The sequence below is a fragment of the Pelobates fuscus genome, chromosome 8 (assembly GCF_036172605.1).
Source record: "Pelobates fuscus isolate aPelFus1 chromosome 8, aPelFus1.pri, whole genome shotgun sequence".
NCBI classification, from domain to species: domain Eukaryota; kingdom Metazoa; phylum Chordata; class Amphibia; order Anura; family Pelobatidae; genus Pelobates; species Pelobates fuscus.
Genome location: NC_086324.1, coordinates 167,871,881 through 167,943,969, shown reverse-complemented (window position 1 = coordinate 167,943,969; position 72,089 = coordinate 167,871,881). Strand labels below are relative to the sequence as shown.

Genomic DNA, 72,089 nt, shown 5'->3' with positions numbered 1-72,089 from the left:
TAGTGAAGGCACTTAGGGTCTTTTTCAAACAATGCTTGACAAGATCTGAGTGTTGATAGAAATGTTGCTGTGTTTGCCATGTTTCTCCAATAAAACTGCTGTTTGAAAAAGACCCTGAGAGCCTGGACTACATTGTCTTTACTATATGGATTGGGAATTTGTCAGCCCTAGGGACAATGGACCGAGGTCTACAAGTAATGAGAGTGTGGATCCCTCCTTTGTTTGCAATCAATGATATGTCCCTTGTCATGAAGAGAGGAACAACCGACTATGACATTGGGTGGTGCTGTTGGGGATCTCGGCAAAAGACCAGGTAGTACGGTAGTCATTAGGCATCTCAGATAATATGGCAACTCTTCAGGAAAAAATGCATCAGGTATGCCCCTTATCTTAGAAGTCCTCCATGGCGGACATGTGTGCAGTTAATGCCTATTGAGAGGTTTCAACTCTCCTGATGCTGTCCTGCATTGTGGAAAGGTCACCACGTAAATCCAAAAATTTACTATTTGTCTGCACTAAACCAGAAATAATGATAAAATCCACCTTAACACCACCCACACTTAAGCATAAATAATATAAATATTACTATTTTAACGCTGCCAACACCAAGACAATTTATAAATGGGGTGCCTTGGTCCCCCAGGTAACTGAATAATAAAAACCCACCAAGTACAACTTAGCACAATATCTAAGCAATTGCAAAACACTCATTCATAGTCTCTTTAGGTAACATAATTGCTTACTAGACAAAGGCAGAACTTAAGAAAGGAATATTTATTATGAGCAAAAATTAGTCACAGTGCATACAAAAATATAGATGACAATCAAATTAGTTACACCAACAACAGATACAAAAAAAAGGAATAAAAAAACATAAGTCCTTAACACTTACTCAGGTTTTCAAAATAAAACTTCTTACTCTGGTAAGAAAGGTGGTGACTCACTTAGAATTAGATTCTGGCCCCCGAGCAAGTACAAATACACATTTCAGTATCATTGAATATATACCCTGTGGATTACCAAGCGTCGCCCAGAGGTGGAGATAAGGCGTACCTATTGTAACTATAAGTGCCACCCCCTTGTGTTCCAGACCAACATCAATCCAAATGGAAACATTTGGTTCTATCTCCTTTTATGTATTTGCCACAGAAATAATAATTGCATCTATGAATTTTTTTACCATTTTTCCAATCCATAGATATGGCGCACTCCTTACTTGTGACCCAATATAGCGGACATCACCCTCCCTTCCCCTATGGTTAAGTTACGCAAATCATGTTTGGGCTTGATTAGAAGCTTGTGCTGGTCACATTCAAAATATAACAAAAATGAGACTTAATTGTAGATTATGCTAACGCAGTGTACCTATAATCTTAATTTTATTAAGGACAGGAGGCGAGTATTTTGCATAATTTCTCTTTACTAAAACTATAGCAGCACAGATTTAACAAAGTTTAGTAAATTTGCAATAGGGTATAAAAAGCACCTCCCCCATATTAATTCCTCTTTCTTTTATGCAATATTGTCACGATTGTCATCATGCCTTCCGCAATATTTGTGTTCTTGGGTCTGGCTGGGTTTGATCCTGGTTCTCCTACTTCCCACTCAGTAGCCTTGGCTTGAGCTCCACAAATCTTTGGTTATTTTCTGTTGGTTCCTGGTATCCTGTTGTCTATGTCTCCACGCCTGGACACTGCACACCTGTTCCTGATAGTGGCTGATATTTCCCTATTTAAACCCTGCCTGGCTGGTGTCTCATTGTCCTGACTATTATTCCGTCCCTGACTACGCCTTTGGATATTCCTTGTCTGTACCTCGTTCCTGGAAGCACTGGTTATTATCAGCCCCAGTGCACTGTTTCACCGCCTTGGGGATTTCTGCCTTGAGTCCCCTTAGCTGGTGTAAAATTACAAATGGTGCTTTAACCCATTAAGGACACATGACATGTGTGACATGTCATGATTCCCTTTTTATTCCAGAAGTTTGGTCCTTAAGGGGTTAAACTCTACGTGTTGACTCCCACTCAAGGTAAGATCTTTACATAACGATCTGACCATGGAGTCTGCAGAGTCGAAGAAAGCCCTATCAGCCTTGATCCAGCAGGATCAGGAAGCCAGCTGAAATAGCTCTGTAATTGCCTTTTGGACCGGGATGCAAATTGTTCAACTGGAGCAGACCCCACAGAGTCCACGGAATATTGAGGCATTCAGTCTCCATCCGTTGACGTCCCTCCAGAGTCAAGAAACCCAGTCCGCCCATAGGTTGTCAAATTCTGGTAAGCATACTGCACATTGCGAGGCAGGCAGAATCGGTACATGTCTGTTGTCGCCTCTGTGAGATCCCGGGATCATGCTCTGCCCAAGCGGTTTATGTATGGAACCACTGATATGTAGCCATTCCACGCCTGCATGTGAAGTAATCACCAATGGAGTTCGGCCCTTCCTTCGGGCGTTACTGGTATCCAATGGCTATGAGCGTGACCCGTCCACAGATAATGGACTTACAGTCAGTGCATAGTTTTGTAGTGTAGTAGACCTGGAAAATCACCTGGATGGATGAGGACAGGAGTCCCACCACACGAGCCTGGATTCGGAAAGGGATGGAGTCCTTGCGCAGAGTACGCCTGATTTTCTCAGCGAATGGCTTTGATTTTATTGTTTTAGGTAAAAGGACACATTTGGTCAACTCGATCTCGAATCCCGGGAATTGTATCACCTGAGGTGGTCTTAGAGTTGATCATCCCCTGTGATTCCAGAAGGTATATTACTAATTCCGTCTTTGAACGCAGTCTGGAGATGGAATCGCAAAGGAATAATATGTCGTCCAGATCAGACAACGGACCCTTGTGATCGTCGATGAACCATTACCGGTTTCAGTAATATGAGGAAGCACCAAGGTGCCGAGTCAAGTCCAAATGGTAGTCATGTGAATGTGACTGTCCTGCCAGATGAGACTCAGGAGAGATAGGCATCCTTCGTACTGAGATGTATGAACCAATCGTTGGCCAGTAGGAGATCTTGTAACAGACGAATACCTTCCATCTTGAAACGGCAATAGACTACAAAGTCGTTCGTGTGACGTGAGTTGACGGCTGGATGGTAGTCCCCTGTCTTTTCCTGACCACGAATATCTTCTTAAAGGAAACCTGACCAGTCTGGAGAAAACTGGACTGCTCCTTTGGCGAGCAGGACCCGGATGCCTTCGTCAATGAGAGGTCCGTGGGTTGCCGCCATTCATAACGGATGAGGACATCCTACCAGCGAGGGTGGAGAGTGGAATCCTATAATGTATTCCCGAACGGTCCGTAGAATCCAACCGTGTGTTCAATGTGGTGAAGAGAATCACATCCTCAAGTTCAGTGATAAAGGTTCGGCAAATAATAATCCAGTTGCCAATGGTCCTATTGCTCTCTTCCCTAGATCCGAGAGCACGTTGTCAATTTTTTTGTAGATGTTGGGTGTCGTGGTGCCCGTGGGTTGAATGGGGGTAAACCCAATGTGTTGATAAAAACATTTTCATCAACGTTTGTAATCTTGTGACAACCCTTTCTCTGTGGGGAGTACTACGTTACATATTCCTTGACATAATGAGATGCCGTAGTTGGCATAATGTGCAACAGAGGTCAAGCCAGCTGTTCGCCATTCATCCACTTTCGCCATAGTGGGTGAATTGGGATAAAAGTCTCCATCCTCGGAGGATGGAAGTGGAGGAGGGACTATGTTGTATAATTCTACACACTCAGGTCCCTTGAGTGGAGGCCTTCCTTTTAAATCTCAAGGTTACAAAGCCTGAGCCTTCCTAGTGCTTTTTAGATATCTCAGAGCCCACCACATCTTGGTTGGCAGACAGAGATGTCTCGTGATTCAGGTGGGAGAATGCGTACTCTACAAAGCACCTTCTTCACGGACGTTGCTACGGCAGCATATGACATGTTGCAGGAATCCTGGGTCGGGGTTTGTGATGGTTCAGGAATCATGCCCCAAGGTTCCTGTAATGGTGGGATGAGATACACGTGAGTAATATGTGTGCACCTCTTAACGTTGCAGGGTGTCCAGTTCCCAATGCAACTGGTGTACATCCAGAATTGAGTGCAATAATAATATTATTATGCACAGAGTGGTTGGAGTGCCAAATGAGAGGGGGTCACCCTCTAATGACCTGTGCCATAGATCATGCATTCACGCCAGGGGGATTCCCTTGGTTACATTGGAGACATTGACAGTCTCGTAAATAAATAAATAGGAGTGTCACCCCTGTATTGTCCCGTAGGATGGGACCGGTACTATGGAGGGTCGGTGCGTGTGGATGTGTGGTAAATCCCAGTTAGACAGTGGAGCTGTACCTCAACGCGTCAATTAACTAAGTTAATTGCGTCAATTAACTTATATTTGTACCTGGCCTGTGAGTCTGTGCATGGGGGCTGTGCAGGATATTGCTCCAAGTCGCAGTACAGGTAAGGACACAAGCAGGAGAATCGTCGAGGGTAAGCCAAAGTCAGAGGATGCCAGAAGTCAGGATACACGGTAAGAAAGCCAAGGTGAGAGGATGCCAGAAGTCAGGATACACAATGCGAATAAGCCAAGGTCAGGAGCCAGGAGCAAACTATCTGGATACATAAAAAGAACCAGACAGCAGAACCAGATTCAATGAACTGACACTGCCCTCAGAGAGAGGCAGTGTTTTATACCTGGCTGATTAGGCATACTAAACAGGTGGACCATGATTGACAGGAGCAGACACAGATTAAGTCCAGCCCCCAGTGCTGGAGACTTGGCAAGGAAACGTTTCAGGCCAAACCAAGAACCGAAGTGGCTCAGAGGCAGGAACACAGGCTGAGAACCATAAAGCACCCAGGTTGAAGCCCAGAACCCTGTCAGTAGACAAGTCGCAATCGTGGTAAAAAGCCGCGATAGTGACAAGGGAAACATAGGGCCAGCAGACAAACACAGATAAAGCAATATTAAACCAACAAAAGGGGTAAAGTAGGGAGAAGGGGAGCAGGGGATAAATAATGCACAAATGTTCAAATAAAGTGCAAATAGCTATTCCAATAAATGAACAGTGTGGAGCAAATTACTCTGACCTGTGCCTTGGCTGGAGTAGCAAAGAAAGAGGAAGTGATACAGGGGGAGGGGCCTTTCATTCCCTGTTGCAATGTGTTTTTTTTCACTAAACTTTATTATTAATTCTGTGCTGCTGGAGTTTTAGTAAAGAGAGATTATGCAAAATACAAAGCATCCATTCATGTTATAAAATTAGTATTCTGTGGGTAAATATTAATGTTTCTTTCTTTTGGATATGATACTGGAACAAAAGGGTTTTTTTTTTCTTGAAAGCTAATGATCATTAACATATCAAAGAAATCAACTCATCAATTAAAAGGTACAGACCATATGGCTGAAGTCAGCTAGTTTATATTTAATTTAATTAATTTAATTAATTAATTTATATTATAAATAATAATTACTTGTTGTGGCAAACCTAGCCACTTCTGAACTATATTCATTGCAGGTTGTCCGTAGGCTGAATGTATAACGTGTTCCGTTGACTGTATGTGTATTGTATTGTGACCGTTCGCATGCTGGCAGCCGTATGCCGCCAGCATACAAAGCATTCGTACGACGAAACACGGCTATCCTGGCCGTTCGCCGTACGAATGGAGACTCCCCAGGTAGACCACACATTCACAGGTCGTGTGGCACCAATTAACCGGTTGCAACATTGTTGCAATCGGTAATTAAGGGCTCTCCTAGGTGGCCGTCGATCCACTACCGACCATGCGGCGGTCGGCCATCTTGGATCCTTTGTCTCTGCAGCGGTGTTCGGTCGTCGAGAGCCTGGAACTGGAAACGGCTACTCAGTGATCCGAACACCGCTGGACTTCCAGAGCGTTCGGGAGTACCGCGTTCGGTACATTATGTGTCCCGTACTTATTCGGTACTTTTAAACTCACCTTGATGTTTAAATGTATTATGTGCGGCGTTCGGTCAATTCAGCTGGGATCGGAGCGGTATTCTCACAAAGTGTGCGCCCCGACCCCAGCTATCTACCGAACGTTCGGTTATTCTAAAGTACCGAATATTACGGGAATTATGTATTTTAATGTCAATTGTCGGTTTTGCTGCACGAGGGGATAATCCACTTAATCGTCCATTTTAGTGGGAGTATCCTTCTCGTGCAGCGATGCCTGTTGGGAAAGTCACAATGCATGTTGGGAGAAATCCCCTGGAATATCTGTATGGAAACCCCTTGCATGGGGAACTGCATAAATACGCTGCCTGTGAATAAACCGAGTTAGTTGACTCCCAAACTGTGTTTCGTCCGGTTATTGGGAGGATTGGGGATATTGCCTTGCTTTCTACTCTGACTGTGGATTTCCTGAAGATACCAACGGATATCGTGTACTAATATACTGCATTCCGTTACAATTGGTGGCAAGCGACGGGATCCGAACCTTACAGCCGAAAAGCAGCGTTCGTGTAAACTGGAACTACCGAACAAGGAAAGCAAGGGCAATTCGTATGGAGATTGACTATACCATACTGAAACGACAGACTTTAAAAGAACTATTGGAAGCCAGGGGTAAGATAGCCAGCAACAAATCTAAGGCTGTGCTGATCGCAGAACTGATGGAGGGAGACCAAGCCCGCAGCGCTACACCCCCACCAGCCATGGAAGAGACCCCATTCCAAAAAGAGCTACGAACCCGGTTGGCATTCCTACCACAACCATTACCGCTGGAAATAATGACCGTGATGATATCGGATGTACAGGATTATCTGATGGCAACCAGCACACCAGCAACACCGCCTAGGGCAGAGTCTGTTACTGCCTCCACCTACGGACAGGTAAAGCCCAAAGTCCCACATCACGCATTTAAAGCGTTTTGTGAAGAAAAGGACGAAATTGATGGGTATTTGCAGGACTTTGAGCGGCTGTGCGATTTGCACGATTTGGAACCCGCCACATGGGTGCCGCTGCTGGCAGGCAAATTATCCGGTAGGGCAGCTGAAGCCTACCGTGCTGTACCCCGAGAGGACAGCAAAGATTACCCTAAGGTAAAGAGGGCGATCTTAGAGAGGTATGCTATTACCCCAGAGGCGTACCGGCGGAAATTCCGGGGCTTGCGCAAGCCTGAGAAAGATTCACATGCAGAATGGGCGCACAAGCTGGACCAAGCATCACTAGGCTGGATACAGGCCAGCAACGCTACAAACATGGAGGAGTTGAGGCAGTTAATGCTGCTGGAACAGTTTTTTAATGGTTTGTCCCCGGAAGCACAAGAATGGGTGAGGGACCGTAAACCACTCACCCTACCCGAAGCCGCTAAATTGGCGGATCAGCATTTTGATGCCAGGAGGCATCACGGTGCCCAAAATAAGACTCTCCCTCGGATTACAGGGACACCCAATACTTTTATCCCTACCAGCCCCACCGTACCCCTGCACCGGCCAGCACTGAATACTCCACCACCCCCCTCCCGATACAACGGTCGGGCGAACATTCAGTGTCACACATGCAAACAGTGGGGGCACATTTCTCGAGAGTGCACCCAAAACAGGAGCAGGCAAGCTTGGAATCAAGTGCGACAAAATTTGGCACCCAGGGCTGCTGCGCACCATTACCAGGTAGCCCCCGCCACCCAAGAATTGCTGAGTGCTCAAATTGAGGAGCCTCTTGGGGTGCTGCACGAGGTAATGTCGGTCAGGGCCACCGACAACCGACAACATCACCGGCAGCTGGTAACCCTGGAGGGGAAGGAGGTACAAGGGCTCCGGGATTCAGGAGCCACTCTAACTTTGGTTGCGCCACATTTGGTACCAGGCACAACCCACACTGGCGGCTCAGTGGCAGTACGGGTGGCAGGGGGAGCAGTATACCGGCTACCTACTGCCAAGGTTCATTTGGATTGGGGTGTGGGAGAGGGAACTGTGGAAGTGGGGCTGATGCAGAATTTACCTGCAGATGTTGTGCTGGGGAATGACTTGGGCCAAATGACTTCCGCTTTTATTCCCCAGGCTCCGTACCAGGAGGCACACCCCGTAACCACCCGACAACAGGCTCGCACCACGGCTACACCGATACACTCTGAGGCTCAGGTAAGAGACCCTGTTTCCCAACTGACCCCCATGTCCTGGGATACCCCGACGACTTTTGCGACCGAAGTCCAGACCGATCCCACCCTCCAAGTATATAGGGACAGGGCCCAAACAGACCAAGCAGGGCTAGAGGGGGAGCGGTTCATCTGGGAGAAAGAGTTGCTATACCGTGTCACGGCAAAAGATGTGGGGGGGTCTGTCACCTTAACTAATAAACAGCTAGTGGTACCCCAGAAATATAGACAGGAGCTGCTGAGAATTGCGCATTACATTCCCTTGTCAGGACACCTAGGGATGACCCGTACCCGATACCGTTTGACCCATGCCTTCTTCTGGCCCGGGATCTCTCAGGATGTGCGCCAGTATTGCACCTCCTGCGACGTCTGCCAGCGTGTAGGTAAAAGAGGGGATCGCCACAAGGCCAGGCTATGTCCCCTACCCATCATTGCGGAACCCTTCAGCTGAGTAGCGGTGGATATCGTAGGGCCCTTGCCAAAACCCAGTCCCTCTGGCAAAATATATATTCTGACTATAGTGGACTACGCCACCAGGTACCCCGAAGCTGTAGCTCTCTCTAATATCCACGCTGAGACCGTAGCGGAAGCCTTAATGAAGGTATTTTCCCGGGTAGGGTTTCCCCAAGAGATCATCTCAGACCGAGGTACCCAATTTACGGCCGAAGTTACCCAACATCTGTGGAAGGTGTGTGGCATTAAGCCAATAGTTAATTCCGCCTACCACCCCCAGTCCAATGGGCTATGTGAGCGGTTCAACGGGACGCTGAAGCAGATGCTTCGGACGTTCGGGGAGACCCACAAAGACTGGGAGAGGTTTCTGCCTCACCTACTTTTTGCTTATAGAGAGGTTCCCCAGGAGTCAACAGGATTCTCCCAGTTTGAGCTACTATTTGGGAGGAGGGTGCGAGGACCCTTGAATTTGATTAGGGAACACTGGGAGGGAGAGAGTCCCACTAACGAAACCCCTATCATATCATACGTCCTGGAGTTCAGGGACCGTCTGGAGGCGCTAACCCAGGCTGTACACACCAACCTCCAGGCGGCCCAGCAACGCCAGCGGCGCTGGTACGATAGAGGAGCCAGGGACCGCAGCTTTCAGGTGGGACAGAAGGTCTTGATCTTAAAGCCCGTCCGCACCGATAAGCTGCAGGCCATCTGGCAAGGCCCATACCAGGTAGTGGAGCAGCGATGCGACACTACCTATGTGATCGGCCCCTGCTCAGGGGTAGGGAAGAGACGCATGCTCCACGTGAACATGCTCAAACCCTACCATGAGAGGATCGAGGATGTGACGGCAATCTGTGCCTCCTCCTTAGAGGATCAGGAGAACCTACCCTTACCTGACCTACTAGAACCCGAGGAACAGATAGAGCCTTCCCGGGGAGTCCAGCTGGGGGAGCGGCTAAGCCCCCAGGAGCGTGCCCAGGTACAGGCGCTGATTGTAGCCAAAGGGACTACCTTCTCCAATTTACCCGGGTACACTCCTTTAGCCACTCACCGAGTAGAGACCCCGGGACAGCTACCTATGCGCCAAGCTCCATATAGGGTTCCGGAATCAGTCCGTACCCATATGAAAGCCGAACTAGACGAAATGCTGCAGCTAGGGGTTATCGAACCCTCCGATAGCCCCTGGGCATCGCCGGTAGTCCTGGTACCTAAAAAGGATGGCACCACCCGATTCTGTGTCGACTACCGGAGGCTAAATGACAAAACGGTGTCTGATGCCTACCCGATGCCCCGGATAGACGAGCTGTTAGATAAGATGGCACGGGGCCAGTACCTCACTACCATTGATTTGTGTAAGGGGTACTGGCAGATTCCTCTAGCCGATGACGCCATCCCCAAGTCGGCGTTTGTCACCCCGTTTGGCCTGTACCAATTCAAGGTCATGCCTTTCGGGATGAAAAACGCTCCGGCTACCTTTCAGCGGATGGTAGATCGGCTACTGGACGGTTTTCAGGAGTATGCCTGTGCTTATCTAGATGATATAGCCATCTTCAGCCAGACCTGGGAAGACCACCTACACCACATAGGGGCGATCCTAGATCGCATTGGGGAGGCTGGGTTAACCCTAAAACCTAGCAAGTGCCACATAGGTATGGCCGAGGTACAGTATCTGGGCCACCGTGTAGGATGTGGGCAGCAGAGGCCTGAGCCAGCCAAGATTGAGGCCGTAGCAAAGTGGCCTACCCCCAGGACTAAGACCCAGGTGCTGGCGTTCTTAGGGACGGCAGGCTATTACAGGAAGTTCGTCCCCGACTATAGCACCCTGGCCAAACCCCTAACGGACCTGACCAAAAAGAACCTTCCCCGACTGGTTGTCTGGGCCCCAGAGTGTGAGCAGGCATTCCAACAACTCAAAACAGCTCTCACCAATGCTCCTGTGTTAACTGCTCCTGATCCAACTAAAAGATTTCTTGTTCACACAGACGCTTCCATGTTTGGATTGGGGGCAGTACTGAGCCAAGTGGGAGCCGATGGCGGAGAACACCCCGTAGCCTATCTAAGCCGCAAGCTACTACCCCGGGAAGTGAGCTACGCCGCCATCGAGAAAGAATGCCTGGCCGTGGTGTGGGCCCTTAAAAAGTTGCAGCCATATCTGTACGGACAACCTTTTTCCTTACTCACAGATCACAACCCGTTAGTGTGGCTAAACCGTGTGTCCGGAGACAATGCCCGGCTGCTGCGCTGGAGTTTGGCGCTGCAGCCCTTTGACTTTACTATCCATTACCGGCCAGGAAAACAAAACGGTAACGCTGACGGGTTATCCAGACAGACTGAACTCGAGAAGTGATCTGTGAGTACTCTCCCGGACATCCCCAAGCCGATCCGTTGGGATCAGACTGTGTATGCCGGCTTGGTTCTGGGGGAGCATTGTGGCAAACCTAGCCACTTCTGAACTATATTCATTGCAGGTTGTCCGTAGGCTGAATGTATAACGTGTTCCGTTGACTGTATGTGTATTGTATTGTGACTGTTCGCATGCTGGCAGCCGTATGCCGCCAGCATACAAAGCATTCGTACGACGAAACACGGCTATCCTGGCCGTTCGCCGTACGAATGGAGACTCCCCAGGTAGACCACACATTCTCAGGTCGTGTGGCACCAATTAACCGGTTGCAACATTGTTGCAATCGGTAATTAAGGGCTCTCCTAGGTGGCCGTCGATCCACTACCGACCATGCGGCGGTCGGCCATCTTGGATCCTTTGTCTCTGCAGCGGTGTTCGGTCGTCGAGAGCCTGGAACTGGAAACGGCTACTCAGTGATCCGAACACCGCTGGACTTCCAGAGCGTTCGGGAGTACCGCGTTCGGTACATTATGTGTCCCGTACTTATTCGGTACTTTTAAACTCACCTTGATGTTTAAATGTATTATGTGCGGCGTTCGGTCAATTCAGCTGGGATCGGAGCGGTATTCTCACAAAGTGTGCGCCCCGACCCCAGCTATCTACCGAACGTTCGGTTATTCTAAAGTACCGAATATTACGGGAATTATGTATTTTAATGTCAATTGTCGGTTTTGCTGCACGAGGGGATAATCCACTTAATCGTCCATTTTAGTGGGAGTATCCTTCTCGTGCAGCGATGCCTGTTGGGAAAGTCACAATGCATGTTGGGAGAAATCCCCTGGAATATCTGTATGGAAACCCCTTGCATGGGGAACTGCATAAATACGCTGCCTGTGAATAAACCGAGTTAGTTGACTCCCAAACTGTGTTTCGTCCGGTTATTGGGAGGATTGGGGATATTGCCTTGCTTTCTACTCTGACTGTGGATTTCCTGAAGATACCAACGGATATCGTGTACTAATATACTGCATTCCGTTACACTTGTATTGAGGGAACATTTTTAGGAATGAATTGATTATGTTTTCTTTCCTATTTAATAAGGAGGTGTCTGTCACTTTAAACAGATTTGCATGAATTATATAATGGTGTATGATATTGTTACACATATTTTTGAAATATAAGTTAAAGTTTTACAGGAACTCGTTTAATAAGGTTGCTGTATATTTTATATACTAATTTATTTTTCTTTTTTCATTCAGAGATTAATTGTATTTAGTTTATTAATCATTTTTTGACTCTAGTTGTTTTTTGATTATTTGTTTTGATGGCTCCTTGTTGATGTGGCTAAGATAGAATCACTGAACGTATGTGGAACGCATTTGGAATGCACGTGGAACGCAAATGGAACGCGGAAGTGAAGGATGACGTCCACTTCCGGTTTCGGCTTTTTTAGTGAACGCGCCCAATTTGAATCATCTAAATGCCGAAAATATCATCAGCTGGAGGATATCATCCATGGACCAATGAAGAGCTGGCTACTGGACACCCCCACATCATGGACCAATGGGACACTGGGATTAGCCCTATTTATAGAGATTCTGTTAAGGGGAGAGTAGGATGTATTATTTTTACAATCTATGATATTGCTTGTGATTTCTTTTACTGTGCGGTCCCTGATGAAGTTCCTGTTTGAACTAAACGCGTTGGACCTATTGCTGCACTTTTAAATTTTATTTTTATGGTGTCTTTTCACCTTTTTAAGAAAATAAAATTATTGATTTTTTTCACTACTACTTACCTGGAGTCCCGCGTTCCATTGGCTGCTCGACACTGATGTGGGGAACCACCATCCCCCCATATTATCTGGGGAGGCACCTTATGAATGCTCTTCTATTTCCATCATCTTGTGAGTGCATCCATTTAAAGCGCACAATTCATTGAATATACTGTATTACACTATTGTGCTTTTTCTTTATATGTTCTCTCTATAGATTGTACAGCCGTATCCCATTTCTGTTTGTGGTTCTATAGTTTATATTTAAGCATGCCGCGCCGGAAACGGAAAGAATCATAGCTGTGTTGAGTCGAAGACTGATTTTTAAATGGTACTTATTGCAACTAATGAGAGAGCACTTCAGCACTGAAGACGACTCCGGCTGGAGTTGAAACGCGTCTGCTGTTTGATACCTTTATTTATTGCTTTTTAGGACTATCTTTTTTTACTCTGTTTGCTGTGTTTGTTTAGGCTATATGCTTGTACATTTATTTGTATATTTTACACTGCTCCAATTGTCCCTTATTTTAACTGTAAACTCAATAAATTTCTGTTTCATAGTTACATCATTACATAGCTGAAAAGAGACTTGCGTCCATCAAGTTCAGCCTTCCTCACATATGTTTTTGCTGTTGATCCAAAAGAAGGCAAAAAACCCAGTCTGAAGTGCTTCCAATTTTGCAACAGGCCGTTCATCTGTGGGTGATAAGGAGAGCTCAGGATAGGTTTTACCCCGCAGCTCTGCCAGAGACACAATCTCCCAGGGAAATCCTAATCCAACTGAAGACCTGGACCAGCGCCTCTACTACTGTCTCCCCCTGAATATTAGAGAGGGCAACTGCATCCGGGTACCTAGTGGCATAATCTACTATAGTGAGGATATACCTCTTGCCCGAGGAGCTGGGCTTACTAAGGGGTCCTACTAGGTTAACCGCTACTCGGTAACTGGGTTCTCCTATTATGGGTAGGGGTCACAGTTTGGCCTTGGGGTGATCTCCCCTCTTCCCTATGCGTTGGCATACTTCACAGGTTCTACAGTACTGGTCTGTGTCTTGTGTAACTTTGGGCCGCGGCTCTGTGTGGTGGTGCTGGTTGTTGCCCCCCCTGGGCTGACGTGCGCTGCGGGCAGTTTGGCTTGATATGCCCTATTTGGTTACACCCAAAAAACATAGGCGATTGCTTTCTGGATCCCTGATTGCTTGGTGCAGTGTGGACGTATTAGGTCTAGCTGGTGCCATGGATGTTGGGGTGTAGGTGGGAGTACGAGGTACCGTAGGTGCTTGGTTGCTCTCCATCGTTCTGCTATCGTGGTGTTCGTCGGCCAATCTAGCAGCCTCTCCCACCATCCGAGGCTTGCGGTCATGAACCCAATCTGGTGGAGCATAATCAAAGAACTGTTCGAGGAGCAATAATTGTAAGGCATCTGCCAATGTGGTCGCCTGGCACCCCTGCATCCAGTTGCGGGCAGCGCGGTGCATGTGGAAGGGTCACTCGGCAAAAGAGTCTCTGCCCGTTTTCCTGAGGGCCCTGAACTTTTTTCTATATGCCTCTGGTGTGACGGCATAGCGGGCCAGCAATATTTCCTTTACTTTGTCATAGTTCTTTACCTCTTCATCTGGCACCACTCTGTAGGCTTCTGCTGCTTGTCCTGATAGCTTACTGCTCAATATCGCAGCCCAGCTATCCCTCTCAGGGTTCTCCAATGCACACTGCCTCTCAAAATCCTGCAAATACCTGTCTATGTCCATTTCGCCATCTGTAAAGGCTTAAAATGCAGCATAATTGATCTTACGTTTGGGGATTGGGCCCCAAAATACTGAGTCTTCAGCTGACGTCTTTTTGGAATTCTGTTTCCTCTGCAATCTCCATGATAGCGTCGCTGGTTCTATTGCTCTCAAGTAATTAGTCAATTATCATGGTTTTCAGGTTGTTGCTTGCCCCTATGCCTAGAGCTTCCAGTATTCCTTTAATGTCGTTCGTTTGAGCCGTTCGTATCTGTGAGCCACTCACTCCTTCTTTCGGTTCAATATATCCATTTGGGAGAACATCCCGCCGCTTGCCACCAGTGTTACGGATAGCTTACGCTTCAGCTGAGTATATCCGTGCAGCGTCTCCCGAAATCCAAGTAGAGCAGAAGGTGTAGTGAATTATAACTCCCAATCTCCCAACTTCATGAAGGGGTAAAACGATCTCTTTAATGATGGCCACAGCTTGGCCTTTTACTCCAGTCCTCCAGCAAGGTATACTCCCACAGGGACCTTGTGGAGGACTGAAACACAAAGTACAGTAACCAATCATAATACAGTACAACATAAAGCACTCCCACATAAACCTTGAAATCCCTTCTATCTATCCTGGAGAAATTGGGTTAAGTGTCTGTAGTAAACTCAATTATCTCCAGGTAGAGAAAACCTTTTTCATTTTACACTGTAACAAAATGCATTAAAATCAATAACGTATATTTTACTGAACGGAACCCCTACGTTCGACATTTCCCCAGATAGCTTTGGTCTGAGCGCTCAATATAGCCAAAAAGCGCTCCGATCCCACGAACACAGTCCAAACGCCATGGAGCCAAAGAGTCTGTTTGCCAACTGTTCGTTAGAAATATGTCCAAAATGAACTCCATGTATTTAGCTATCTGGGACGGTTCAGTTTGTGTGTTCCAAATGTACCAAATGGCATGGCGTTCGTGTCACCGAAGACAAACGAGATGGAAGTTAGATAGACCCAGCGGTGTTCGTGTGAAATTGTGGCCAAAAATAGTGCCATGCAGTCGACGACCAAACACCGCTGGGCGTTCATCTGTTTTAAAATGGCCATCGCCACGTGTTCGTTCATACAAACGCCAACCACCCAGCTGTTCGTCAAATAGCTGTGGTTAACCACAGTTTCTGGGTGGTTAATCAGCGGTACACTGCCATTGTGTGGGGTCTGCCTGTTCAGTAGTTTGTTCGTTTTTTTTTATACAAAGTAAAGGGAATAGGGCCAAATGCACGAATAGCATTCAAAATAAAGGGTCCTGGTAGGCATAAAGCAGGGGTTTTGTCACAACATGGTTTTAATATAATGGCTGCTAATTCTTGTACATATGAATGGCAATCATTCTCTTTTATATGTGCCCTTGATTTTACCCCTTAATCCTTTCTATATTTTATATCCCACTTTTGCGGCTTCGTTTCACCACCTCTTATCCCCCATGAACCTCCCTTCAGCTGCGCACTCTCTTATATTCAATTCTATTTTAATACATTATAGTTCCCTTTTTTACCGATCACATCACGCAAACCGTGGGGCCATGTTTGATACTCCTCTAAATGTTTTAATGTTCAAAATCTTGCCCTACCTGTTCTAATCCTCATTTTACAACTCCAGTTGGATTTCGAAACTAGTATTTTTTTATTACATACATACTATTAAAGCTTTTGTAGGGGGTGGGCCTGACTGTCAAGGAGGAAAGATGCATCTTGAACGAGCTCCTCCACTATCATGTTAAAAACAACTCTCAGCTAAAACTCATAAAGGGACTAATCTTGGAGCTCAGGGCTGGACTGGCCCACCACGATACCGGGAAATTTCCCGGTGGGTCGCGGCACCTGGGGGCTGCAGATAGAGAGGGAGCCCTGCTCCCTGTATTTTAATAATATCGCGGCCGCATGTTGGTGCTGCCGGGTGGCCGGTTCGGCGGCACACTCTGAGGTGGTTACTTACCTTGCTGTGACAAGATAGAGGGGTAATAGAGAGACAAAGAGGAAGGGGGGACAAAGAGAGGGGTGATAGAGAAACATAGGGGAAGGAGGGCAAAGAGAAGGGTAATAGAAAGACATGGGGAAAGGGGGGACAAAGAGAGGGGTAATAGAGAGACACAGGAAAAGTAGGGACAATGAGAGCTGCGCTGGCTCTGCTCCCCAGCGCGCAGCTTAATGAGACCGGGGCCGGAATATGACGTCATATTCCGGCCCCGGTCTCATTCAGCAGCACGCGAGGGCGGGAGAGCAGAGCCAGCGCAGCTCCCCCAGCAGCCGCCAGCAGACCTCCCCCAGCGGCCGCCAGCACAGTCAGCCGTCTGCACTGCACAACCCCTGGCAGATAGGAGTAATGTGTGTCAGTGTGAGTTTGTCTGTCTGTTACGGTGTGTCTGTCTGTCTGTTATGGTGTGTGTGTGTGTGTGTGTCTGTCTGTGTCATGGATGGTATGTGTGTCTGTCTGTGTCATGGTGTGAGTGTCTGCCTGTGTCATGGTGTCTGTCTGTATGGTGTGTGTGTGTGTGTCTGTCTGTCTGGGTGGTGTGTGTGGGTGTGTCTGTCTGTGTCATGGTGTGTGTGTCTGTCTGTGTAATGGTGTCTGTCTGTATGGTGTGTGTGTGGGTGTGTCTGTCTGTGTCATGGTGTCTGTCTGCATGGTGTGTGTGTCTGTCTGTATTATGGTGTGTGTGTCTGTCTGTGTCATGGTGTCTGTCTGTATGGTGTGTGTGTGTGTGTGTGTGTCTGTCTGTCTGTATGGTGTGTGTGTGTGTGTTTGTGTCTGTCTGTGTCATGGTGTGTGTGTCTGTCTGTGTCATGGTGTCTGTCTGAATGGTGTGTGTGTGTCTGTCTGTGTCGTGGTGTCTGTCTGTATGGTGTGTGTCTGTCTGTCTGTTTCATGGTGTGTGTGTCTATCTGTGTCATGGGTGGTGTGTGTGTCTGTCTGTGTCATGGTGTGTGTGTCTGTCTGTGTCATGGTGTCTGTCTGTCTGTATGGTTTGTGTGTGTATCTGTCTGTATGGTGTGTGTGTGTGTGTGTCTGTCTGTGTCATGGTGTGTGTGTCTATCTGTGTCATGGTGTCTGTCTGTATGGTGTGTGTGTGTCTGTCTGTCTGTATGGTGTGTGTGTGTGTCTGTATGGTGTGTGTGTGTGTCTGTCTGTCTGTATGTCCGTGTCATGGTGTCTGTCTGTATGGTGTGTGTGTGCGTGTGTGTCTGTCTGTCTGTATGGTGTGTGTGTGTGTGTGTGTGTGTGTCTGTCATGGTGTTTGTGTGTGTGTGTCTGTCATGGTGTGTATGTCATGGTGTGTATGTGTGTGTGTCTGTCTGTCATGGTGTGTGTGTGTATGTCTGACTGTGTCATGGTGTGTGTGTGTCTGTCTGTGTCATGGTGTGTGTGTGTCTGTCTGTCCGTCATGGTTTGTGTGTCTGTGTCATGGTGTGTGTGTCTGTGTCATGGTGTGTGTGTCTGTCTGTCATGGGGTGTGTGTCTGTCTGTGTCATGGTGTGTGTGTCATGGTATATGTGTGTGTGTCTGTCTGTGTCATGGTGTGTGTGTGGGTTTGTCTGTGTCATGGTCTGTCTGTGTCATGGTCTGTCATGGTGTGTGTGTGTGTGTGTGTGTATGTCATGGGGTGTGTATCTGTCATGGTATATGTGTGTTTATGTGTCTGTCATGGTTTATATGTGTGTTTAAAAATAGTGTTTTTGCTCACCTTTTCCCCCCCCACGCAGCGTGCTGGTCTCCCCTCGACTGGTCCTGCCTCTATGGCTGAGATCATCAAGCTTGATGATCTCAGCCAATCCAATGCTTTGCCATAGGATTGGCTGCAAAACGCTACACCAATCAGCATCTCCTCATAGAGATGCATTGAATCAATGTATCTCTATGGGGAACGTTCAGCACCTACAGAGTGTGGAGGCCCTGAATGTAGGTGCACTGACACAGGAAGCACCTCTAGTGACCGTCTGAGTGACTGTCACTAGCGGTGTCACTTTGAAGCAATGTAAACACTGCCTTTTCTCTGAAAAGTCAGAGTTTACGTTGAAAAGCCTGTAGGGACATGCTATAGACACCAGTACCACTACATTAAGCTGTGTGTGTGCGTCTGCTAGTGAGTGAGCTTGCTTGCATGTGTGTGCCTGCTAGTGAGTGAGCTTGTGTTTTTATGTCAATGAGCTGATGTATATCAGTGAGATTGTTTGTCTATGAGGCTGTGTATCAATGAGCTTGTGTGTGTCATTGAGATGTCAGTGAGATTGTCTGTGTCTGCATGTGACTATGCTTACTGTATAATTAAATGTTTTACTCTGAAAGGACCAATATTTTATATTAAAAAAAGCAATATATATATATATTACTCAATCATCTGTCATGGCAAGACATAGCCTTACATATTACACACCACAATATATGGCGCAGTGACTTATGGGGCTGGCATAAAAATCTTTTTCTGGAAGTGGGCTAGATGGAACATGGACTGAGCAGGACATTCCATCTAGCCCACTTTGGTGTCTGTCCCTGTTTGACTCTATTTGATTAGTATCCTCTGGACAATTATATACTTCTCTTTGTTGTTTAAATTAAGGGTTACCCCCTCACTGGTTCACTTGTACACACCAATAGGGACATTCTGTTTTTTCTTAATACAATTTTTGTACCTGCGAAATAATTGAATTATAGTTTTTTTCTCACGCAAATATCTCTCAGGCACAAAGGACCCTGGGAAGGGAAACCTTATATTGTTGTATGGGAGACCCCACGTAGGAGGCTGTACTTAAAAGCTGTGTGTGGCCTGAAATAAATCAGTGTACTCCCAGAACTATGTTTCGCCTGGTTACTGGGGGAATGGATGTCTTCTTGTTTTAGGTTCCAGATTGGCTGAGAGATGGAGCTAGCGGAGTTAACCAGTCGGGTTACCCATGGTCTGCTACAATATTTGTTTTAAGTTATATCTTTTTTCTTTATGGGGTGTATACAGTGGTGGTGGAACTACTGGCTGTGACCCAAAGCAGTACAGGGGCCCAGCACAGGGCCAGGAGTTCCACTACTGATCTTTGGTGCCCTGGAATTATGTGCCCTCTGGACTGGGGTGCAGCATTCACAGAGTTGAGTGGTGGTCGGGGGCCCCTGTATACTTCTTTCTCTAAGACAAGCATGTCAAACTTGCGGCCCATGGGCCGCTTCCTGTCTGCTTCGTGTCTTCCCTCCCCCTTATTTCCTGTTTGCAGTGCCAGAGGAGCGTCTGGGACATGCTTGGCCGCGCGCATTATTTAATGCTTTCCTATGGGGAAAATCTGATGCTGGAGGTCTGTGAGGACGTCCAGCGTCAGAGAATGGACCAAACGCCCGTATCGGGGGTGGGGGCCGGGGGGAGGACAATAGGTCCCCCCCTTACTAGTATTTAGGGCCCCCACCCACCGCTCAGGAGTGGGGGCCAGGGGGGAGGACATTAGGTCCCCCCCGCTTATTTTACTGTAGGGCCCCCACCCACCGCTCAGGGGTGGGGGCCAGGGGGGAGGACATTAGGTCCCCCCCTTATTAGTATTTAGGGTCCCCACCCACTGCTCAGGAGTGGGGGCCAGGGGGGAGGACATTAGGTCACCCCCCTTATTTTACTGTAGGGCCCCCACCCACCGCTCAGGGGTGGGGGCCAGGGGGGAGGACATTAGGTCCCCCCTTATTAGTATTTAGGGCCCCCACCCACCGCTCAGGGGGGAGGACATTAGGCCCCCCCTTATTTTACTGTAGGGCCCCCACCCACCGCTCAGGGGTGGGAGCCAGGGGGGAGGACATTAGGTCCCCCCACTTATTATAATTTAGGGCCCCCACCCGCTGCTCAGGGGTGGGGGCCAGGGGGGAGGACATTAGGTCCCCCTCCTTATTATAATTATTTGCCACCTGCCTGCCCTGGGGCCGCTTCCTGTCTGCTTCGTGTCTTCCCTCCCCCTTATTTCCTGTTTGCAGTGCCAGAGGAGCGTCTGGGACATGCTTGGCCGCGCGCGCATTATTTAATGCTTTCCTATGGGGAAAATCTGATGCTGGAGGTCTGTGAGGACGTCCAGCGTCAGAGAACGGACCAAAAGCCCGTATCGGGGGTGGGGGCCGGGGGAGGACAATAGGTCCCCCCCTTACTAGTATTTAGGGCCCCCACCCACTGCTCAGGGGTGGTGGCCAGGGGGAGGACATTTTGTCCCCCCCGCTTATTTTACTGTAGGGCCCCCACCCACCGCTCAGGGGTGGGGGCCAGGGGGGAGGACATTAGGTCCCCCCTTATTAGTATTTAGGGCCCCCACCCACCGCTCAGGGGGGAGGACATTAGGCCCCCCCTTATTTTACTGTAGGGCCCCCACCCACCGCTCAGGGGTGGGGGCCAGGGGGGAGGACATTAGGTCCCCCCCCTTATTATAATTTAGGGCCCCCACCCACTGCTCAGGGGTGGGGGCCAGGGGGAGGACATTAGGTCTCCCCCTATTCTGATTTAAGGCCCCCACCCGCCTCTCAGGTGTGGGGACCGGGGGGGGGGGCAATAGGTCCCCCCTTTAGTTTAAAAGCCCCCACTCACGCACCCACCTTTTTTTTTTTTTTTTTAACAGTGAGCAGCCACAGGCCGGTAATTTCGGAACTTCGGGACCTCGGCAATTCGGCACTTCGGCAATTCGGACATTCGGAAGTACCCAAATGTCCGAATTGCCCGAAATTCATCTGAATTCATATTCGGACCGAAACGAATTGCACATGTCTATATAATGGTGATTTGAAACAAGAGGTAACAGGGGAAATTTGGAAGTGATGGTTAAAGGAAGTTAATGGAGAGTAAAAACTACTGCTAAATGTGAAGGGAACGAGGAGGTAATTGAGTATGATCTCAAACAGCTAAAGGAGCATGATATAAATTGTCTAGGAACCTGGGCGGACAAGAAGACTTTAGAGAAAATGAAGAGATGCAGTATTGCTTGGTTCTGGGTGTGTGAAGCGAGGCCTAAGGAACAGAGATAAAACCGTTATATGAAGGTATTTATGGCTAAAAGGGACAGAGGATGGAGAGGGGGGTTGAGTAGAGGAAACATTTGTTGTATATCATTGAAAGGTTTTCCGAATCAAATGTTATCACCCAAAATAGTAATAACAAATGATAATATGGTAACAAACTAAGAATAAATGAGAGGGAGTATCTTCCAAGTTTCATTAGTACCTTAACGTTGCAGGGAGATGAAAAATGAAGAGATTCAGAACTGCTTGGTACTGGGTTTGTGAAGTGAGTGTATTAAATGTACAAAATAATATTAAAAATATACATATAAATTTAACAAAGTGTAAGAAATATAGCCAACCATGACTACAGATACATTCTGCATTGACATATGTTGACAGAGATCTGATAAGTTGACAGAAGATTTGATTGTGTACATGAGGTTATTCGATAATTGCGGTGCTCTGCAGGAAATGGAGGATTGAGACACTTTATTTTGTATTGCGGCATGCTAAATAAAGTGCTGGTACTGGATCGGAGGTTATAGGAGGTGGGAACAGCCGGGGAAAGCATTTTGTTCAGGTAGGGTGGGAGTTTCCCAGAAAAGCTCTTAAACACAAGGCTGGAAAGATGAAGGGTGCGTCGGGATTCCAGCGACAGCCAGTTTAGTTCTTTTAACATGTCACAATGGTGGGTCCTGTAATTACATTGTAGCACAAAGCGGCAGAACGAGTTATACAATGTGTTGAGTTTATGAAAGTGGGTTTGTGGCGCAGGTGCATACACTACATCCCCATAATCAATTAATACATTAACCTTTGTTGTACAATCTGTTTCCTTACTGTAGGGCTTAGGCAGGATTTGCTTCTGTACAGGGCACCAAGTTCTGTATCGAATTTTGATGAGAGTTTTATAATGTGGAGTTCAAAATATGGACTGGGCCTAGCAACAAACCTAGATAGTTGAAAGAATGGACTGCCTTCAGCACGCTATTTAATATTGTTCTAATGCATAGATGGGTATTTTGTGTTTAGTGATGCAGGGCCGGAATTAAGTCATATCCTGACTCCTGGCATCATCAGTGAGGGTGCGCGAGGGAGCCGTGAGGAGCAGGAAGAGCATCAGCGCTCCCACGCTGCTGCCACCTGGCTCCTTCTACCCTTGGAAACTCTGTATTTCGGCAGAGTAGGCACTTGCCACTCAGATAAGCAGGTGCCTACTCTGCCTCGGTTAATGAGTGCCTACATTGGGGGCGTCCTGAGGTGGACAACTGGCCACCTCATGGGCCCCCTGTGACAGCAATCGGCCTGCTCCTCGTGGCGCCTGGGTGGACTGGCCCTGGTTTTGTCAGTGCTTATCAAAAGTTTGTTTTCCGCGATCCACTTTTCTACCTTTGTGAACTGGTCTTGGAGCACAGCCTCAAGCCGTGGTAGATTTGGTTTGCTAGCGTAGTTTACGGTGTCACCTGTACAATTGAGGCTTTGCAGACGTTAGGCAGATAATTTATGAATAATGTGAATAGTAGGGGGGCGGCTATGGAGTCTTTGGGGACTACACTTACCCAGGAGAGGAAAGGAGGCACTGTCAGAAATGGACACAAATTGCGATGAATCCAATACATATGATTGAAACCAAGTTAGCAGTTTTTGCAATGGAATGCCATGGTCTACTGTGTCAAAGTCCTTGGAAAAATCAGTGAAAATAGCTCCAGTAAGGTCTTTTTGTTCCATGCCAGTTTGAATGATCTTCAGCAACATTGCTGGGATTTGATCAGGTCCACACTGGTTTTTACATTTTTAGATTATTAAAGCGGCACTGTCATGCTAAACTTACCTTTCCTCTCCCGATCTCTCCTCTTCCTCTTCTCTTCCTCTCTCGGGATCTGTTCTTCTTTTCTTCCTAAATTATGTAGTTTTGTTTAAAACATAAGACAAAGTAAAGATTTTAATGAACACCCCCATGGGTGGGGGCATGGGAGGGACAATAGGTCCTCCTCTATTGTCACTGGTGATGTCCCGAACTGTTCGCGAACTGTCCGCCGGCGAACAATAGCGTGTTCGCGTTGGGCGAACATATGCGATTTCCGGTCCGCCCCCTATTCGTCATCATTGAGTAAACTTTGGCCCGGAACCTCACAGTCAGCAGACACATTCCAGCCAATCAGCAGCAGACCCTCCCTCCCAGAATGTGTCTGCTGACTGTGAGGTCCCGGGTCAAAGTTTACTCAATGATGACGAATAGGGGGCGGACCGGAAATCGCATATGTTCGCCCAACGCGAACACGCTATTGTTCGCCGGCGGACAGTTCTTCCTAAATTATGTAGTTTTGTTTAAAACATAAGACAAAGTAAAGATTTTAATGAACACCCCCATGGGTGGGGGCATGGGAGGGACAATAGGTCCTCCTCTATTGTCACTGGTGATGTCCCGAACTGTTCGCCGAACTGTTCGCGAACTGTCCGCCGGCGAACAATAGCGTGTTCGCGTTGGGCGAACATATGCGATTTCCGGTCCGCCCCCTATTCGTCATCATTGAGTAAACTTTGACCCGGGACCTCACAGTCAGCAGACACATTCTGGGAGGGAGGGTCTGCTGCTGATTGGCTGGAATGTGTCTGCTGACTGTGAGGTTCCGGGCCAAAGTTTACTCAATGATGACGAATAGGGGGCGGACCGGAAATCGCATATGTTCGCCCAACGCGAACACGCTATTGTTCGCCGGCGGACAGTTCGCGAACAGTTCGGGACATCACCAGTGACAATAGAGGAGGACCTATTGTCCCTCCCATGCCCCCACCCATGGGGGTGTTCATTAAAATCTTTACTTTGTCTTATGTTTTAAACAAAACTACATAATTTAGGAAGAAAAGAAGAACAGATCCCGAGAGAGGAAGAGAAGAGGAAGAGGAGAGATCGGGAGAGGAAAGGTAAGTTTAGCATGACAGTGCCGCTTTAATAATCTAAAAATTTAAAAACCAGTGTGGACCTGATCAAATCCCAGCAATGTTGCTGAAGATCATTCAAACATTTAGGGCCCCCGCTCACCACTAATGGGGGAAGGGACTAGGTCCTCCCAGATAATTATTGGCACTTTATTAGAATAGTGGGGGGGTCTTTTTTACAACAGTGAGCAGCCACTGGCTGCTCACTGTTTAGTAGACATGCCCCTACTCAGTATAGCAAGTAGGGGCAGAAGGGAGATTTTAATCTCCTTTAATTACTAATACTAAGTAATCTTTACTTAGTATTAGTAAATTTGGCTGAAAGACCAATTTAGGTCTTTCAGCCTTTTAGTAGATAGCTCCCTAATACCGTGGGAATTAGGGAGCTAGCTACTCGCGGCACGAATAGGATCTGAGTTTCATTCATTCAAATGAAATTCCAATCCGAACAAAAAGTACAGAATTGCGTCCTAACATGAATGGACAATCTGTTCTCATTCTGTTAGGATGAAATTCGGTAGTTTCGCCGGCGTTTCGGACGGCGATTAAAGCAGCAGGAGGAAGGTGAGTATTGTGGGAAATTGCTGGGTCAAAGCTTGGCAAGCGTAGGAAAAATACATAGTGCCTACTTTGTCTTATGTTTTAGAGAACACTAGATCAGTTAGGAAGAAAAGGAGAACAAATCCTGAGAGAGGGAAGGAAGAGGAAGAAAATGGGGAAAAGTAAGTTCGGCATGACAGTGCCGCTTTAAGGTGTTTATTACTGACACTAACAGGCACTAAAATTAGACTAAAATTTAATTTCTCTACATAGGGCCTTTGCAAATTTAGTGGGGCTTGATCTGCATTTGTAATTTTAGAATGTATGTCATGTGCTGGCATAGCAACCAGGGTGGTGGCACATCCTACAAAATAATTGTTAAAGGCATTTGCTACATCTAGCAGGGTTTGGTTGTCCACTTTGACCATGGAGGGTTGGGAGTGGATTGGGGGCTTGTATGTTGCCTATGATTTTCCAAATGTTTCTTGTGTTTGATATGTTATTGTACAAATTATCACTGAAATATTGGGACTTGGCCATTTTTGTTTGTCTTGTGCATGTATTTCGCCATTGTCTGTAGGTACAGTGATAATTCATTGTGGCCAGTATGCTTGAACTTTGACCACAAATAATCTCTAAACTAGAACATTTGAATTAGGACAGCTGTAACCCAAGGCAGATGTATCCCTTTTACTCTCACTCTACGCAGCAGGGCATGCATATTCCAAACTTGCAAGAGCTTGCACTGAAACAGTCCAATTGCACAGTATAGATCTGGGATAAGACTAAATCTGTGCCAAGGGAGGTTCTTGGTGTCAAGACAAAATTTCTTGAAAGAACTGTTGATTATAACCTTGGGAAGGGAATTTAGTGGCCTTTATTTTGCGCACGCAGTACACTAGGCAGTGGTCACTGAAACTGTTAGGGAGAACATCCACCTCCTGGATTCTATCGGGAGAAGTGGAGAGAGAGAATCCAATCCAGCAGGGTATGGTTATGGCTTTTCATGTTAGTGCAAATCGGAGAGGAAATTAATTGCGTTGGCTGTAGAGTCTTAAACAGCGAGCAAGAACTATTATTTTAAGGATTCAGACAATCAATATTAAAATCTCCAAAAACCAACAGTTCACTTTTTTAGTATTGAGCTACAGTTTCACTAAGGTGTTGGGTTATGTTGGAAAGGGAGTGCGCAGGAGAGCTAGGTGGGCGGTAGATTCCAGCAACAATGATCAGTTTACTGAACGGGATCTCGATTGTGCCAGAAAATAAATCAAAGGTGGCAGAAGGGCTAAAGTTTTGTAAAGTAATAAACTTTAATGACTTGTCAACATAAATAACAATGCCTCCTCCTCTGTTTTTATTTTTAAAATATCTTTATTATATCTTTAAAAGGTTTTTAGAAAAAGGTTACATATGTCCTGAAAGCCATCAGGACTACAATAACTACAGTTTTAACAAAACGAGAACAAAATAGAGTACATGAATTTCAATTGTGCAGAGTAAAAGTTTCTGGAAAAATAAAATTGTGTAACTACATACATTAATAAACATAGATATATTTTACTATATAGTTTACAATGAAAATATTCTTTATTTAACAGTTTAAGTAATGGTTTTTTTTTTCTTCCTTCACAAACATATTTATACTGTAAAGCATGACAGTTATATATCATTTATAAACATCACTGTGCAAAGAAAACATTGTGAGATAGAGTATAAGATAATTCACCCTATCATTGACCCTAGCATAACCTAACCCTTATTTCTTCAAGTCTTGTCAGCCCACCCAGTGAAAACTCAAAAATGTAATGTGACTAACGTAACATTCTAACCATCTTACCATCTCAACTGCGAGGTCAATGTACATATCCATTTATTTGTCAGGTGGTTATTTTTGTCAATAATTATTTAAAGGAACAGAAGAGGACACATTCTTCAGCGAGCTGAAGTGTTTTATGTGTTTGGAATGTTCTTTTTAATATCATTTTATTAAATAAGTATGCATGTACTTTGATAACGTTTCTTCTCGTCCTCTTTTTCTTGCTTTTGCTTCCTTTCCTCTGCTTCCTTGATCATATTATTCAGCCTCGAGACCTTGTTTGACCATTCTTGTTGGGGGTCTCTCCCCAATTTTAGATCGATTGCTTGATCTGCTTCCTCCAAACAGATTTCCAGAAATTTCAGGATGTTTGTGTCTATCTCTGGGTTGCGTTGGTTGTTCGTAGTGGTGTAATTCTCGATACGAACTACGTGGTTTGCTCCAAGTTGCCTAAACTTGTATTCTAGTTCTTTGGTATTAATTTGTTTGCATTTAGTGAGAACAATAATGGGAAAGAGATCTGTCGGAAAATATACATTAAAAATATATATATTAATATTATTTTTTAGAAAAGCAGACATTTTTACAAATTGGGCTATTTTGGCCTAAAATATTAGCTAGATTAATCTTGAGGTAGGTGTAGCTGTTATACACTTCACTGATGAAATTGACGGGAAATATTTAGAAAAGGTTTCTTCAGGGCCGATCATGGGTGGGTGCACAGGGTGCACCACGCCCAGGCGCCAGGCGGTGAGGGGCGCCGCGCGGAGCAGGCTGATGGCTTGTCACAGGGAGCCCAGCAGATGGTCAGCTGGCCACCTAAGGGCGCCCCTGGAGCAGCGCTTATTTAGCAATGCAGAGTAGGCACCTGCTTATCCCAGAGGGCAGGTACCTACTCTGCAGTAATATACCGGACCGGAGTGAGGATGGAGTCAGGTGGCGAGGGAGCGCTGTCTGAGCTGATGATCTTCCTGCTCCCTCGCGCTGCCTCAGTGGTGATGCCGGGAGCCGCAATATGGCGTAATTCCGGCTCCGCATCACTAAACAGTGCAAGCATAGAGAGAGGAGCAGGAAGAGCATCGAAGTCACTGGACCCCAGGACCACTAAAGGTAGGAACAACAAGCAATACAATGAATTTGTGAGTTTGTGCAAAACTGTGTAAGTGTGTATGTGTCTGAAAGTAAGTGTGTGTGTGTCAATAAGGGTGACTATCAGTAAGTGTGTGAGGCTGTCAGTGTGACTGTTTATGTGTCTGTCAGACACATACAATCACACACACTTACTGACAGACACACAAACACTGACAGACACACTCGCTGACACACACACAAACACTGACAGACACACATTTAATGACAGACACACTTATTGATAGACATATACACTCACACACACACTTACTATCAATAAGTGTGTCTGTCAGTGTTTGTGTGTGTGTCAACGAGTGTGTCTGTCAGTGAGTGAGTGTGTGTGTCTGTCAGTAAGTGTGTCTGTCAGTCAGTACGTGTGTGTGTGATTGTATGTGTCTGTCAATAAGTGTGTCTGTCATTGAGTGTGTGTCTGTCAGTGTTTGTTTGTGCGTCTGTCAGTGTTTGCATGTGTGTCTGCCAGTGTTTGTGTATCATTGAGAGTGAGTGCCATTTTGTCTGTCAGCAGAGCCAGCCTTTGCCGTGTGCAAGCTATGTGGTCATACAGGACGCCATGACAAAAAAGGCACCTGGCGGCGGCCAACACAGCTTGCAAGTTGGGGACACCAGCATTAGGTGCAGTCAGATCATATCCTCTCCGTCTGAGTCAGAGTGCAGGTTTGAGGATTCTCAACCTGCACTCTGACTCAACATTCAATGCCGAATCTGCGAAGGAGTGGGTATTATGATCAGAAACAACAGGACGTGCGCTTCCTGCTATTCACCACCAGACTGCCAGAGAACGGATATAGGATACCACTGGACCACCAGGGTCATTTGAGGGGTATATGTCACCAAGCAGTAGAATGGGGGGGGGGGGGAGGGGACGCTGCAGGGAAGAGTGTCACAGCTTGGAACAAGGTAGGACTCAGGAGAGTGAGTGGCTGCTTTAGAATGCAGCCTTGAAAACCTCCCAACCCTAGAAATCCCCCAGTATGTGGCTAGGTAGGAGCTGCTGAGTGTAGATGATCTTACACCAGCAATGCTCTGCTGAGTAACTACCTACCCTGTCACATAACCACACATGAACACCAATTCAAATAATCTACCAACCAATGTGCTATGCATAAGCAGTCTGTGTGTGTGACTCTGTACCTGCAATTGTGTACCTACGTATGTATGTGATTGTGTGTGTAATTTAATGTCTAAGTATGTGACTGAGTGTGTTGTGTGTCTATGTATGGGACTTTGTGTGTCTTTTAATGTATGTGCCTCTGTGTTTTTTTTTATGAATGTTTGTAACTGTATTAATGTGTGTATGTCTGTGACTGTGTTTTTGTGTGTCTGTGTCCATGATGATGTGTGTCTGTGATGATTGGGATGGTGTGTGTTAATTCATGTCTGACACGGTTATTCACTAAAATAATTTTCCAGTTTGAGTATTTTGTCTTTGAATTCCTGACAATTTTCACTTTTGTAAATAACCTGGTATGTATGTAAGAGTGTGTGTCTATGTATGTATGTGAATGTGCGCATGTCTATGTATTTATGAGATATGATCTGTGGATTTATATGTAAGTGTATTAATTTGTGCATGGGGTGCATACATCACTGCACCTATACAGCAAACTGAAATAAGGAAAACTATTTTACATAGAAGCTTTGCATTCAAAAATAATTTATACAAATTAGTTTATAGAGATAGTAGTTTAAGAGTTCATCACCAAGTCTAGAGCCACTGGTGCACAGAGGGGAAGTAGGAAGGAATACCTGCCTCCCCAACACTAGGAACCCTGGCCTCCTCTCCTCCTCCTGGTGCTCATGACAGCAAGGACTGTGTGCAGTGGCGTACATACCGGGGTCGCAAGGGTCGCGGCTGCGACCGGGCCCGGCCCACCAGGGGGCCCGGCCGCCCTGCGACCCAGGTATGTATGTTACTGGGCCAGCCTCTTCTCCTGGGGAGCCCAGGAGCCGGCCACCTCAGGGCCCCCGAGGCTGGCCCTGCTGTCACCCGGCTGAACGGATGCGCGAGGGAGCACTGTCCCCTGAGTGCTTCCTCTTCAGCTCCCTCGCGCACCGCACTGATACCGGAGCCGGAAAATGACGTCATCTTCCGGCTCCGGCATCAGTACGCGGCGCGCGAGGGAGCTGAAGAGGAAGCACCCAGGAGACAGTGCTCCCTCGCGCACCCGCAGGACCAGCCAGCCGGGTGACAGCAGGGCCAGCAACACCACTGGACCCCAGGGAATCCCCTCAGCTCTCCCACAGGTAAGGAGGCTGTGGGGATTAAAAAAAAATGTGTTAGTGTGTGTGAGTGTATGTTAGTGTGTGTTTGTGAGTGTGAGTTAGAGTGTGAGTGTGTGTTAGAGTGTGTGTGAGTGTGTGTTAGTGAGTGTGTTAGTGTGTGTGAGTGTATGTTAGTGTGTGTTTGTGAGTGTGAGTGTATGTTAGTGTGTGTGAGTGTGTGTTAGTATGTGTGTGAGTGTATGTTAGTGTGTGTTTGTGAGTGTGAGTGTATGTTAGTGTGTGTGAGTGTGTGTGAGTGTGTGTTTTAGTGTTAGAGTGTGTGTGTTAGTGTGTGTGTTTGTTAGTGTGTGTGTGTTAGTCTTAGAGTGTGTGTGTGTGAGTGTATATTAATGTGGGAGTGTGTTAAGTGTGTGTGTGAGTGTGTGTTAGTGAGTGTGTGTGTTAGAGTGTGTGTTAGTCTGTGTGTCTGTTACTGAGTATGTTTGTGTGCATCTGTTAGTGAGTGTGTATGTATGTCTGTCACTGAGTATGTGTCTGTCAGTAAATGTGTGCATCTGTTTATGAGAGTGTGTGTGTGTGTCTTAAGCACTTACCTTTCTCCAGGGCCGGACTCCCTTGGCGCTGGGAATCGCTCCGCCCAGATCCGCCTCTCAGCTCCGAATGCGCATGCGTGGCAAGAGCCACGCGCGCATTCAAACCGCCCATAGGAAAACATTACTCAATGCTTTCCTATGGACGTTCAGCGTCTTCTCACTGTGATTTTCACAGTGAGAATCGCAGAAAATCCTCTAGCGGCTGTCATTGAGACAGCCACTAGAGGCTGGATTAACCCTCAGTGAAACATAGCAGTTTCTCTGAAACTGCTATGTTTTCAGCTGCAGGGTTAAAACTAGAGACCTGGCACCCAGACCACTTCATTGAGCTGATGTGATCTGGGTGTCTGTAGTGGTCCTTTAAGTGTATGTGTTTATGCATGCACTGGCGTACATACCGCGGTCGCACAGGTCGCAGCCCTGCGACCCGGTGCCCGCCGCCATGTGTTGTGGCCCCAGCCCGCGCAGAGTAAGCGCGCGCGCAGGGGGGCCCACGGATCAGTTTTCGCACCGGGGCCCCATGGGTTATGTGTACGCCACTGACTGTGTGTATGTGACTGTTGTTACTTATATTGTGTAAGTGTGTGTGTGTGTGTCCAATGCAGTGTCCATATGGCTGTGTGCATGTGTGTAATGTATTGTGTGTTACTGTCTAGGTATGCATGAGGCTGCGTGTGTGTGTGTGTAATTGTGTGATTATGTATGTTGTGGACTTCCTTGTTTTGTGTATCATGTATATCTGAAGATGTGGTCACCTCCTTAGTTTGGAAAACCACATTTATTTATTTATTTTTTGGTCAATCTTTATTTTAAGTTTTCAAGAACAAATAAGACATAAAGAAAGGTTCAAGGTATTCGTTATACACAAACATAGAAAACATAGTTAAGGATACACTCTTTTCTCTCGTTATGGTCTATTACAGTATAAGGTACAATTTTGTGGGGTAACCCCCTCTGCTACTTTATCGTCCTTATTTTTAATGGTGTAAAACCTTAATTCACATGGTAAATATATATCACGGGCATAACAGCATAACCGTGTGAGCAAATCGTAATGTCAAGTGTTAATGTCAGCTTGGAACCATGGATTATAGCATTGGCTGCTCCCTATGTTACCCAATCCTTTGTTTTCCCATCCGTCATCCCTGAACTGCTCTCTCCGGTCCTCCGTCAATTTCAATTTCCTGTGTCAGATAGGGAAAGTTGCAAGACCACAGCTGATGTAACATTATTGTAATACATGCTGAATGAGCAGGTGTATATGTGTAGCGGGCATCAGTCAGCAGTGTGGGGAGGGGAAATGGAGCTTGCCGGCCGGGTGTCTTGGTGTTTGGATGCCAGAGCATCTTTTGCTATTATAGTTCCTGCCCTGCCATGCAATATAGCTAGTTTCTCTGTGGCACGTCTATTGAGTGGTCAGCAGGGGCTTGTGTTCATACTTTGGGTAGTCTATCACCTCTCTCCGTCAGTGACTTTGGTGATCTAGGGACTACCGGGCCCTCAGCTAGCCCCCAATGTATCATTAGTGCGTGTATTCCGTTCGGTTTCCCCGTCATCTTTCCCCCCCTCGTTGCCATTGGCATGGACTGCAGGGCCTGAGCTTGCTAACCGTCTGTGGGATGCGTCTGGCTGGGCGGATTGGGTAGTTGGTAGTGGTCAGCAGTCGGTCTGTCACATATGAGGGTCTAGGGTCCCATATGCCTCTCTGCAAGAGCCAGTGGCCATCATGTCTCGTTTACGATTAGCCTCGAGTCCTTGTTGCCCTCTACCCTGTGGTCTTCCCGGGTCATGGTATGTGTCCATGATGTGGAGCTTAATTGTAGAGCCTGGGTGCGGCTTTTCCCTAGCTTTTGCATGGTGCCAAATGGGAGGCGAAAGCCTCGACTTCGTATGCCTTAATCCTGTACGTAGCTCCTGAGAGCAGTATGTTCAGAGAGTGTGAGGGAGGGAGGGGATGGGGAGTGCAGGATGGGTGGGTGGGTGGAGGTGAGACAGGGAGGGAGATAAGGAGGGAGGGGGAGGCACATTCGCCATCAAGGTCGCAGCCTCCCGCACGCCCCCCCAGTGTCCAGACGGGCACATCCCCGGAGTCCGAAGAGGCCCCTCAAGGTTCGACCCTCTGGAGCATTCCCCTTTTCGGGCTCGCGTCCGGTGTCAAACCACATTTATTTGTTTGTGTTTTGCCTTTTATAATATTCAAAAGAAATGGAATTCTAGGATTATTGTAGCCCATGGAGCAGCGTAGCTAAGGGGAGTGGGCCTTGACATTGCCAGGCATCTAAGGGTCAGTGGTTAGGGATTGGTCTAAGGAAATGGAGTGGGGTGGAGTTATAAGGGGAGTTTAAGTAGTAGCCATTTTAGATCTAAGGATCACTTTAATCTAAGTTGCACTTACCTGTTGTTGTCCCACCCACCCTCCCTTTGCTTTAAGGTGTTTCCCGTTTGGTCACGGCGGCGGGGGATGGAGAGTAAAGTTGTGGGGAGAAAAGAGTGAGATGGGGAAAAAGTTTGGAGTTCAAGGCTGATAGGTAGGCCTTTGGACTGGTTTGGTAGGTTCGAGCTCGTAGGTAGCTCCGAACCGGGGTGTGTAGGGGTGTCTCAGTATGCCCCTACACTTGTGGTGCCCTTTGGTGGCAATGGATGGTGCCCTTTAGTGGCAATGGTCATGTTTCAATGTTAAGTTAAATGTTACAATGTTTGGGTATTATGTTATGTGGGGGTGGGTCATTGTCAAGTGGTTACATTTTAAACTGCTGGATCGTAATTGTGCAGGCCAACGTTGGCCTGCTGTTGACAATGACCTTTATAATTTATGTTAACAATCAATAAAAGCTGTGATATAATTTTGCCAAAACCCTGGTGTCAGTGTTTTATTCAAATGGGTATTGTTGTGGTTTTTTGCATATGCCGACAAGGCGACTGTGCACATGTCAAGTGCAGTCCCTTTTATTCGACATTGATGTGTTCAGTTAGAGATTATGGTTATGTCTATATGTATATGTGATTGCATGTCTAGGCATCTATGCATGTGACTGTATTTATGTGGGGGCAAAACATGGTTTAAAGGGGATTAAGAAACACACAAAAAGTAACAGTGGGTTAAGAGACAAGACTGTAAAAGGAAATAGGAGACACACAAGGTGGAATGATGGGATTGGGAGAAAAATGAGATTAGGAGAGATATTAAAGGATCACTATAGGGTCAGGAATATAAACATGTATTCCTGATCCTATAGTGTTAAAACCACCATCTAGCCCCCCTAGGCCCCTCATGCCTCCATAAATATAGTAAAAATCTTACTGTATTCAAGCCAGAAGTTGTAAAAAAATAAGCAGTCTGCTGACATCATCAGAAGTGGTAGCCTGAGCCAATCACAGTGCTTCCCCATAGGATTGGCTGAGACTGACAAAGAGGCAGATCAGGGGCAGAGCCAGCATGATTCAAACACAGCACTGGCCAATCAGCATCTCCTCATAGAGATGAATTGAATCAATGAATCTCTATGAGGAAAGTTCAGTGTCTGCATGCAGAGGGAGGAGACACGGAATGTTTGGATGCATTTTAGGCAGCCGTGGCCCAGGAAGGATCTCTAGCAGCCATCTGAGGAGTGGCCAGTGAAGTTATCACTAGGCTGTAATGTAAACACTGCATTTTCTCTGAAAAGTGTTTACAGCAAAAAGCCTGAAGGTGGAAAAAACATATCAAATTCATTTATTTTCTGATGAGCTATATTGTCCAAGATATATTGCTTTGGCTTAGATGTTGAAATACCTTTAGGTAGGGCAGTGGCGTACTAAGGGGGGGGCGGCCCGCCCCGGGTGCCACTGACTAGGGGGGTGCCATGACGTCCAGTGTCATGTGTCACCCCCCATCATTACGAGCACCTTTGCGGCCCGGCGGGACTTACTTGAAGGAGAAGGAGTGTTGCGGGCCGCGGCGTCGCGCACCGTGATGACGTCGTGCGCAGCGCCGTCAGCCCGCCTTCACGGATATCCAGCTGAAGGTTCCAATATCCGGGCGGTGAGGCACCCAGTCGGTCAAGGCATCATCAAAATGTGAGTATATTAATTAAGGGGGCTGTATTAAGGGGGGTGAGGATTAATTAAGGGGGTGGATTAAGGGGGGTGTGGATTAATTAAGGGGGTGTATTAATTAAGGGGGGAGTGAGGATTAATTAAGGGGGTGGATTAAGGGGGGTGTGGATTAATTAAGGGGGTGGATTAATTAAGGGGGGAGTGAGGATTAATTAAGGGGGTGTATTAAGGGGGGGTGGATTAATTAAGGGGGTGTATTAATTAAGGGGGGAGTGTGGGTTAATTAAGGGGGTGTATTAAGGGGGGTGTGGATTAATTAAGGGGGTGTATTAAGGGGGAGTGAGGATTAATTAAGGGGGTGTATTAAGGGGGGTGAGGATTAATTAAGGGGGTGTATTAATTAAGGGGGAGTGAGGATTAATTAAGGGGGTGTATTAATTAAGGGGGGTGTGGATTAATTAAGGGGCTGTATTAATTAAGGGGGGAGTGAGGATTAATTAAGGGGGGTGAGGATTGATCAAGGGGGGTGTATTAATTAAGGGGGTGTATTAATTAATGGGGGTGAGTATTAATTAAGGGGGTGTATTAAGAAGGGTGTGGATTAATTAAGGGGGCTGTATTAATTAAGGGGGAGTGATGATTAATTAAGGGTGTGTGAGGATTAATTAAGGGGGGTGTGGATTAATTAAGGCGGCTGTATTAATTAAGGGGGGAGTGAGGATTAATTAAGGGGGGTGTATTAATTAAGGGGGAGTGAGGATTAATTAAGGGGTTGTATTAATTAAGGGGGTGTATTAATTAAGGGGGAGTGAGGATTAATTAAGGGGGAGTGAGGATTAATTAAGGGGTTGTATTAATTAAGGGGGTGTATTAATTAAGGGGGAGTGAGGATTAATTAAGGGGGTGTATTAATTTAGGGGGGTGTATTAATTAAGGGGGAGTGAGGATTAATTAAAGGGGGTGAGGATTAATTAGGGGGGTGTATTAATTAAGGGGGGTGTATTAATTATGGAGGAGTGAGGATTAATTAAGGTGGGTGTATTAATTAAGGGGGTAGTGAGGATTAATTAAGGGGGTAGTGAGGATTAATTAAGGGGGGTGTATTAATAAGGGGGGTGTATTAATTAAGGGGGAGTGAGGATTAATTAAGGGGGTGTATTAATTAAGGGGTGTGTGGATTAATTAAGGGGGGTGTATTAATTAAGGGGGGTGGATTAATTAAGGGGGTGGATTAATTAAGGGGGAGTGAGGATTAATTAAGGGGGTGGATTAATTAAGGGGTGTGTGGATTAATTAAGGGGTGTGTATTGATTAAGGGGGTGTGTATTAATTAAGGGGGTGTATTAATTAAGGGGGGTGTGGATTAATTAAGGGGGTGTATTAATTAAGGGGGGTGTGGATTAATGAAGGGGGTGTATTAATTAAGGGGGAGTGAGGATTAATTAAGGGGGGTATATTTATTAAGGGGGCTGTGGATTAATTAAGGGGAGGTGTGGATTAATTAAGGGGGGTGTAATAATTAAGGGGGAGTGAGGATTAATGGGGTGTATTAATTAAGGGGGGGTGGATTAATTAAGGGGGGTGAGGATTAATTAAAGGGGTGTATTAATTAAGGGGGTGTATTAATTAAGGGGGTGTATTAATTAAGGCGGAGTGAGGATTAATTAAGGGGTGTGTGGATTAATTGAGGGGGGTGTATTAATTAAGGGGTGTGTGGATTAATTAATGGGGGTGTATTAATTAAGGGGGGTGTATTAATTAAGGGGGGAGTGAGGATTAATTAAAGGGGGCTGTGGATTAAAGAATTAAAGGGGGAGGTTTAAATAATGGGGGTGCAGGTTTTTTTGATTAAGGGGGTTGCAGTATTCTATTTATTAAGGGAGGATGTGCACTGCAGATTTTTGTTTTTTGTTAAGGGGGTGTGCATGGTTTTTATAAGGGGGGTGTGCAGGTTTTTTGTTATTAAGAGGGGTTGTGCACGTTTTTGTTTTTTATTAAGGGGGTGTGCAGGATTTTTATGTGTAGGGAGTGTATGAAATTTATGTGATCGGGGTGGGGGGGGGGGGGTGCCACACTCAGGGTCCGCCCCGGGTGCCAAATGCTCTAGGTACGCCCCTGAGGTAGGGCAAGGGCCAGGGAGCGGTGCTGTAAGGATTATTTGCACAGGGCGCCTAATGGCATAAGGCTGGCACTTTCTGTCAGTGTGTGTGTGTCTTCCAGTGAGCGTTTTTAAATCAGTGAGAGTGTGTATCAGTCATTGAGAGTGTGTGTCAATGTGTCTGTCTGAGTAGGTTTCTGTCAGTGTGTTTTAAATCAGTGAGTGTGTGTGTCTCTCAGTTAGAGTGTGTGATTGTCAGTAAGTGTGTGTCTAGATGGACAGGTGGAGTCGTTGTAAAGGGGAGGAATTAGTAAGATGACCACGCCCACCTGGGGACGACAAAAATTATTCTCCACCCAGGCGTCTGCGACCCTAGGATCGGCCCCCATTTTCTTCCAAACTCAACATGGTATCCTAGGTACATGGCACATGACGTGAGTGACATTTCATAATTCTAAGCATCTGTGCGCAACGCTAGGAGTTCTGGGATGCATCTCTGTCACTTAGGGGGCAACTTATGTAGATGCTATGTCTATCAATTACCCAGGAAGCTAAAAATAAAAAACATTCAAAAAGATGCAAAATAACTTTTTCACTGAACATATGGTGGCAACTTGACCAGCAAAAGCTACAGATTATATTTTCCAATATTTTTTATTAAATAACTATATTTTCTGCCTTTGGAAGTAACACCAAGTCATGTTCACTATGGTAGTTGCAATGAGTGCATGTTCACCTCAGCTTACTAAAGGCCTTCTAACCCTACCGATTTTGGCAGGGCAGTTCTGATTTCCGCCATCCTGACTTTGTTCCCTAGTGTCCAGCTTTTGGGGAAACTGTGCCTAGAAAGAGTAGCACAAGCACATTGTGGCAGAATCTACCACCAATTTTGTACATTTTGACCCCTTTCGTGTGTTTTTTCCCTTTTCCGTTCGGGAGTTGTTATATAAGAACGCTTTCCATTCGTCTCCCGAACGAGGACCACTCCTGTACACCATTAGAACGTTCACACCAGTAACTTAAGTGCGAAACCGCAAGGGAAGTAATGAATGAATGCTTCTCCTAGGTGCCCGCCATTTCGTATAACCCAACGCACGGTGATCGACAAAAGAATGGCAACCACCTTGTCTCCCAAACGTAGGCAGCGGCATTTGGTCGTCGAGTGCCTGGAACTCTTTTCGGCTAGGCACTCGTACGAACCCGGGTAAAGTTTGGACCACTGCCCATTCTACTTCCTGACCAGCTATGCGAACGACGTTTGCGAGATATGAACTACCGAACAGGGGGAGCATTCGTACCCTGAAACTAAGAGAATCCCTTGCATGGTGTCCGGTTGGTCAAAACTTTCCCCCATTGGCATTCCAGTTTTACCGAACTGATCTGAGTGATATTTGGATATGTTATACACTCAGATCGGGGCTATAACGTTTGTGGGGTTCCTAGTTATGGTGGGGCACTTTTGGGGTACTGTATATTTTGGATTGATTTTCTGTACCTGAGAGATAATTAAATTATATTTTTTTCTCATGCAATTATCTCTCAGGCAGAGAGGATCTTGGTATTGAAACCCCTGTGTTATTCTATTGGAGACCCTGTGTAGGGGTCTGTGCATAAAAGCCATGTGTGGCCAAAATAAAGTCAGTTGACTCCCAGAACTATGTTTCGTCTAGTTACTGGGGGAATGTATGTCTGCTTGTTTTAATAGTTCCAGAGTGGCTGAGTGAAGGAATTAGCGGAACTAAACATCCTGGTTACCTGTGGTCCGCTACACACATCATTAAATTAGAATAGTGTATTGAAACAGTGCTCCCTGCGTGGTCGGTCCTTGGTGGACCAGCGTGATTGATTGGAAGGTAGCTTGGCATGCATATTAGCCAGGCCGACCAGCGAGTTTTTTGGACAGACGTGCCCCTTTTCTGGGTGGTTCTTCCTTTTTGGGCGGCGCCAGTCAAGTGACTCCTGTTACTAGCGTACCCCTTTTTCCCCACGCACTAGCGTAATGTGAAGCAGGGTGCTGATGTTGGGGGAATGTCACAAGCAAGTTAACCACAAACATTCATGCCAGTAAGAGGAAACAAGAAGACAATACCAAATGTAGCATAATCATTTCTATACGAGACTTGCAACATGATAGAAGCATCTTAACGGAACACTTCAAGCACCATAGACACTGCAGTGCACTTTCACCTCTCCTTGAGGAGAAGTGAGCTCAGAAGATCCAAGGTAAGTTGTCAAATTGTTTGTCAAGCTGCAGTGGTTACCCACTGACTATAGACTCCTATGTTGGAGGTATGAAAACAGTGTTAGAGTGAAATGTAGTGATATGTTTGTTTCTTCATGGAAGCTGCTATGTTTCAATTATAGACAGGAATTCAAAGGACCCTCCATGATTCATTTATGAATGTCTTGTTACTCTGTAATGCTTCCTATACGTCTGGAGATTACTTTTCATGCCCTGCCCAACTGAAAGAAGAATTGATGTACATCCTGTAAAATTACTTGGCAAATCTAGACTCATCGACACAGAATTTAAAATATTATAATTCCAGCCATTTAATTTGTTTATTGTGTCTTTCACACACCATTCTACTGCAATCTCTGGATACCTGTCATGTTGTAGGCCTCTCTAATAAATGCCTCATATTGTTCAAATGTCTGTGGTGCACTGGGGTATTCAGCACTGTAAGAAAACAAATAAACAAAAAAAAAATATATAGGAGTTTAATACAAAAATCTTATTCAATATGCTCATACCTGTATATATGCTTATCTGTGTGCATATATCTGTAAACGTTGTGATTCAACCTTAACTAAAAAAATAACATTTTTAATCATGACTGTAATTTCTTTAGTAAATGCTACAGAAGACTTTACTGGGGCAAAGATTGCAGCAAGGTAAGAAGAAACATGGTTTAAGAACACTGCAATTAATTTGTGTTTCTTTTTGTGACACTATAATTTTATATATCTGTTATACTCTTTATATTCTGAACCCTCCTCCATTTCATTGTTGGTTTTGTCATTTCATTGTTTTTCAATCAATGAGAATTCAGAGACGCTGTACTCTTTTGTTGTGGCCAGTAAGTCTTTCAAAAGACATACTAATGTTAACCTCTTTCTTTAACCCTTTAAGGACACATGACATGTGTGACATGTCATGATTCCCTTTTATTCTAGAAGTTTGGTCCTTAAGGGGTTAAACTAAGTTATACTAGGAAAGAGTGATGTTATGCATGTCTTAACATTACTGGAAATCCTCCCCCCACTCATTTTTATTCTTTGATTCCCTTTCATTTAAAACTTTTTTTTTCAATTTTTCTCATTTTGAGATTATCACTATTTTTTATTGTTCTGTTTTCATTCCTATAAACAAAAACCAACACAAATGTACTAAAAAGAAAACCTGATAAATGTGAGTAAAACTGAACTGCACATTGACTATTACCTTTTGTAGAGAAGCTCAAATTAAGAAGGCCTTGATTTAGTAAACTTTGCAAATGATCCAATTCTGTTAGAAAGTCTTTCCAAATGATTTATCTCCAGAGGTTCCCTTAGACTTTCATGTCGATAAATTATTTAGAAAGTTTGTCTAACAGTATTGAATCATTATGAAAGCTTATTATTAAATTAACAGTACAAATTTAGTACTACATGAGTGGGTGTGTGGCCATAGGCGGGCTGTTCTTTTTTACAAATTTTAGGTGACTTACTAATAAAATTGTATTAAGGACACTGAGGCTCATATTATGCTCATCCCTTTCTTTATTCCTCAGCAGCAAAAAAGAATACTCTAATATTCACATGAAAAATTCAAACATGTATCCTTTTAAAGGGTTAACAACATAACATGATATCCCATAATGCTCCTTGACAATAAATCCCCATGTGACCCTAAACCACTCCTCTTTCTTTGCTGCTGCCTCCTCAGCTAAGTACAGTTCCATTTTTCTCCCTGTAATTTATTATGTTTTGGTTTTACTGTCTTTTTTGCTGGTTATATTGTGTACATGCATCCCCTCTCCTATTTCATTGTGAGCTTTGGCTCTCTCCTTATTCTTCTTTTTCCCCTCCTCCTCCCCCTGTTTCTTTCCCAGCCAACCTAACCTACTGTTCTCCCCTGCCGGGTTGTGTATTACCCGGCAGCCTGGGATGGTCAGCAGGCTCTGAGGCTTTCTCCATCCTTCAGGTACTGCTCTTGCGGCGGTCCCACACATCGCACATTGCTAACACGCATTTTGGCGGCCATATCGGGTGTGGCAAAACCAACCTTGCCACTGTGCACTGGAGGAGCCTGGTTGCTCGCCTGCTCCCTTTGGACTATGCCCTGCAGGTTAAAGCTTTTATTTTCCCTGCAGAAAGGCTTGTTCGTGCCTTTCTGCCGGGGTGTTTGGTAGATTCCAGCTACCGAACAAACTACCGTACGAGGGACCACCTAGGAGCTGGAGTGTGCCATCAATTGACCGCCCAGAAGCTGCGGTTAACCGCAGCTTAATTGATGAACGCTGGGTGGCCTTTGTTCGTTTTCCGAACACGTGGCAGCAGCCATTTTAACTCCCGAACGGCCAGCGGTGTTCAGCGCTCAAACTATGGAACTGAAAACGGACACTTTATTGCGCGAACACCGCTGAGCCGCCAGCCTCCTTACCTCGGCATTCGGTAGTGGAACCGACTGGCTGTTCATTCGGTAGTTTGACCGTATGAACAGCCTCACCCCAGATAGCCATGCCATGGAGCCTATTCGTGTAACGAAAGACTATGTGAAAGACTTTGGCTCCATGGCGATTGAACTATATGTATGTGATCTGAGTGCCATTCGGTGATATTCGCGCTCATCTAAGCTATCTGGGGATATGTTGCATGTATGTGTTTTGTGTACTAAATGTGTCACTGGGTAATTTTGTGTATTTTACTGTCTTTTTGTCTGCCATGTGGGCAATGGAGTTTTGCCTCTGTCCTTGGAGATAATTGGATTACTTCTCCAATTATCTCCAGGCCAGGGAGGAGGGATTGTGATGCATTGTGGGATTGTTTAAAGGTGTATGTCTGTGATTGGTCCGTGTCCTATATGTTTTCCCGTTTCCCCACACTAGGGGAGTGTCCACCAGGAGGGAAACCTGCATAAAAGCCGGGCAGTTAGCCCCAGTAAATGAGTTCCTGCTTGTCAGGGTACCTGAGGTCTCTACCTCCGAGAGAGGTAGAGATTTAGTCGTTCATCCATCCGGACGGCCTGTTTTCCCCCTTCCTCGCGGTCCATCCGGTCATGCAAAGCCGGCCGCGAGGGAGTGACTCCCTTTTATAGCATGACGCCCGGAAGTCGACGTCAGGACGTCAAACCGGAACGACCTGTCACTCAATTGGTTCAGGACCAATCAGGACTCGTCGGAGGTGTGTCTACTTATCTGAACAGGGCATTTAACAGTGCTTCTTTCGTTAGCTCATTGCCCTGTCGTGGTTCTAGCTTGTTCTAGTCACTCAGTGCTCGTGTTTTCTAGTTATCCCTTTTGGTTTTGACCCGGCTTGTTTGCTCTACTCTGCTTATCTCTGTTACCCTTGATTCGGCTTGTCTCTCGCTTACCTGTCTTCTGTTACCCTCGACCTCGGCTTGCCTTTGACCATTCTCTACTGTACTACTTACGTTAGTCCGGCCATTCTAAGGTCCGGTATACGTATCTGGCTACTGTTTGTACTCTGCGTGTTGGATCCCTGTCCCGATCCTGACATTACGACAGGGCCAATGGATCCTGCAAGTACAAACAGTCAGCTTGGTTCTCCTGATCCTAGGTTTGAAGCCATGGATCACAGAATGGATCAGATGGCGCTAGCGCTACAGGCGTTATTATCTCGTGCCAATAATCCACCAGAGGAGTTACGTACTATCCCTATCCTTCCTGTAAGTTCAGGCCTAGAGGTAGCCACTGTAGGTGCTTCTTCTCGCATTACCCCACCAGTACGTTATGGTGGTGCCCCTGAGAAGTGTCGTGGTTTTTTAAACCAAATTAGTATCCACTTTGAATTGCAACCTCGCTCCTATCCTACGGATAGGGCAAAGGTGGGATTTATTATCACCTTACTCATTGAGAAGGCTCTGAGATGGGCTCTGAGATGGGCCAACCCACTATGGGAGAACGATAACCCGTTAGTATACAATTATAACGCATTTGTAGCTGCTTTTAGAAGAACTTTTGACCCTCCAGGTAGAAAGGTTAATGCAGCCAGATTACTGCTACGCCTGAGACAGGAGAACCGAACACTTGTGGATTATGCACTAGAGTTCAGGTCTCTGGCGTCAGAAGTCAAGTGGAATGAGCAGGCGTATATGGATGTATTTTTGAATGGGCTATCAGATGTAATCCTTGACGAGGTTGCTACTAGAGAACTTCCTGAAAATTTAGAGGATTTAATTTCGTTCATTTCTCGTATAGATGAACGTTTAAGAGAGAGACAGAACACTCGAGAGAGGAACCGGAGACCTTCCTTTAAGTTAGCCCCCGCATTTCTAAGTCCTGACTCCACGGTCTCATTGCTTCCTGAACCTATGCAGATAGGCTATACCCGTCTCTCTGAGGAGGAGAGACAGTACAGGAGAAGGGAGGGGTTATGTATGTATTGTGGAGCCAGAGGTCATTTACTCTCGAACTGTCCTAACCGCCCGGGAAACGCTCGCACCTAAGTTTCTCTAGAGGACAGGCCTTGGGTGTTTCTATTTTGTCCTCTACTCCTAATTATAAAGATCACAGGCTTCTGCTACCAGTTTCCTTAACTTGGGAGAAGGAAGTAATAGAGGCTATGGCTTTGATAGATTCCGGAGCTGCTGAGAATTTTATCGACCAAGCCTTTGCCACTAAACACAATATCCCATCCCAGTTAAGGGAGACACCCTTGGCCGTTGAGGCTATAGATGGTAGACCATTACTGGACCCCGTTATCTTTCGTGAGACCATACCCATTAACTTAAATGTTGGGATCCTACACGTGGAAAATTTATCTCTTATGCTCATTTCGTCCCCTTCTGTTCCCATAGTTCTGGGGTATCCATGGTTGAAGAGACATAACCCTATTATCGATTGGGAATTAGGGGAGATACTCTCGTGGGGTCAGAGCTGCCAGGAGAGGTGTTTACGCAAGGTTTCTCCATTGGCTAATATTAACACACCAGGTAGTTCTACTCAGTCCACAGAGAAACAGATACCGTCCCTGTACCAAGACTTAAAGGCAGTATTCGACAAGAAGAATGCCGATTCATTACCTCCACACAGGTCATTTGATTGTAAAATTAAGCTTCTACCTGGTACTATGCCCCCGAGGGGTAATGTATATCCTTTATCTGTTCAGGAGAACTCTGTTCTAGAGGAATATATTCGGGAGAATTTAGAAAAAGGATTCATTAGGAGGTCTTTTTCTCCTGCCGGGGCTGGTTTTTTTTTTTCGTTAAAAAGAAGGATGGCACGCTGAGGCCTTGTATTGATTACCGAGGTTTGAATAAAATAACTATCAGAAATGCCTATCCTATTCCATTGATTACCGAGTTGTTTGATCGTCTTAAGGGCTCCAAAATCTTCACCAAATTAGATCTCAGAGGGGCATATAATTTGGTGAGAATCCAGCATGGACACGAGTGGTTGACGGCGTTCAATACTCGGTATGGCCACTACGAATACACAGTTATGCCATTTGGACTTTGCAATGCTCCTGCAGTATTTCAGGATTTGATTAATGAGGTACTTAGGGAGTTTCAACATGATTGTGTTATTGTCTACCTGGACGACATACTGATACACTCTAGGGAGATTGAGACTCACCATAGACAAGTCAGAAAGGTACTACACAAACTTCTGCAACACGGTCTATACTGTAAATTGGAGAAATGCAGCTTTGACCAGTCTCAGATAGACTTTCTTGGTTACGTGATTTCTGGGGAAGGCTTTAAGATGGATCCTGACAAACTCCAATCTATTTTAGATTGGCCGTTGCCTAAAGGACTCAAGGCTATTCAGAGGTTTATTGGGTTTTCCAACTATTATAGGCGCATCATTAAGGGATACTCTTCTATCATTTCGCCTATTACCAATATGACCAAACAAGGGGCTGATACTAAGACCTGGTCTACGGAGGCTCTTGTTGCTTTCAAGACTCTCAAAGAACTTTTTGCTTCTGCTCCCATTCTAGTCCATCCTGATACGACTCTGCCGTTCTTACTCGAGGTCGATGCCTCTGAGACGGGAGTTGGCGCTGTTCTGTCTCAAAGGTTAGGGGTGGACAAACCGTTACACCCTTGTGGGTTCTTCTCTAAGAAATTATCTGGTCCTGAAAGCAGATATGACATCGGTGATAGGGAACTGTTAGCGGTCATTAAGGCTTTAAAGGAGTGGAGACATTTACTAGAAGGGACATTACACCCTGTTACTATTTTAACGGATCATAAGAACTTGTCTTACATTGGGGAGGCTAAGCGCCTGTCCGCCAGGCAAGCTCGTTGGTCCTTGTTCCTCACTCACTTTAATTATGTACTTACTTATAGACCTGGTTCTAAGAACTCTAAAGCTGATGCTTTGTCTCGTCAATATGAACCGTTCACTATAACTGAGCCAGTCCTTTCCTCGATAGTTCCTAAGGGTAACATCATCGCTAACACGAGTCTCAGGATTCACTCTCCGTTGCTTGCTGAGATCATGAAATTACAGCATCTTGCGCCCAAACAGACTCCTGGGGATCGACACTTCGTTCCCGGCACTCTCCAACTAGAAGTGTTACGCTGTTTCCACAACAGCAAGGTGGCTGGGCATCCTGGCATTCGCAAGACGTATGTTTTGATCTCTAAAGATTTCTGGTGGCCTGATCTACGGAAAGATATTAAAGAATTCATCGGGGCGTGTGAGGTTTGTACCAAGACTAAGCAACCTCATTCGCTCCCATGCGGATTTCTGCACCCTTTAGAGGTTCCTGAAAAGCCATGGTCCTGTTTAGCTATGGACTTCATTGTTGATTTGCCTATCTCTAAAAAGCAGACTGTTATCCTCACTGTGGTGGACAGATTTACTAAGATGGCTCACTTCATTCCCTTACCTAAACTCCCATCTTCGCCCGAATTAGCAGAGATATTCGCTAGGGAGATCTTCCGTTTACATGGGATACCTTCCCAAATTGTATCTGACAGAGGTTCCCAATTTGTTTCCCGTTTTTGGAAATCCTTCTGCTCTCAACTAGGCATCAAATTGAATTTCTCTTCTGCCTACCATCCTCAGTCCAATGGAGCTGCTGAACGCACCAACCAAAAGGTTGAACAATATTTACGTTGTTTCGTTTCTGAACACCAGGACGATTGGGTCGGTCTGATTCCTTGGGCGGAGTTTGCACACAACAATCTCGTTTGTGATTCTACGCATTCTAGCCCCTTCTTCATGAATTATGGCTTTCATCCTTCCATTCTGCCTTCGTAGGCTTCTTCCCAAGGGGTACCGTCGGTTGATGTTCATGTTGCCAATTTAAGGAAGTTGTGGGACCAGACTCAACAAATTCTTCTGCACAATTCTATGCTGGTTAAAAAACACGCTGACAAACGTAGAAGGGCAGCACCGGTGTTTGTTCCAGGTGATAGAGTATGGTTAAGTACTAGAAACATTCGGTTAAAAGTGCCTTCCATGAAGTTCGCTCCTCGGTATATTGGACCTTACAGGGTGTTGACTCAAATTAACCCAGTTGCGTATCGTCTAGCTTTGCCTACTACCTTACGTATTCCTAACTCGTTTCATGTTTCGTTGCTGAAACCACTAGTATGTAACAGATTCTCCTCCACGATCGCCCCTCCTCGCTCTGTTCAGGTGGAGGGTCAGGAGTATGAGGTCAATTCCATCGTCGATTCTTGAATCTCCCGGGGGAAAGTACAATATCTGGTCGATTGGAGAGGATATGGTCCTGAGGAGAGAAGTTGGGTACCTCAGGAGGATGTTCATGCTCCCCGTCTCCGCAGGGCATTTCACTCTCGCTTCCCTTCTCGTCCTGGTTCCTTCCGCCCGGTGGGCGTATCTGAGAGGGGGGTACTGTCAGGGTACCTGAGGTCTCTACCTCCGAGAGAGGTAGAGATTTAGTCGTTCATCCATCCGGACGGCCTGTTTTCCCCCTTCCTCGCGGTCCATCCGGTCATGCAAAGCCGGCCGCGAGGGAGTGACTCCCTTTTATAGCATGACGCCCGGAAGTCGACGTCAGGACGTCAAACCGGAACGACCTGTCACTCAATTGGTTCAGGACCAATCAGGACTCGTCGGAGGTGTGTCTACTTATCTGAACAGGGCATTTAACAGTGCTTCTTTCGTTAGCTCATTGCCCTGTCGTGGTTCTAGCTTGTTCTAGTCACTCAGTGCTCGTGTTTTCTAGTTATCCCTTTTGGTTTTGACCCGGCTTGTTTGCTCTACTCTGCTTATCTCTGTTACCCTTGATTCGGCTTGTCTCTCGCTTACCTGTCTTCTGTTACCCTCGACCTCGGCTTGCCTTTGACCATTCTCTACTGTACTACTTACGTTAGTCCGGCCATTCTAAGGTCCGGTATACGTATCTGGCTACTGTTTGTACTCTGCGTGTTGGATCCCTGTCCCGATCCTGACACTGCTTAACCCTCAAAGTGAAGTGTCGTCTCATTCTTGGGGGGGATTTGATTGTATGCCGATTGCCAGGAGTGTAAGCTGTTCTTATGGCTTTTCCTGTTCGGCTGCTTCCAGTGTTCGTGTGTCTCTTGTTCGGGAGTTGGTGAATTCGTGTAGTTTGCAGTTCGGGAGATTGGTGATTGCAGTAGCTGCTGGTCTATCTGGAAGGGGATTATCGCCTAAACGTTTTTTAACCTCTGGTGAGTGAAACGGTCCGTTACATCGGGGTTGGTGGATTTTGCCGCGGTTTTCGTTCCTGGGCATTTTCACTGTGTCTGGAGGCGGGAGTGTGCCGATTGGTCGGTCAAGTAGCTAGGCAATACACCAGTGCTCCCCAGCAGCCATTGCTGAGGGAAGCCATGGTGAGATTGCCTTTTTCACATTGCCAGTTATTGCTTTATGTGGTTTCAAATCATATTGGTGCCTTATATCCCTGATAGTCCAGTGCTGTTGCTTTGGGCTGCAGTAATTGTCAAGTTATCCCTTTTTGTCTCTCTTTTGTCAGTGTACTGTTAATAATTCCTTATTATCTGTATCATGCAGTCACAAAGGGAATTGGAAGCTACCGCTACTGGTTCTTCCATTGGTGCCACTAGACACCTTACTGCCCAAGGTGGGCCCAGATCGCCTAACCAAACCGGTTTGAAGGAGGCGTCACAGGAGCAATTGTACTCACAAGAGCTTCATTCACTCCTGGACGCTACTATGGCTAAGTCAGTGATGCAAGCCATTTATTTCGCTATGAAGGCAATATCCGACACTCTGTCCCACTCTATCATCCATGCCCTTATGTCCACCCAGCAGACGCCTGCCCACATTTCTACTAAACCCACAGAGGGTAAACCAGTGGCTATCAGTGGGCGCAAAGCCGTCAAGAAATCTCGTCACCTGGACGAGGTTGCCTCCAAAAATGTACAGTCGGACAGGGAACGTCCTGTCAAAGATTATGTGGTTGCACCACAACAAAGAGCCACCCACCAGGCAAAATTGGTGAGGAATTGGAAGTGGGCAAAAGCCCTAATTTAATCATCAAAATCTGAGTTGGGCTAAGAGGAGGTACTGAGCGAGTCTGATGATGAGGACTCTTACAATTTAGGAATGTTCTTTCATGGTTTGTTTTCTGTGGCTGGGACCAACATTAAAGTTGGTGTGGATGATTCCACCCTCCTTGACCCTCAGGGCGAACCACTATTTGATCCGGAGACCCTGCAGCATCCGAGATCGTCTGAGTGGTATCCATTGGAGCTTGTGGCGAAATATATCGCTGCGCGTATCAGGAAGCCACTTGACAAAGTGGCATGGAGCAAACTTTGCCCACGCCCCACGATCCCTGATTTGACATGTGTCACCCCAGATGTAGATCCAAAAATCGCCCAATTTCTTGGCAAAATGGGGGTGGAAGGCCAAGAAAGGCCTTGATTTTTCATTATGTAACTGACAGGATAAGATACTGGATATCCTTGGACCCATTACAAAAATATTCGACGTGGTCGAAATGGCCTTGCCGGATGGTACTCCTGCAGACATACTGGCCATCAGGGGATGGATCCGATGATCTGTATGCTTACTTGGCAATGCCAATATGGCTCTAGCCACCGAGAGATGCAAGGCTATCCTTATAAAAACCGAGCCCAAATTGGTTAATTTGGCTATATATGTGCCTGGGCCACAGGCAAAAGGCCTCCTTTTTGGAGACAACTTTGTGAAAGAACTGGGCACTTATGTTAGAACATTTACTGCACTTGACAAGGCACAAGCCAATAAAAAAGGGTATTCTCTCAAAGAGTTTTTGGCGGGGCCATCAGATAGCGAGGCCGTCTGCCCAGCTGTTCCTCCGGGTTCTCGTACCGGGGTTCTAGATGCTCCTGAACCCAAGTCCACCTCATCGTTCTTCCCGGTTCATGGCAGGCCTTGGCAGTCTTGTGGAACCAGAGGTTTTTCCTATGGCAGACACCCTTATGGTAAGTTCTCTTCCGTCCCATCTTTCTTCTACAGGGATTGCAGAATTACCGTATATACTCGAGTATAAGCCGAGTTTTTCAGCCCATTTTTTGGGCTGAAAAACCCCAACTCGGCTTATACTCGAGTCAGAGTCTGTATTATGGCAATTTGCATTGCCATAATACAGACTGGGGGGAGAGGGGGGCTGGCAGAGCTGTACTTACCTTTCCTGCAGCTCCTGTCAGCTCTCTCCTCCTCCGCGCCGTCCGTTCAGCACCTCGGTCAGCTCCCAGTGTAAGTCTCGCGAGAGCCGCGGCTCTCGCGAGACTTACACTGGGAGCTGACAGAGGGAGCTGCACAGACCGCGCGGAGGAGGAGAGAGCTGACAGGAGCTGCAGGAAAGGTAAGTACAGCTCTGCCAGCCCCCCTCTCCCCCCCACTGAACTACCAATGCTGGACCACCAGGGAAGGAGAGCCCCCCTCCCTGCCATATATCAAGCAGGGAGGGGGGACGAAAAAAAAATATATAAATAAAATAAGAAATAAAATAATAAAAAAAAAATAATAATAAAAAAAAAAGGGGTATAAGGACCACTATGGGAGGGGGGGGGTATAAGGACCACTATGGGAGGGAGGGGGTGGGTTAAGGACCACTATGGGAGGGAGGGGGGTATAAGGACCGCTATGGGAGGGAGGGGGGGTATAAGGACCACTATGGGAGGGAGGGGGGGGGGTAAGGACCACTATGGGAGGGAGGGGGGGGGGGTAAGGACCACTATGGGAGGGAGGGGGGGGGATAAGGACCACTATGGGAGGGAGGGGGGGATAAGGACCACTATGGGAGGGAGGGGGGTATAAGGACCACTATGGGAGGGAGGGGGTGGGTTAAGGACCACTATGGGAGGGAGGGGGGTATAAGGACGGCTATGGGAGGGAGGGGGGGTATAAGGACCACTATGGGAGGGGGGGGGTAAGGACCACTATGGGAGGGAGGGGGGGGGGGTAAGGACCACTATGGGAGGGAGGGGGGGGGATAAGGACCACTATGGGAGGGAGGGGGGGATAAGGACCACTATGGGAGGGAGGGGGGTATAAGGACCACTATGGGAGGGAGGGGGGGGGATAAGGACCACTATGGGAGGGAGGGGGATAAGGACCACTATTGGAGGGAGGGGGATAAGGACCACTATTGGAGGGAGGGGGGTATAAGGACCACTATGGGAGGGAGGGGGGGTATAAGGACCACTATGGGAGGGGGTGGGATAAGGACCACTATGGGAGGGAGGGGGGTATAAGGACCATTATGGGAGGGAGGGGGGGGGGTATATGGACCACTATGGGAGGGATGGGGGGGATAAGGAACACTATGGGAGGGAGAAGGGGGATAAGGACCACTATGAGAGGTAGGGGGTGGGATAAGGACCACTATGGGAGGGGAGGGGGAAGTAAGGACCACTAGGGGAGGGGAGGGTAAGGACCACTAGGGGAGGGGTGAGTCAGGACCACTGGGGGGGGGGAGTGAAGGATCACGGGGGTGGGGAGGTAAGGACCACTGAGGGAGGAGGAGGGGAAGTCAGGACATATGGGGGGGGGGAGGGGGGCGGCAAAAAATTTTTTGCCTACGGCGGCAAATATCCTTGCACCGGCCCTGCACACACTGCATTCACACACTGCATTCATGCACACACACTCTGCATTCATGCACACACACACTGCATTCATGCACACACACACTGCACTCATACACACACTGCACTCATACACACACGCTGCACTCATACACACACACATACGCACACACTGCATTCATTATACACACACTGTAAATAAATATTCAATTAATATATTTTTTTTAGGATCTAATTTTATTTAGAAATTTACCAGTAGCTGCTGCATTTCCCACCCTAGTCTTATACTCGAGTCAATAAGTTTTCCCAGTTTTTTGGGATAAAATTAGGGGCCTCGGCTTATATTCGGGTCGGCTTATACTCGAGTATATACGGTATTAGGCAAATGAGTATTTTGACCACATCATCCTCTTTATAAATGTTGTCTTACTCCAAGCTGTATAGGCTCGAAAGCCTACTACCAATTAAGCATATTAGGTGATGTGCATCTCTGTAATGAGAAGGGGTGTGGTCTAATGACATCAACACCCTATATCAGGTGTGCATAATTATTAGGCAACTTCCTTTCCTTTGGCAAAATGGGTCAAAAGAAGGACTTGACAGGCTCAGAAAAGTCAAAAATAGTGAGATATCTTGCAGAGAGATGCAGCACTCTTAAAATTGCAAAGCTTCTGAAGCGTGATCATCGAACAATCAAGCGTTTCATTCAAAATAGTCAACAGGGTCGCAAGAAGCGTGTGGAGAAACCAAGGCGCAAAATAACTGCCCATGAACTGAGAAAAGTCAAGCGTGCAGCTGCCAAGATGCCACTTGCCACCAGTTTGGCCATATTTCAGAGCTGCAACATCACTGGAGTGCCCAAAAGCACAAGGTGTGCAATACTCAGAGACATGGCCAAGGTAAGAAAGGCTGAAAGACGACCAACACTGAACAAGACACACAAGCTGAAACGTCAAGACTGGGCCAAGAAATATCTCAAGACTGATTTTTCTAAGGTTTTATGGACTGATGAAATGAGAGTGAGTCTTGATGGGCCAGATGGATGGGCCCGTGGCTGGATTGGTAAAGGGCAGAGAGCTCCAGTCCGACTCAGACGCCAGCAAGGTGGAGGTGGAGTACTGGTTTGGGCTGGTATCATCAAAGATGAGCTTGTGAGGCCTTTTCGGGTTGAGGATGGAGTCAAGCTCAACTCCCAGTCTTACTGCCAGTTTCTGGAAGACACCTTCTTCAAGCAGTGGTGTGGCGAAACCAACTTCGCCACTGTGAGCTGGAGAAGCCTGGTTGCTAGCCTCCTGCCCTGCGACTATGGCCCCTGGACATATTGTACTATAAAAACTATATTTGGGCATGTAATAATCTATATTACTGTTACTGGGCCTTTAAGGGACATCCGTGGACCTATTGGGACTTTTGGGATACTGTACCTTTAAGACTGTGGAGCGTAGTACAGTAATCCTGCCTTTAATCCTTTAATGTCATGTATGTATTTATGTGTGCAGTTAACCTGGGTTATATATATGCAGCATTCATCTGATTGTTCGGTAGAATCACTCCATTCATTGTATTGAGGAAACTACCGAACAACCAGACCACCCAGGACTAAGTGTGCCTCCAATTACCGGTTGCAACAATGTTGCAAATGGGTAATTGGCAATCAGTGCAGTGTGGTCTTTGTCCTCTGGGTGGCCGCCATTCAGGAAACTAACACGTGGCGGCGGCCATCTTTAACTACCGAACAGCGGTGTTCTGCCGTCGAGCGTCTGGAACTAAAATCGGACACTCGACTAGGCAAACACCGCTGAGACCTCCAGACTTCCAGAAATTCGTATAGAAACTACCGAATGACCCGACGTTCGGTAGAAAGAAACGTACGAACTAGGGGATTCATGCGAATCCCCCTTGGTCTCTATAACACCAGTAATTCGTCTGTTTCATTCACTTGTTTGTGACCGACCGCAGGGCCAAAATGCATGGAACTGTTTTCGGATACTTTACCCATGCGGTCGGTCAATACTTTAAAGTCCCATAACTCCCGAACCGTTTATCCGAATGGGCTGATTTTAACGTATGTTGTTCCCCCAGACTAGGGCTATCTGGAGATATTGGATTTGTGGATGTACCCCAAGTATTTAGGGTACATCCAAAACTTGGGTAAAACTATGTCCCTGTTAATTGTGTTAACAGATATGTTGGAGGGAGGAGATGTGTGGGTTGTACCTTAAACTGGATTGGTGTACTGTAAACCCCTCCCTTGCATGGGGGAATCTCATATAAGCCTGTGTGTGAATAAATCAGTGTTGTTCCTGTTTTAACCCTCAAAATGAAGTGTCGTCTCGTTCTTGGGGGGAATTGGATTGTAAGCTGACTGCCAAGAGTGTAAGCGGATTGTATGCTTTTCCTGTTCAGCTGTTCCAGTTCGGAGTGTTATTTCGTATCCAGATCGGGAGTTTGATGTTCTGCAGTAGCTGTGCCTTTCTGAGAAAAGGGGATTATCGCCTAAACTGGGTTTTATCCTCTTGTAAGTGAAACGGTCCGTTACAAGTGGTACAGGAAGAAGTCTGCATCCTTCAAGAAAAACATGATTTTCATGCAGGACAATGCTCCATCACACGCGTCCAAGTACTCCACAGCGTGGCTGGCAAGAAAGGGTATAAAAGAAGAAAATCTAATGACATGGCCTCCTTGTTCACCTGATCTGAACCCCATTGAGAACCTGTGGTCCATCATCAAATGTGAGATTTACAAGGAGGGAAAACAGTACACCTCTCTGAACAGTGTCTGGGAGGCTGTGGTTGCTTCTGCGCGCAATGTTGATGGTGAACAGATCAAAACACTGACAGAATCCACGGATGGCAGGCTTTTGAGTGTCCTTGCAAAGAAAGGTGGCTATATTGGTCACTGATTTGTTTTTGTTTTGTTTTTGAATGTCAGAAATGTATATTTGTGAATGTTGAGATGTTATATTGGCTTCACTGGTAAAAATAAATAATTGAAATGGGTATATATTTGTTTTTTGTTAAGTTGCCTAATAATTATGCACAGTAATAGTCACCTGCACACACAGATATCCCCCTAAAATAGCTAAAACTAAAAACAAACTAAAAACTACTTCCAAAAATATTCAGCTTTGATATTAATGAGTTTTTTGGGTTCATTGAGAACATGGTTGTTGTTCAATAATAAAATTAATCCTCAAAAATACAACTTGCTTAATAATTCTGCACTCCCTGTATATCAATGGTGGGGGGCAGATTATGCCATTTTATAAATGCCTGGCGCATGTTAACTTCAGACGCTTGAGTACTGCAAACTGTCCTGGGTAATTCCATAGATTTTGTACAATCTCCTATTCAAATGTTTCTACCCAACCAAATGGTTTTCTCTGCACATGACCGGTCCTTAGTAGCAACGGAGATACAATCTCTGGCTTCAAAAGGCGCAATTGTGGAGATACACCCTCACACTCCAAGGTTCTTCAGCAACCTCTTCCTAGTCCCCAAGAAAGGTGGAGGTGTCCGACTGGTAATCAATTTACCCCCTAAACGAATTTGTTGCATACCACCATTTCAAGATGGAAGGTATTCATTCTCTACGAGCGCTACTCCTATTGGGGGATTGGATGGTCAAGCTCGACCCAAAAGACGCATAACTCACCGTTCCAATGTCTGAGGACTGCCAACAATTCCTAGAATTCCGGTGGGAACATGGCATTTCAAATGCCTTCCCTTCAGCCTCTCATTGGCCCCATGGTGTTTCACAAAGCGAATGAAACCAGTGGTTGCCCTCCTATGCAGCAGAGGGGTTCATCTGATAATATACTTGGATGATATACTCCCGGGGGCACAGGATCCTTATCTGCTCAGCAAACACCTATCTTGGATGATGTCTTTACTTTGCAACCTTGGCTTTCTCATCAACAGAGACAAGTCAATTTTAGAGCCTTCTCAGTCAATGGAATTCCTGGGTTTCACCATCAATTCTGTGTGCAGGGCACTCCCACTTCTACTGCCACCCTCCAAGGTCAAGGCCATCAAGAAGGAAATCCGTTGGATGCTGGCACGGCCTGTTCTTACACTGAGACAACTGGCCAGAGTCGCCGGACTTCTCTCAGCCTCAATCCAGGCCATTTCCTCAGGTCCACTTCACTACAGAGCCCTCCAGTGCCTAAAAGCAAAACACCTTAGTTTGGGACTCTCTTACTCAGACTCTGTTCCTCTCGACTGGGCAACCAAAGAAGAACTCATGTGGTGGCTGCAACACATGGAGGCGTGGAACAGCTGAGCAATCTGCGCCGGATCTCGTGGCGGAATCGGATGCTTGGTTGGGACGTGCGCTGTGGTCCCATCTCCACCGGAGTAAAATGGTCTCCGGACGAACAGGAGCTACACATCAACTGTCTCGAACTACTAGCAGACTCATTTGCCCTTCGGAGTCTCTTAAGGATTTCGACCAACGTATTAGCGTATTAACCACCTCGCGGGTACCTGGCAAAAGAAGTCTGGCAATTCTGCCTGAATCGCAATATCTCGGTTCAGGCGGAATACATTCCCGGTATGTCCAACATAGTGGCAGATTGGAACTCCAGATACTTGCGGGATGCCAGCACCTGGCGGCTTATTTAAGTAATTTCCTCCGACTGCAGTCACTCTGTGGCCCTCTGGATATCGACCTTTTTGCATCTTGGTTGAACTCCCAGCTGCTGAAGTTCTTCAGTTGGAGACTGGATCTGGAGGCGTTGGTGCCAGATGCTTTCCTTAAGCCGTGGCCGAACACTCGTCACTACGCTTTTCCTCCCTTCTCGCTGATAGCTCATACACTCAGACGTCACCGGACCTCCCTATAACTCATATCTCCTTTCTGGAAGGCTCAACCATGGTTTCCTATTCTCATGGAGATGGCCATAGACTATCCGAGACTAATCCCTACCTTACCAGACCTCTTACTGGACCCCAGTGGGAACTCTATTGCAGGGGCATTTCAGGTTACTCGCATGGCTCCACTCTGGGGACTCAGCTTCGTCCCAAATGTTCCACAATCAACTCTTGACCTCCTGGCAGGAGCTTGGGTTCCAAGAAACGTAAATCCTACCTTCATGCTTGGAATTCATTGAATAGTTGGTGCATGGAACAACACGTGGACATATCTGCACCTGTGAGTCATGTCTTGAAGTTCCATACTTTGCTATTTGACGATAAATTTATACCGATCGACTATTTCTGCAGCACACCATGGATTGGACGGCTTTCCAGCAGGTAAACATCTCTTGGTGTGTTGTTTCCTCTGCGGCATCAGATTTGCACGCCCACCTCAACCGATATACTCCGCATTATGGGATGTGGACCTCGTCCTCAGTTTTTTTCGAAAATTGGCCAGGGAATGAAGACCTCTCACTCAAACAACTCACAGCGAAGCTGGTGATGCTGTTCTGCCTGATATCCTGTAAATGGGTGTCCGATGTTTGTGCTCTGGTGCAGATCCCATATCTGCACCTGTGAGTCATGTTTTCAGGTTCCTTGCTTCGCTATTTGACCGTGACTTAGCATATTGTACGATAAATTTATACCGATCTGCTATTTCTGCAGGCCACCATGGATTGGAAGGCTTCCCGGCAGGTAAACATCTCTTGGTGTGTGTCGTCTCCTTCGCGGCATCAGATTTGCTCGCCCACCTCAACCTAAATACTCATTATGGGATGTGGACCTCGTCATCAGATTTTTCGAAAATTGGCCAGGGAATGAAGTCCTCTTACTCAAACAACTCATGGCGAAGCTGGTGATGCTGTTCTGCCTGATATCCTGTGAACGGGTGTCAGGTGTTCACGCTCTGGACCTTTCTACACGTTCTTTTACTCCTGAGGGTGTTTCGTTTGATAAGACATATAACACATATATATATATATATATAACACATATGAAAACATCGATCACCTCAGTCCTGTATCCAACTTTTCCTTTAGAACGTTAACCTATGTCCAGTGGTCTGTTTCAAAGAACATGAATCTTTGACTTCTTTAATTCGGGATCCTACATTTCCAAATTTGTTTGTGGCGCTCAGACACCCACATCATCTGGTTTCTGCAGTTACCTTGTCTCGTTGCGTTAAATGGATTATGACGTCAGCTGGTATCGACACCTCAGTGTATCTAAAGCGTTTCTCCACTTTGAACTAGCATAATATGAGCCTCCGTGTCCTTTAATAAAATTACCAAATTTAACTAATTTCATGGCGCGCGGGCCGGGTCCACATTACTCAGCTGGCCGAACCCTTGGTCGCAGGGGTCCGCAGGGCGTCCGGCCCCCTTAAGCGATGGGCCCGGTCGCAGCTGCGACCCCTGCGACCGCGGTAGTTCCGCCACTGGATGTCATGTTATGTTGTTAACACTTTGAGAGTACATGTTTGAATTTTTTATATGAATATTACAGTATTCTTTTTTGCTACTGAGGAATAAAGAAAGAGATAAGCATAATATGAGCCTCCCTGTCCTTAATAAAATCATGAAATTAGTAAAATCTGGTAATTTATTCAACTAAAATTTAATTTTGAACAAGACCAATGTATCTTATTTACACAGACTGATTTCTAAGCACATTTATTGTAGTTTAAAGACACATTGCTGGGAGTATTATTGATGTGGAGCTCTGTTATACACTCAGACACATTACTGGGAGTATTATTGCTGTGGAGCTCTGTTATACACTAAGACACGTTACTGGGAGTCAGGGGCGTACCTAGAGCATTTGGCACCCGGGGCGGACCCTGAGTGTGGCACCCCCCCCCCCCCCCCCCCATAATAAAAATGTAAGAAAACACCCACATTTTTTTCAATGTTTTCAATAATATTTATTGCACACATTTGTAAACTGCTTGTAAAATTTGTCAAATGCGCCAGTTTTGTAGAAGGGGGAAGACCAGTGCTTTTGTAGAAAGGGGCTGGTGAGAACCTTATAGAAAACTCCTGCCCTGCCCCTTTCTACAAAGCCCCTTGTCTCGCCCTTCATATAAAAACGCTGCACCCCGATCACATAAATGTCATACACTCCCTACACATAAAAACCCTGCACCCCAATCACATAAATTTCATTCACTGCACACCCCCTTAATAAAAAACAAAAACGTGCACAACCCCTCTTAATAACAAAAAACCTGCACACCCCCCTTATAAAAACCCTGCACACCCCCTTAACAAAAAAACAAAAATCTGCAGTGCACATCCTCCCTTAATAAATAGAATACTGCAACCCCCTTAATCAAAAAAACCCTGCACCCCCATTATTTAAACCTCCCCCTTTAATTCTTTAATCCACAGCCCCCTTTAATTAATCCACACACCCCTTAATTAATACACCCCCCTTAATTAATCCACACACCCCTTAATACACCCCCGTTAATTAATACACCCCCCTTAATTAATCCACCCCCCCTTAATTAATACACCCCCCTCAATTAATACACACACCCCTTGATTAATCCTCACTGCCCCTTAATTAATACACCCCCTTAATTAATACACCCCCCTTAATTAATACACCCCATTAATTAATACACCCCTTTAATTAATCCTCACTCCCCTTAATTAATACACCCCCTTAATTAATCCTCACTTTCCCTTAATTAATACACTCCCCTTAATTAATACACTCCCCTTAATTAATACACCCCCCTTAATTAATCCACTCCCCCCTTAATACACCCCCTTAATTAATCCTCACTGCCCCTTAATTAATCCACCCCCTTAATTAATCCTCACTCCCCCTTAATTAATACACCCCCTTTAATTAATCCACACCCCCCTTAATTAATACACCCCCTTAATTAATCCTCACACCCCCCTTAATTAATCCACACCCCCTTAATACACCCCCTTAATTAATACTCACCCCCATTAATTAATAGGCCCCCCTTAATTAATACACCCCCTTAATTAATCCTCACTCCCCTTAATTAATACACCCCCCTAAATTAATACACATCCCTTAATTAATCCTCACTCCCCCCTTAATGAATACAGCCCCCTTAATTAATCCACACACCCCTTAATTAATACAGCCCCCTTAATTAATCCACACCCCCCTTAATTAATACACCCCCTTAATTAATCCTCACACCCCCCTTAACTTAATTAATCTACACCCCCTTAATTAATACCCCCATTAATTAATACACCCCCCTTAATTAATCCTCACTCCCCCCTTAATTAATCCACACACACCCTTAATTAATACACCCCCTTAATTAATCCACACCCCCTTAATACACCCCCCTTAATTAATACTCACCCCCATTAATTAATACACCCCCCTTAATTAATCCTCACTCCCCCCTTAATTAATACAGCCCCCTTAATTAATACAGCCCCCTTAATTAATCCACACCCCCCTTAATTAATACACCCCCTTAATTAATCCTCACACCCCCCTTAATTAATCCACACCCCCTTAATACACCCCCTTAATTAATACTCACCCCAATTAATACACCCCCCTTAATTAATTAATACACCCCCCTTAATTAATCCACACCCCCTTAATTAATACACCCCCCTTAATTAATCCACACCCCCTTAATTAATACACCCCCCCTTAATTAATCCACACCCCCCTTAATTAATACACCCCCTTAATTAATCCTCACCCCCCCCTTAATTAATCCACACCCCCTTAATACACCCCCTTAATTAATACTCACCCCAATTAATACACCCCCCTTAATTAATTAATACACCCCCCTTAATTAATCCACACCCCCTTAATTAATACACCCCCCTTAATTAATCCACACCCCCTTAATTAATACACCCCCCTTAATTAATCCACACCCCCCTTAATTAATACACCCCCTTAATTAATTAATACACCCCCCTTAATTAATCCACCCCCCTTAATACACCCCCTTAATTAATACTCACCCCAATTAATACACCCCCCTTAATTAATTAATACACCCCCCTTAATTAATCCACACCCCCTTAATTAATACACCCCCCTTAATTAATACACACCCCCTTAATTAATACAAACCCCTTAATTAATCCACACCCCCCTTAATTAATACACTCCCTTAATTAATTAATACACCCCCTTAATTAATACTCACCCCATTAATTAATACACCCCCCTTAATTAATACACCCCCCTTAATTAATCCTCACCCCTTTAATTAAACCTCCCTCCCCTTCTTTAATTAATCCATTATCCACCCCTCCCCCCCCCCCACTTTAATTAATTTAGCCCCATCACATAAAATGACTACTCACATTTTGATGATGCCTTGACCGCCTGAATATCCGTGAAGGCGGGCTGACGGCGCTGCGCACGACGTCATCATGTTGCGCGACGTCGCGGCCCGCAACACTCCTCCCCCTTCTCCTTGAATTAAGTCCCGCCGGGCGCAAAGGTGCTGCGGCTGTGCGCAGCCGCCGCAGCGTAATGATGGGGGGTGACACATGACACTGGACGTCATGGCACCCCCCTAGTCAGTGGCACCCGGGGCGGGCCGCCCCCCCCGCCCCCCCCTTAGTACGCCACTGCTGGGAGTATTATTGCTGCGGAGCTCTGTTATACACTCAGAAACATTACTGGGAATATTATTGCTGTGGAGCTCTGTTATACACTCAGACATTACTGGGAGTATTATTGCTGTGGAACTCTGTTATACACTCAGATACATTACTGGGAGTATTATTACTGTGGAGCTCTTTGATACACTTAGATACATTACTGGGAGTATTATTGCTGTGGAGCTCTGTTATACACTCAGACACATTACTGGGAGTATTATTGCTGTGGAGCTCTGTTATACACTAAGACACGTTACTGGGAGTATTATTACTGTGGGGCTCTGTTATACACTCAGACACATTACTGGGAGTATTATTGCTGTGGAGCTCTGTTATACACTCAGAAACATTACTGGGAGTATTACTACTGTGGTGCTCTGTTAAACACTCAGATACATTACTGGGAGTATTATTGCTGTGGAGCTCTGTTATACACTCAGACACATTACTGGGAGTATTATTGCTGTGGAGCTCTGTTATACACTCAGACACATTACTGGGAGTATTATTGCTGTGGGGCTCTGTTATACACTCAGACACATTACTGGGAGTATTATTGCTGTGGGGCTCTGTTATTCACTCAGACACATTACTGGGAGTATTATTGCTGTGGGGCTCTGTTATACACTCAGACACATTACTGGGAGTATTATTGCTGTGGAGCTCTGTTATACACTCAGACACATTACTGGGAGTATTATTGCTGTGGAGCTCTGTTATTCACTCAGACACATTACTGGGAGTATTATTGCTGTGGAGCTCTGTTATACACTCAGACACATTACTGGGAGTATTATTGCTGTGGAGCTCTGTTATACACTCAGACACATTACTGGGAGTATTATTGCTGTGGAGCTCTGTTATACACTCAGACACATTACTGGGAGTATTATTGCTGTGGAGCTCTGTTATTCACTCAGACACATTACTGGGAGTATTATTGCTGTGGGGCTCTGTTATACACTCAGACACATTACTGGGAGTATTATTGCTGTGGAGCTCTGTTATACACTCACACATTACTGGGAGTATTATTGCTGTGGAGCTCTGTTATTCACTCAGACACATTACTAGGAGTATTATTGCTGTGGAGCTCTGTTATACACTCAGACACATTACTGGGAGTATTATTGCTGTGGTGCTCTGTTATACACTCAGATAAATCAACAATACGGAACTCCTAGAAAAGAGGGTCTTTGGGAAAGAAATTAGGGACAGTCCCTCCTAAATAGGGACATTTGGGAGGTATGATGCTATGTAGCTAGACATATATAAAGACAATTTATTTGCACAAATAATTACCACAGAGTACATTTTTGATACCTGTAAACAAAAACTGGCACTATAATCTCTTGGATTTTTGGGGTTTTTATAAGTGCTTCATTATTCCTCTTAGATCCATCTTTCCACATCACTTCGCCTGTTGTACGTAGCTGACCTGAATAAAGAGAATAAAGACTATTATCAAAACTTTTCAAAGTAAAATCGGACAACCCACAAATTCACAGAATGACAATTGAGTCTGTATGATGTCAAACCTTAAATGATCACTATAGTGTCAGGAAAACAAAGCGGTTTTCCTGACACTATGTCATCCTTGGGGGACCCCCGACGTCAGGGTCCCCCTCCCGTGGCGCTGAAGGGGTTAAAACCCCTTCAGCTACTTACTTTAATCCAGCGCCGGGCTCCCTCGGCGCTAGTGACCTCTCCTGCCCCGCCGACGTCAGCTCCCGAGTGGAGCCGAATGCGCATGTGCGGCAAGTGCCCCGCGCGCATTCAAACAGTCCATAGGAAAGCATTTCTTAATTGCTTTCCTATGGACGCTCTGCGCAATGAATGCGAAATTCGCATACAGCATCGTAGATGCGCCTCTAGCGGCTGTCAGGAAGACAGCCACTAAAGGGTTGGATTAACCCTGCATTGTAAACATAGCAGTTTCTCTGAAGGGTTACATCTGAAGGGTTAAAACCTGGGGGACCTAGCACCCAGTCCATTCAGCTAAAGTGGTCTGGGTGACTATAGTGTCCCTTTAAAGGAACTCTATAGGTAAGAAAAATGCATATCCTTTATACCTACTGTCACTAAATGCTTTTTTCTCTTAATAGTGTAAAAATGAGCTTAAGAAGTACCCCTTGTAATCTTTACTTTGATCAGATTTTCTGCTCCTCCTACTGATTTCTGCAGTATGCTGCAGTGATTCTCCATGAGGATCAGTAATGACACGCCCACAATGTCTGTCACCCTAACCCTAACCCTGACCCTATTCATAACCCTAACCCTAAACTTACCCCAAACCCTACCATAACCCTACTCCTAACCCTGCTCCTAACCCAACCCTACCCTAACCCTACCCCAACTGCTAAACTAACCCTCCCCTAACCTAACCCTACCCCTACCCTTAACCCTACCACTAACCCTACTCCTAAACCAACCCTAACCCTACCCTAACCCCACCCTACCCCTAACCGTATATCAACCCTAACCCTACCTCTACCTCTAACCCTAACCAACCTTAACCATACCCCTAACTTAACCCTAACCCTACCCTAACCCTACACTTACCCGAAGTTCCGAAGTGCCGAACCGACCGAAGTCCCGAATTTAAGAATGCCAAACCGAACCAAACATTTTTCCCATGCACATCCCTAATTTATACTGCAGTTGCTTTGTATCATTATATTTGTGCGTATATGAGCTATTATATTGTTTGTGGTATCGTGTATAAAACCTATGAATGTGGGCTGCTTGTGGAATTGTGTGTGGATGGATATGTCACATTGACTGTTTGCTAGTGTGTGTATGTGTGGGGCTGTTTGAGCTATTGCATGTGAGAGGCTGCATGTGGGGTTGTGTGCATGTATGTGGATTGTTAGCGGGTTACGTTTGTGCGGATTGTGTGTATGTTCGTATTATTTGTATGATGGGAGGGTTATTGTGCTTTTCTGTGTATATCTAGCAGTGTGGTTGGCTTCCCTGGGTTCCAGTGGGTACCAGGCTGGCCAGTTACAGCTCAAGGACAGGAGCTGCAACAGCAGCTGTGGGCTGCTCTACTACAGTGTGGATTCCCATTCACAAGTGCTGGAATGAAGTGATCTGAGATCACTTCCTCTACGTGCTGCAATGCATAAATTGAGGATTGTCCTTCACCACCTTTTCGTATTAGCAGATATCTGAAGTTGAGTGCCGTGCAAAGACACCTTGAGTGCCGTGCATGGCACACGTGCCATAGGTTGCCTACCCTGCTTTATGAGAATCAGTAATGACACACCCACAATGTCTGTCCACCAATGGCCATGCTCCAGTGATTCCGTATAAGAATCCTTAATGACAAGCCCACAATGTCTGTCCACCAATGGCCATGCTCCAGTGATTCTCTATGAGAATCCGTAATGACACGCCTACAATGTCTGTCCACCAATGGCCATGCTCCAGTGATTGTCTAAGAGAATCCGTAATGACACGCCTACAATGTCTGTCCATCAATGGCAATGCTCCAATGATTCTCTATGAGACTCAGTAATGACACGCCCACAATGTCTGTTCACCAATGGCAATGCTCCAGTGATTCCGTATAAGAATCCTTAATGACAAGCCCACAATGTCTGTCCACCAATGGCCATGCTCCAGTGATTCTCTATGAGAATCCGTAATGACACGCCCACAATATCTGTTCACCCATGGCCATACTCCAATAATTCTCTATGAGAATCAGTAATGACACGCCCACAATATCTGTTCACCCATGGCCATACTCCAGTAATTCTCTATGAGAATCAGTAATGACACACATCACTGGGTGTGCCTAAGCTTCACTCAGCTCAACACATGCCCACAATGCCTTCCCAAGCCTCCTCACAGTCCTCAGCATTCAGACACTACAACAAACAAACCACATCACACACACACACACACACAAACATGTCCTTACCACATACAGGGTAATAGGTTTATTATAAATAAATATAGAGACAGACAAACTGATAAATAACTATAGAATTTTTTGTTATCTCTCTCTCTCTCTCTCTCTATATATATATATATATATATATGCTGTATATATTATCTATCTATCTTTACCTATATATCTCTTCTCTACATATCTGTCTATCTATATTTCTATTTATCTCTCTCTATCTCTATCTATATATCTATCTATATCTCTAGGGAGGTTGGCTGACAGGGACTGGCAGGGGAGGGGTTAACAGGGGTTACTGAGGTGGGCTAATAGGGACTGGCAAGGGAGGGGTTAACAGTGGGTAGTGAGATTCGCTGACAGGGACTGGAAGTGGAGGGGTTAACAGTGGGTAGTGAGTTTGACTGTCAGGTGAGGGGTTAAAAGTGGGTAGTGAGGCGGCTGACAGGGAAGTTGTTTACTGTGGGTAGGGAGGTTGGTTGACTGGGATTGGCAGGGAAGAGATTAACAGTAAGTAGTGAGGTTGGCTGAAGCGGTTAACAGTGGGTTGTGAGGTTGGCCGAAAGGGTTAACAGTGAGTAGTGTGGTTGGCTGACAGGTATTTCTCAGCCAATCCTGGACTAAAGTGATTGCTCCATATTATTTAATAAAATTTATAGTCCTGAACCAGACTGGGGAAGGTTTAGTTTGATACTTACAGAACTGAGCTGATATCTCAAATAATTCCTCTTCCGTTAGCTTAGTAATACCCCTGTTATCAGTCATGTAGACGGCATTATTTAATTTGAACTCATTTCTCATCATGGTGGTGGCTGTATTAGCTATGCTGGAATTAGCCACATTGCGATACTTAACGTCTTTGGCAACGCACAAACAAGAGTTAATAAGGGATGATTTGCCGTGTCCTGTCATCCCAAAGAGCTGCACACAAACTCGACTGTATCCATGTCCTTGGAGATTCTGGGTGGACCCCGGGGTGTACTCAGACAGCCTCTTCCTTATCTCGCTATCACCAACATAAAACAGCATGATTCAATGTGAGACGGGAAGAGACCTACAGATCTGACAAAACAAACACAAACAAAAATACATTAATAAGGCATGATATACGTATTGTATATATATTATATCTTCATCTTATTGTTGACAGACATCACATGCGCAATTTTAGCCATACTCCATATTAACGCTTAAAGCGCACTGTCACCATTGGGAGACTTTGCCGAATTCGCAAAGTCCACCAACAGTGACATAGCCGCTGGGGGTCCGGTGGACGGGGGATGGAGGGCAGGTATACGTTAAATTACCTGCACAAGCTTACAGCATTTAGGTTGCCAGTGCCGGCTGCAGGAATTGACATTGAGGTTGCCAGCGCTGGCTCCTCCTTGTGTCAGGAAAAGTCAAGCGGAGGAAATATACAGATACAAAGTAGTCCCTACTTTGTCTCTGTATATCTCTTGACTGGGTTGGAATTTCAATGAAATAATGTTCTTTATTAAATACTCTTTTTCATATGGAGTGACAGTGCAGCTTTAAACTAGCTATACAGCCCCTTCCTCCATATTATATCATTACCTAGCTATATACAGCCCCTTCCTCCATATTATATCATTACCTAGCTATATACAGCCCCTTCCTCCATATTATATCATTACCTAGCTATATACAGCCCCTTCCTCCATATTATATCATTACCTAGCTATATACAGCCCCTTCCTCCGTATTACAGCGTTAACTAGCTATATACAGCCCCTTCCTCCATATTACAGCATTAACTAGCTATATACAGCCCCTTCCCTCTGTATTACAGCATTAACTAGCTATATACAGCCCCTTCCCTCTGTATTACAGCATTAACTAGCTATATACAGCCCCTTCCTCCATATTATATCATTACCTAGCTATATACAGCCCCTTCCCTCTGTATTACAGCATTAACTAGCTATATACAGCCTCTTCCCTCCGTATTACAGCATTAACTAGCTACATACGGCCCCTCCCCTCCATATTACAGCATTAACTAGCTATATACGGCCCCTTCCCTCCTTATTACAGCATTAACTAGCTATATACGGCCCCTTCCCTCTGTATTACAGCATTAACTAGCTATATACTCCTCGTTCCTCCGTATTACAGCATTAACTAGCTATATACAGCCTCTTCCTCCGTATTACAGAATTAACTAGCTATATACAGCCCCTTCCCTCCGTATTACAGCAATAACTAGCTTTATACACCCCGTTCCTCCGTATTACAGCGTTAACTAGCTATATACAGCTCCTTCCCTCCATATTACAGCAGTAACTAGCTATATACAGCCCCTTTCCTCCGTATCACAGCATTAACTAGCTCTATACAGTCCCTTCCTCCATATTACAGCATTAACTAGTTATATACAGCCCCTTTCTTCCATATTACAGCATTAACTAGCTTTATACAGCCCATTCCCTCCATATTACAGCATTAACTAGCTATATACAGCCCCTTCCCTCCGTATTACAGCATTAACTAGCTATATACAGCCCCTTCCTCCATATTACAGCATTAACTAGCTATATACAGCCCCTTCCTCCATATTACAGCATTAACTAGCTATATACAGCCCCTTCCTCCATATTACAGCATTAACTAGCTATATTCAGCCCCTTCATCCATATTACAGCATTAACTAGCTATATACAGCCCCTTCCCTCCATATTACAGCATTAACTAGCTATATACAGCCCCTTCCTCCATATTACAGCATTAACTAGCTCTATACAGTCCCTTCCTCCATATTACAGCATTAACTAGTTATATACAGCCCCTTTCTTCCATATTACAGCATTAACTAGCTATATACAGCCCCTTCCTCCATATTACAGCATTAACTAGCTATATACAGCCCCTTCCCTCCATATTACAGCATTAACTAGCTATATACAGCCCCTTCCTCCATATTACAGCATTAACTAGCTATATAAAGCCCCTTCCCTCCATATTACAGCAGTAACTAGCTATATACAGCCCCTTCCCTCCATATTACAGCATTAACTAGCTATATACAGCCCCTTCCTCCATATTACAGCATTAACTAGCTATATACAGCCCCTTCCCTCCATATTACAGCATTAACTAGCTATATACGGCCCCTTCCCTCTGTATTACAGCATTAACTAGCTATATACAGCCCCTTCCTCCGTATTACAGCAATAACTAGCTATATACAGCCCCTTCCTCCGTATTACAGCATTAACTAGCTATATACAGCCCCTTCCTCCGTATTACAGCATTAACTAGCTATATACAGCCCCTTCCTCCATATTACAGCATTAACTAGCTATATACAGCCCCTTCCCTCTGTATTACAGCATTAATTAGCTATATACAGCCCCTTCCCTCCATATTACAGCATTAACTAGTTATATACAGCCCCTTCCCTCCGTATTACAGCATTAACTAGCTATATACAGCCCCTTCCTCCATATTACAGCAATAACTAGCTATATACAGCCCCTTCCTCCGTATTACAGCATTAACTAGCTATATACAGCCCCTTCCTCCATATTACAGCATTAACTAGCTATATACAGCCCCTTCCCTCTGTATTACAGCATTAATTAGCTATATACAGCCCCTTCCCTCCATATTACAGCATTAACTAGTTATATACAGCCCCCTCCCTCCGTATTACAGCATTAACTAGCTATATACAGCCCCTTCCTCCATATTACAGCATTAACTAGCTATATACAGCCCTTCCCTCTGTATTAAAGCATTAACTAGCTATATACAGCCCCCCTCCATATTACAGCATTAACTAGCTATATACAGTCCCTTCCTCCATATTACAGCATTAACTAGCTATATACAACCCCTTCCCTCCATATTACAGCATTAACTAGCTATATACAGCCCTTTCCCTCCGTATTACAGCATTAACTAGCTATATACAGCCCTTCCCTCTGTATTAAAGCATTAACTAGCTATATACAGTCCCTTCCTCCATATTACAGCATTAACTAGCTATATACAGCCCCTTCCTCCATATTACAGCATTAACTAGCTATATACAGCCCTTTCCCTCCGTATTACAGCATTAATTAGCTATATACAGCCCTTCCCTCCGTATTACAGCATTAACTAGCTATATACAGCCCCTTCCTCCGTATTACAGCATTAACTAGCTATATACAGCCCCTTCCTCCGTATTACAACATTAACTAGCTATATACAGCCCCTTCCTCCGTATTACAGCATTAACTAGCTATATACAGCCCCTTCCCTCTATATTACAGCATTAACTAGCTATATACAGCCCCTTTCCTCTATATTACAGCATTAACTAGCTATATACAACCCTTCCCTCCGTATTACAGCATTAACTAGCTATATACAGCCCCTTCCTCCGTATTACAACATTAACTAGCTATATACAGCCCCTTCCTCCGTATTACAGCATTAACTAGCTATATACAGCCCCTTCCTCCGTATTACAACATTAACTAGCTATATACAGCCCCTTCCTCCGTATTACAGCATTAACTAGCTATATACAGCCCCTTCCCTCTATATTACAGCATTAACTAGCTATATACAGCCCCTTTCCTCTATATTACAGCATTAACTAGCTATATACAACCCTTCCCTCCGTATTACAGCATTAACTAGCTATATACAGCCCTTCCCTCCGTATTACAGCATTAACTAGCTATATACAGCCCCTTCCTCCATATTACAGCTTTAACTAGCTATATACAACCCCTTCCTCCGTATTACAGCATTAACTAGCTATATACAGCCCCTTCCTCCGTATTACAACATTAACTAGCTATATACAGCCCCTTCCTCCGTATTACAGCATTAACTAGCTATATACAGCCCCTTCCCTCTATATTACAGCATTAACTAGCTATATACAGCCCCTTTCCTCTATATTACAGCATTAACTAGCTATATACAACCCTTCCCTCCATATTACAGCATTAACTAGCTATATACAGCCCTTCCCTCCGTATTACAGCATTAACTAGCTATATACAGCCCTTCCCTCTGTATTACAGCATTAACTAGCTATATACAGCCCCTTCCCTCCATATTACAGCATTAACTAGCTATATACAGCCCTTCCCTCCATATTACAGCATTAACTAGCTATATACAGCCCCTCCCTCCGTATTACAGCATTAACTAGCTATATACAGCCCCTTCCCTCCATATTACAACATTAACTAGCTATATACAGCCCCTTCCTCCGTATTACAGCATTAACTAGCTATATACAGTCCATTCCCTCCGTATAACAGCATTAACTAGCTATATACAGCCCCTTCCCTCCGTATTACAGCATTAACTAGCTATATACAGCCCCTTCCTCCGTATTACAGCATTAACTAGCTATATACAGTCCATTCCCTCCGTATTACAGCATTAACTAGCTATATACAGCCCCTTCCCTCCATATTACAGCATTAACTAGCTATATACAGCCCCTTCCCTCCATATTACAGCATTAACTAGCTATATACAGGCCGTTCCTCCATATTACAGCATTAACTAGCTATATACAGCCCCCTCCCTCAGTATTACAGCATTAACTAGCTATATACAGCCCTTCCCTCCGTATTACAGCATTAACTAGCTATATACAGCCCCCTCCCTCAGTATTACAGCATTAACTAGCTATATACGGCCCCCTCCCCTCCATATTACAGCAGAAAACTAAGTGCATGCACACCCTTCTCGACACAGAGATTGTTTGTGTGACATATTCCATTGGCGACTCCTCCAATTTCCCACTTTTCCTTAGAACACTTTGATAAATCTCCCCCATACAGTACAGGTATAAACAATCAATACATTACAGTTATAATAGCTACATACCATATAATTATACATTAATAATAGAAACCTATTCTGTGTTTGTCTCTCACTTACTGTCTGCCACCAGATCGGGGAAGAAATAGAAAATGCAGCTTACACTCAAAATGAAAGTAAAAGCAGAAAAAACTGTAACAGTTCATTGGGTGAAGAGATATTCCATTACAGGAGCAAATATTGAGGGCTGGTACACAGGAGTAGGTACAAACTAGGAGATAGTGATACAAAGGGGTAGGTACACAGGGGTAGATACAAACTAAGAGATAGTGATACAAAGTGGTAGGTACACAGGGGTAGATACATATTTTAAGAACACATCCAGGTTGTGTTGCAACAAAAAATATGCTAAGGACAAAAAACACATAAATTAGATGGGAAAAGGGGCGTGGTCTGACCGCCGACTTAAATGGCCAGCTGATCTAAGAGCTCCCGCTCAGTACACTTTCAATCAAGCACTTGCCTTTAGCATCGAACCTCACAAACAACCACAAACGCAGCAGAACATGTCCAGTACAGGACGGAAGGAACCCACTATCTCCTGTTTGCCACCTCACGCCCCACGAGGATGTCGCAAGATGGCCGCCGGGCTAGCCCATGAGGCTCCCTCTTGCAGGCCTTGACCACAGACAGGTAAACCCCAGAGGGCCAGCAGAGTGACACGCACCAAATACTGGCCAAGCTTGCGGAGGTCCTCAGCTACCTGGCCGGAGAAATAACCCAAAGCTCCAAGGAGGTAAAGTCCAAGATACAAGCCCTGGGATCCTGCACATAGGACCTGGAGACCAAGGTCGAGCGGACAGCTCGGGCCCACAGCGATGTAGCCATGCACTCAGGCACGATGGAACTGAAAGTAAATGACCTAGAGATGCTGGTGAAGGACTTAGTGAACAGATCCAGGCACAACAACCTCCGGGTGCGAGGCCTGCATGAAAACCAAAACGAAGGTCTTCTACTAGCTAAGATGGAGCACTACTTCAAAAACCTCCTGCCTGATATCACGAAGGACAAGTGGGTAATAGACAGAGGCCACAGGGCACTGCGCTCCCAAAGAGCAAGAGGCTCAGTACCCAGGGACATAATTATACGCTTTCACTTCTACTCAACCAAAGAAACAATATTAAAGTACAGCAGAGAGCACAAACTCAACTACCAAGATGCCACTATAACTTTATACCATGACCTTTCATTGATAACACTACAGCGACGACGAGAATGGAAACCCATGGCAGACCTCCTATGGAGACATGACGTGCGCTACACCTGGGGACACCCATTCAAATTAGTGGCATTCAAGGCGTGAAAGACCCATGCACTGCTCCCGGGGGGGTTTATTCCAGAAGGTGTGGGACCTCTGGGAGCAATACGACACTTAGCTCCCAACTGAGGAGTCAGATAAGATGGAGGGACCTTGGACCCACCTGAGGAAGCTGGCGACTCTCCCATCTGTGTCAAAGGGAGTTTCCTAAAGACCCTTAGGTTAATAACACGGGGATGCTCCACGGGCACTGAACCACTAGTCGTGAGAGATGACAAACACTTAGCTTGCAGCCAGCAGAATCAGAGGCAGCGACTGAGCAAGAATTGCATACATTGATACCGCTCACAGCAATCTATGACAAGGGGATAGAGCAGGGATATGATATAATATAATCTATTCTTAAGAATGTTACCCATTGCTATTATGTTAAGTTTAAATAAAAAGTTACTTTTTTGCAAATAAAAATATTAAAAAAAACATGACAGACTGCAAATAAAT

General features: G+C 45.6%; 1 protein-coding gene across 1 annotated transcript; it reads right to left on the bottom strand.

The window, feature by feature from the left end:
• Nucleotides 1-26,868: 26,868 nt before the first annotated feature.
• On the bottom strand, nucleotides 26,869-70,408 carry LOC134571352 (uncharacterized). Its single transcript, XM_063429553.1, has 5 exons — nucleotides 70,387-70,408; nucleotides 65,173-65,536; nucleotides 61,885-61,999; nucleotides 39,406-39,479; nucleotides 26,869-27,218 (listed from the first exon to the last, which is right to left on the bottom strand). The coding sequence occupies exons 2-5, from the start codon at nucleotides 65,501-65,503 to the stop codon at nucleotides 26,869-26,871; spliced, it is 870 nt and encodes a 289-aa protein (XP_063285623.1). The 5' UTR covers nucleotides 65,504-65,536; nucleotides 70,387-70,408.
• Nucleotides 70,409-72,089: the final 1,681 nt, after the last annotated feature.

Bases quoted from the DNA above. Each gene is read 5' to 3' on its own strand.
- LOC134571352 (XM_063429553.1), bottom strand. From the start codon at position 65,503: ATGCTGTTTTATGTTGGTGATAGCGAGATAAGGAAGAGGCTGTCTGAG. The intron at 39,480-61,884 runs GTATCAAAAATG...GTTTTCTTACAG, and splicing joins GTGCCAGTTTTTGTTTACAG to TGCTGAATACCCCAGTGCAC. The intron at 27,219-39,405 runs GTATCCAGAGAT...ATTTTCCGACAG, and splicing joins AGAGGCCTACAACATGACAG to ATCTCTTTCCCATTATTGTT.